Below are 72,089 nucleotides of genomic sequence, written 5' to 3'. Positions count from 1 at the left end.
CTTCCTTTTCTGTACTTTTTTTCCATTGCTTCCTTTAAGACTCAAATTAAAGCCTATCTACTTCAAGAAATTTTTTTCAGGCTTTCCTTTAATTTCCTTCCACAAGTGCATTTCCTCCAGAATATCTTTCATTTATACTGTATATATATATATATATATATATATATATATATATATATTATATATATATATATATATATATATATATATATAATTACATAAATGTTTGCATATTGTCTCTTCAATTAAAATATAAATTTCCTAAGGGCAAGGATTAGGTTTTTTACCCCTTTTTTGTAACTCTTTTGGCATGTAGTGTAATGCCTGGCACATGATAAGAACTTAATAAATGTTTATCTATTATGATAATGATAGCTCAGCAATCAGATTCATCACAAAGTATTTCATTTGGGTCTGGAAGCAGACTCACTGAAAGCACCTTCATGGTCTCACTTGGGTTTCAATTCTCTTTGCTTTTATTTTAATCTCTTTTTCCAAGAATAGACTTTTTAAATGAAAAATAAGCAACTCATCTCTGCATTTTATCTGCCACCCATCATCATTAGATAAATTTCAATTAATGGTATTATCTCTTTGATCTTTTTCTCAGTCTTAACATAATAATAAAAATGCATTTGTTATCCTTAGCTTTCACAGTCTCACTCTAATCTTTAGTAGTCCTGACATTACATGTAGCACTAGATCATTTTTCTATTAATACTCCATTATTTTTCCTTGTTTCCATCTTCTATACATGTCTTTTTTAATCAATCTGAGATGTTTGATAAATAGCCCGTGTAGCCATATCGAGAAGTTTAGACAGTTCTTTGACTTATCAATCAGGAACTCTTAAAATAGCACAATAGAATCCTCTCAAGGTTCCCATCATTTTTACATTAGCAACTACTCTCTTTGTTGTTCAGAACTGGGTCTTGAATAGGAGTCTGTTCCAGCACCTCAATATGTTCCATGGGTTCAAGACATGATGAAGCCCTCTTAACTAAGGTTATGTTAAACCTGACATGTTATTAGTGAACTACTGTCCCAATCTTTGAAAAACCATGGCAAATAAGAAAGGACAAGAGACAAGAAAATGTGATCTCAATTAAATAAAAAGAAGCAAGGATTTTATCATTCACTGTAGAGCTTTATTTCTATTTATGCCCAAATATGGAATTAGTCATTTAATGAAGGATGGCAAGTGAACTCTTCATAAGATCCAATATTGGTTTATCAAGAAGCAATCATGATGGGCAAACCTTATTTTCTTTTATGTCAAGATATAAGAAAAATGTTGCAAACACAGTCTGAATTACAGTAAGACATTTGTCAAAATTTTTGATGCTATCTTCATGATAGCATGGTCATAGTGGAAGGATGTGGTCTAGGCAATGATATACTTAGGCAGATGTAGAACTGGTTGAATGGTGCCTCAGGTTGAGTGAAGTTAGAAGGAAACATTGACTTATGGGGGAACATTAGTCAGTTAGGAGCATATTTAGCTTAAATAAACATGGGGAGGTAGCTGGTAAAGGTAATGTAAGATGAAGCAATTAGATCCAAAGATATGAAATTAATTACCTAGGGCAATATAGACAGGCAAAAATTGTTAGGAAACATAATCTTTTTTAAAATATTTTTTAATTTTTATTAAAGATATTATTTGAGTTTTACAATTTTCCCCCAATCTTGCTTCCCTCCCCCCACCCCCACCCCACAGATAGCACTCCGTCAGTCTTTACTTTGTTTCCATGTTGTACCTTGATCCAAATTGGGTGTGATGAGAGAGAAATCATATCCTTAAAGAGAACAGAATTCTCAGAGGTAACAAGATCAGACAATAAGATATCTGTTTTTTTTTTTTCCAAATTAAAGGGAATAGTCCTTGTACTTTGTTCAAACTCCACAGCTCCTTATCTGGATACAGATGGTACTCTCCATTGCAGACAGCCCAAAATTGTTCCCAATTGTTGCATTGATGGAATGAGCAAGTCCTTCCAGGTTGAACATCACTCCCATGTTGCTGTTAGGGTGTACAGTGTTTTTCTGGTTCTGCTCATCTCACTCAGCATCAGTTCATGCAAATCCCTCCAGGTTTCCCTGAAATCCTGTCCCTTCTGGTTTCTAATAGAACAATAGTGTTCCATGACATATATATATATGTATATGTGTATACCACAGTTTGCTAAGCTATTCCCCAATTGAAGGACATTTATTGGATTTCCAATTCTTTGCCACCACAAACAGGTCTGCTATAAATATTTTTGTACAAGTAATGCTTTTACCGTTTTTCCTCATCTCTTCAGGGTATAGACCCAGTAGTGGTATTGGGTATTGCTGGGTCAAAGGGTATGTACATTTTTGTTGCCCTTTGGGCATAGTTCCAAATAGCTCTCCAGAAGGGTTGGATGAGTTCACAGCTCCACCAACAATGTAATAGTGTCCCAGATTTCCCACATCCCTTCCAACAATGATCATTATCCTTCCTGGTCATACTGGCCAATCTGAGTGGTGTGAGGTGGTACCTCAGAGAAGCTTTAATTTGCATTTCTCTAATAATTAATGATTTAGAGCATTTTTTTCTTATGGCTATGGATTGCTTTGATCTCCTCATCTGTAAATTGCCTTTGCATATCCTTTGACCATTTGGGGAATGGCTTTTTGTTTTAAAAATATGACTCAGTTCTCTGTATATTTTAGAAATGACACCTTTGTCAGAATCATTAGTTGTAAAGATTGTTTCCCAATTTACTACTTTTCTTTTGATCTTGATTACATTCGTTTTATCTGTGCAAAAGCTTTTCAATTTAATGTAATCAAAATCATCTAATTGGTTTTTAGTCATGTTCTCCAACTCTTCCTTAGTCATAAACTGTTCCCCTTTCCATAGATCTGACAGGTAGACTAGTCCTTGATCTTCCAATTTGCTTATAGTATTGTTTTTTATGTCTAACTCCTGCAACCATTTCAATCTTATCTTGGTAAAGGGTGTGAGGTGTTGGTCTAATCAAAGTTTCTTCCATACTGACTTCCAATTATCCCAGCAGTTTTTATCAAAGAGGGAGTTTTTATCCCAATGGCCTGACTATTTGGGTTTATCAATCAGCAGATTACTATAATCCTCTCCTGCTTTTACACCTAGTCTATTCCACTGGTCCACCACTCCATTTCTTAGCCAATACCAAACAGTTTTGATGACTTATGCTTTATAATATAATTTTAGATTGGGTAGTGCTAAGCCACCATTGTTTGCATTTTTTCATTAAGCTCCTGGCAATTCTTGACTTTTTATTTCTCCATGTGAATTTACTCATGATTTTTTCTAACTTATTAAAGTAATTTTTTGGAATTTTGATTGGTAGGGCACTAAACAGATAGTTTAGTTTTGGTAGAATTGTCATTTTTGTTATATTAGCTCTCCCTATCCATGAGCAGTTGATATTTGCCCAGTTATTTAAATCTGATTTAATTTGTGTGAGAAGTGTTTTATAATTGTTTTCAAAAAGATTCTGAGTGTGTCTTGGCAAAAACAATTCCAAATATTTTACACCGTCTGAGGTTACTTTGAATGGGATTTCTCTTTCTAGCTCTTCCTTCTGTTTCTTGCTAGACATATACAGAAAAGTTGAGTATTTATGAGGGTTTATTTTATAACCTGCAACTTTGCTGAAATTGCTAATTGTTGCCAGTAGTTTTTTAGATGATTTCTTGGGATTCTCTAGGTAGACCATCATGTCATCTGCGAAGACTGAGAGTTTTGTCTCTTCCTTCCCAATTCTAATTCCTTCAATTTCTTTTTCCTTCTCTAATTTCTGATGCTAACATTTCTAATACAATATTGAATAGTAGTGGTGACAATGGGCACCCTTGTTTGACCCCTGATGTTATTGGGAATCCCTCTAGCCTCTCCCCATTGAATATAATGCTTGTTGATGGTTTCAGATAGATACTGCTAATTATTTTAAGGAACAGTCTATTTATTCCTACACTCTCTAGTGTTTTTAATAGGAATGGATGCTGTATTTTGTCAAAAGCTTTTTCAGCATTTATTGATATGATCATATGATTTCTGACAGGTTTGTTGTTGATATAATTGAGTATACTAACAGTTTTCCTAATATTGAACCATCCCTGCATTCCTGGAATAAATCCTACTTGATCATAATGTATTATCCTAGAGATGACTTGTTGTAGTCGTTTAGCTAAGATTTTATTTAGGATTTTTGCATCTATATTCATCAGGGAAATAGTCTATAATTTTCTTTCTCTGTTTTAACTCTTCCTGGTTTAAGTAACAGTACCATATTGGTTTCATAGAAAGAGTTAGGCAGAGTTCCATCTTTTCCTGTTTTTCCAAAGAGTTTATATAGGATTGGAACCAATTTTTCCCTAAATGTTTGGTAGTATTCACTTGTGAATCCATCAGGCCCTGGAGAATTTTTTTAGGGAATTCAATAATGGCTTGTTGAATTTCATTTTCTGAGACAGGGTTGTTTAGGTATTTAAGCTCTTCTTCATTTAACTGGGGCAACTTATATTTTTGTAAATATTCGTCCATTTCACTTAGATTATCAAATTTATTGGCATAGAATCATTACTTGAATGTCCTCCTTATTGGTGGTGAGTTCACCCTTTTCAATTATAATACTAGCAATTTGGTTTTCTCCTTTTTTTATCAAATTGACCAGGGTTTATAAATTTTATTAGTTTTTTCATAATAGCAACTTTTGGTTTTATTTATTAATTCAATAGTGTTTTTTGCTTTTGATTTTATTAATTTCTCCTTTAATTTTTAGAATTCCTAATTTGGTATTTGATTGGGGATTTTTGATTTGTTCTTTCTCTAATTTTTTTAGTTGCCTGTTTAGTCATTGATTTCCTCTTTCTCCAATTTATTCAAATAAGCATTTAGAGCTGTAATATATCACCTGAGAGTGGCTTTGAATGAATCCCGTAGGTTTTGGTTTGCTTTTTCATTATTATCATTATCTAGGATAAAATGGTTAATTCTTTCTATAATTTGTTTTTTGGTTCACTCATTTTTTAAAATGAGGTTATTCAGTTTCCAATTTGCTCTGGGTCTATATCTCCTTGGCCCAGTATTGCATATAACTTTTATTGCATTGTGATCTGAGAAAGATGTATTCACTATTTCCTGCCTTTCTGCAGTTGATCATTAGGTTTTTATATCCTAGTACATGGTCAATTTTTGTATAAGTTCCATGTACTGCAGAGAAAAAGGTATATTCCTTTCTATCACCATTCAGTTTCCTCCATAAGTCTACCATATCTAATTTTTCTAACAATCTATTTACCTCCCTAATTTCTTTCTTGTTTGTTTTATGATTTGATTTACCTAGATCTGATAGCAGGAGGTTGAGGTCTCCCACTAGTAGAGTTTTGCTGTCTATGTCTTCCTGTAATTCTTTCACCTTCTCCTCTAAGAATTTGGGTGCTGTCCCACTGGGTGCATATATATTCAATATTGAAATGACTTTGTCGTCTATGGTACCTTTTAGGAGGATAAAGTTTCCTTCCTTATCTCTTTTAATGCTATCTATTTTTGCTGCTGCTTTGTCTGAGATAAGGATTGCTATCCCTGCTTTGTTTACTTCAGCTGAAGCAAAATATATTTTGCTCCAACCATTTACCTTTACTCTATATGTATCTCTCTGCTTCAAATGAGTTTCTTGTAAGCAGCATATTGTATGATTCTGGTTTTTAATCCACTCTGCTATTTGCTTATGTTTTAAGGGAGAGTTCATCCCATTCACATTCAAGGGTATGGTTACTAATTCTTTATTGCCCTGTGTGCTATCTTCCCTCTGTTTGTATTCCCCCCCCTTTCCCCCCTTTTATCCATATTCCCCAGTATTTTGTTTTTGAATACTACATCCTTCAGTGTGTTTGCCCTCTTATATCACACCCTCCCCTTTCTTTCCCCTTTCACTTTTCCCCTTTTCCCTTCCCTTCCTTTTGTTATTTCCCCCCTATTTCCCCCACTCCCCTTCACTTTCTCTGTCCCCCCCTCACCTTTTCCCCTTTTAATACTTGAAAGGTTAGATGTTTTATAAGTTAACTGAGTATGTGTAGAATGACTTTAAGCCAAGTCTGATGAGAAGAAGATTCAGGTGTTTCTCCTCTGCTCCCTTCTTCCTCCCTATTACCATAGGCTTTTTGTACCTCTTAGTGTAATGAGATTTGTCCCATTGAATCCCCTCCCTCCTCCTGTCTCTTTCCTGTCCCCCTTTTTAGGGAGGTAGTGTATTTTTTTTAGATCGTTCTATCTATGTCATAGAAAATTCTGAGTGTCTGTCCCTTCTAGTTCTGTACATTATGTAGAATAGAGTCAAAATTCCTGAGAGTTATTAGAGTCTTTCTCCCAAGTGGAGTTAAAGCCAGTTACATCCCATTAGATAGCAGTCTCATGGATAGGTCATGGATGTCCATCATTTCTGGCTAGGTAGATTCTCTCTGTTAGAGTTACATTTCTCAGGATTTATGAGAGTCTCTTCCCCCCCCATGCTGGGATATAGCCAGTTTCCACTTACTGGATTGCATTTTTTTTCTTTTACCGCCCCCCCCCCTTTTTTATCTTTTTATGTGTCTCTTGAACCTCCTATTTGATGTCCAAATTTTCTGTTTAGCTCTGGTCTTTTCATCAGAAATTTTTGGAATTCTTCCATTTTGTTAAATGTCCATCTTTTTCCCTGGAAGAGAAGGCTCAGCTTTGCAGGAAAGTAGATTCCTGGCTGTATTCCAAGCTCCCATGCTCTTCGAAATATCTTTTTCCAGGCCCTTCGATCCCTTAAAGCTGATGCATCCAGGTCCTGTGTGATCCTTACTGCGGCTCCTTGATATTTTAATTGTTTCTTTCTGGCTGCTTGCAGGATTTTCTCTTTTATCTGATAGTTCTGGAGTTTGGCCACAACATTCCTTGGTGTTTTCATTTTAGGATATTTTTCTGGTGGGGATCGATATACTCTTTCAATAACTACTTTGCCCTCTGATTCCATGATATCAGGGCAGTTTTCCATCACTAGATCCTGTAATATTAAGTCCAGGTTTTTTTTTCTCTTCAATGTTTTCAGGAAGTCCTATAATTTTCAGGTTGCCCCTCCTCGATCTATTCTCGAGGTCAGTGGTTTTGTTGATGAGGAATTTTACATTTGTTTCTATTTTTTCTATTTTTTGGTTTTGTTTAGATGACTCTTGCTGTCTCATGGAGTCATTAGTTTCTGTAGACTCTGCTCTTTTTTTGGGGGAGGAGTTTTCTTCATTAACCTTTTGCAAGTCCTTTTCCAATTGGTCAATTTTACTTTTGAAAGAGCTTTCCATTTGACCAATTGAGGTTTTGAGAGAATTAATTTCTTTTTGCATTTGCTCATTTGAGGATATGAGAGATTTACTTTCCTTTTGTGTTTGTCCGATTGTACTTTCTAAGGTTTTGTTTTCTTGTTGTAAGGTATTAATTGTCTCTCCCAAATTTTTAAGCTCCTTCCTTATTTCTTCAAGGAAGTCTTTCTGTGCTGGAGACAAGATTATATTCTCCTCAGAGGTTCCAGGTCTCTCCAAGTTGGGGGTCTTTTCCTTCCAGGAATTTTTCTATGGATCCACCTTTCTGCTGACCCTTCTTCATTATGCTAAGACCTTGAGTTGGGGGGTGGGGCTAGTTCACCTGGGCTTGGGATCTCTAAAGGCTTTACTGAGTGCAGTTTCTCTGGCTGGCCAGTCGGAGGTGCTGGTTGCCCTCTCTGGGGTATCTGTGACCTTGGTTGCGAGGCCTTCTCCCTTTGCTTGAGGGAGGGAATTGGAGCTATTGAATTCTTTTGCCTTCAATCAATGATGGGCTTTAGCCTGGCCTGAGGTCATTCCTCAGCTGGGCTGGTTCTTTTGCTCACACACCTGGGCCTGTGGCAGAAGTAATTTGCAATTGTTTGTTTTGGAGGAGGCTTCAGTGCAATGGATGCCTGGACTCAAGGGTTTCTCAGACCTGAGGAGCCCAGTGATGGCATCCACAGCTCTCCTGCACCAGACCTCTCCCCGCAGCCCCTTCCCCAAGCTCCGGGGGGACAGCACTAACACCACAGCCTCTGCTTCCCCTCAGACCCAAGCCCTTTCCATCCAGCCCCACCGCTGATCCAGCAGGTCTGGCTCTCGGGCCCTCAGACTCCCGGTTCCAATTCAACTGTTAATTTGGTTGATCCGGGGCTGTTCCTCCTTGGAGCCCAGACTCACCCGCGGGTACTCAGGCAAGGCTGCTGCGGATAACAAATCCTGAGGTAAATGTTCCTCTCCTGGCTTTTCTGTCTGGGTTTCCTGGCTCAGATTTCTTTTAAGAGGTTTTTTTCATGTGATAGATGGGGAAGAGTTCAGGAGACTTTAGAACTGTGCCAGTCTTCTCTCCGCCATTTTAGCTGGAAGTCGGAAAAATAATCTTTCCTGGCTTGGAGATAAGTTTCTGGGGGTATGACTCATGGTTCTGTTTGTTGTCATTATGGTATTCAATAAGCTTTATCAATGACTTAGATGAAATCATAAATTTCATCTTTGTCAAATTTGAAAAGGACAAGAAAGAAATAAGCTGGCTTATGATGTTGGATGACAGAATAACCTTCAAGGAAATCAACAGATTAGAAATTTCAGTTTAATCTAATAAAATGCTAGGTTGTGAAATGGATAGAGCACTAGCCCTGGAGTCAGGAGGACCTGAGTTCAAATGTGATCTCAGATAATTAATAATTGCCTAGCTGTGTGAACTTGGACAAGTCACTTAATCCCATTGCCATAAATAAAAACAAAATTTTAAAAAAGGAACCCAATAAATTTAATTTCAGTACAATTTAGTACAAAATCTTTCACTTGGGCTTAAGAGAAGATTTTTTATATAAATTCAGGTTGAAAGTGATGCAGAATAATAATTAATGTGAAAATATATAATTATCTGAGATCTCTCTGCCCTCCATGGAACCTATGGTCATTTATAAGACATTAACAGAGGTAGCTCTGATTTTTTTTAGGTTTCTTCAAGGCAAACGGGGTTAAGTGGCTTGCCCAAGGCCACACGGCTAGGTAATTATTAAGTGTCTGAAGCAGGATTTGAACTCAGGTACTCTTGACTCCAGGGCCGGTGCTCTATCCACTGCACCACCTAGCCGCCCTGGTACTATGATTTTAATACACATATGTTATATTATTTATAAGACAACATCTAAAGAGTAGATCTGAAGAATAGATTATACTGGCCGTAGGAATTGTATACATCTCTTTGAGGAAAGGATCCATAATTCTAATTTTAGATGAGTAGAATTTCAATGAGTGATGAGGGAGAGGGATGGCATTCCAGGAATTGAGAATAGTCTAAGCAAAAGCTCAAAATTTGATGGAGCTGGTGTTTATTTCAGGGCATTATGATTATATAATGTTGTAAATACAGATTGATTGTATTTGATTATACAGGGCATTGAGTGCCAGACAGAGGAAATTTCAGAGCCACCGAAAATATTTGCAGAAAAGAATGACATAACATGTTCAAAAAGATAATTAGCAGTGATACAAAGAATGGTGAGAGGCAGGAAATAGAAAATAGAGTTGGGATAATGTGTAACAAAGAATATGCCATAGTCTAGATAAGGGCAAACAGTACCGTCATTAGGATGGTGTTAATGAAAATAGAGAGAAGGGGAGGAATTCAAGTCATACAAAGATGAAGTAGCAGACTTTATTAATTAATGAATATGAGATGACAGAGCAGGGAAGAATCAAAAAGTAAAGATAATTCCATTATTTTAAACATGTAATCCTGTGAAAAGTGGTGCCACAGATATAGGGAAGTTAGAAGGAAGCATTTGCTTATGGAGGAATATTAGTCAGTTAGGAACATATTTAACTTAAGTAGGGAGGTAGCTGGTAAATCTATTGGAAGATGAAGCAATTAAGACATGAAATGAATTGCCTAGGGCAACACAGTTAGAAATTCCTCATCACTGAAGATATGCAAAGCAAAATCAAATTGCCATCTATTAGGGATTTTATACATAAAATTCCTTCTAAAGGATGGGTCATCTGGAAGTCTAAGATGCACTAGAATATATGAAGAGGAAAATTCATTTTATGGGGAAGTTTTATATTGTGTCTTTTTTTTCCCAGCAGCCTGTCCACTCATTAGATTTCCATTGTTCTTTTAGTAATTAAAGATTTGATGTGATTTGTTCTTGTACACAGAATAAAATTAAATCACACCAGCATCTTGTAACTTCTCCATGGAAGACTAGTGAGGAAAAAAATCAGTTGGAAAATGAGTGCTAAATTCAGCACATTTTGCCAGATTATTCAATGGGGAATTTTTTTTTCTTTTTTCCCATTTCAATTTTATTAATCAAATGGCTTTTCTCCAATTCAATAAACATCTAAGGTAGATAAATAGCAAAGAGCTGTGGGCAGAGCAATTGAGGCATAAAAATAATTACAGTTTAGTAGCTGAAGTCTGTGCTTTGCTTTTTAGCATCATATTAGACTGCTTAGTTCTGACAGAGAATAGAGGATTCATCACAGTTTTACCTGAGAAGTGGGTAGATTAAAATATTGTTAATACAAAGGTCAATTTTAAAATCAGTTTAAAAAGATATTCTTCAGAGGTAATCATGTTATGTTAGAGGTAGGAAGGTTTTTTAAGACATCTTAGATCAGCAAACTGATCCCCAGAAAAATAGTAATTAACATTTAATATAGCATATGAAAGTGTGAAGACAATTATATGCATTATATATATATATATATCCATTATCATCTATCATCTATCTGTCTATCTATCTATCTATCTATCTATCTATCTATCTATCTATCTATCTATCTATCTACAGATAAAGTACCTTGCTTAGGATCACAGAGCCTGTATGTATTTGGGGCAGAAATCAAACTTGGAACTCCAGGACTGCAAGTTCAAAAAAGTGCTCCATACACGGTACCATCTAGTTGCCTCAGGAAGGAGAAGCTATTTTTGGTGACTGAGTTTGAAAAATGATATTCTTTAGTACTTCCTGTGTTATAAAGGGATTTTTTCCAAGTTGGAAGGGAGAAAGAAAGAAAATTTGAAGTGACTTCCAGTCACATCTGAAGTAAATACAGCAGAAGGCAGGACTAGAGGACAGATGGTAGTATCACCTAAGTTGGCCTTGTTGCAGGAAGAGGCAACTCAAAACCCTGCAAAAGGTGGCTCTATGATGACAGGTAGTAAAAACATAAACTGCTAGGAGTACCTGAAAGTGAATAATGGAGGACAGTGTTAGCCCACATCAAGATGGTACTAGAGAGGGTAAAGCCTGTTATGCCTTCCATGTTATTTATAGCTCTGCTGGGAACTCTATTCAATAATCCTAGTCTCAAAAAATAATTGAAAATGGACTAGGTTTTTTTGGAAACAATTTTGATATTTTTTAAGTGCCAAAATTATGACCAATATAAAATTTGTATATTCATTTGTAAAGATATAATTAGATTTCTTAATGGACTTTCTAGATTATAACTTTCTAATAATAAAAATAATTCTATGAGCTTTTCTTACTATTGAAATACCCTTGTCTAGTAATAATTAATTTAATTCTTAAAGTCCTATAGCATCTTTCATGGGGTTATCCATGCCATCAACATAAATAGAAATGTTGCTAATACTTAGCTTTGTTTTAGAGATTTCTTTTTTACAAAGAATCACAGTGAGTTAGTATTCAACCTAATGTCATAACTCTAAAAGCTAGTTAGTGTTTACTAGATCATCAGTTTTCACTTTGGGGTTTGAACTTTTTTATTATTAAATTCAAGGATTCTTTTTTCCATCCTTTTTTCATATAAATTCTAAATGAATTGAGCTATTCTCTCCTCTATTTGTCATGTGCTTTTTATAACTAGGCTGAAAATGGGTGATTTGTGTGGAAGTTGGCTTATTAGAAATGAGTTTGGGAGTTCATTATTCATTAGAAATATATTCAGGATCATCAAGGAAACTCAAATACTCCTCATCAGTAATTCTTTACAAAAAGCAAAGACTGGTACCTAGAGAACTGTGACTAGAAACTGAAATCTTTACTTATTTTCTTCTTAAAAGAGGGCATTTAAACAATTATTCATGAAAGTAGTGTTGAGGGATGAAGGTTAGGAAAATGATACTCATTATTCATCTCACAATCTGAAGATTCCTGGATGTGAAATAGAGTGTATTTAGGGGTAGGGCTTAGCAAGAGGACAGGGCAGTCTCTAGACGAGTTATGGAAAGCTGAATTTCAGTTTGACAATCAGCAAATGTTGTTTTGTTGATGGAAATGGTGCTTCTTATCTTAGTTTTTACCTGATCTGGGCTGTAAAGTTAGTAGAAGAAAAATGACAATAGATTCAACAAACAAATTTCTTTTATAAACTAACCCAAATAAGCTAAGTGGTTGTCTAGGAATAACATAAGTAAGAATATTGCAGCCACATTCCAGATACCTTCAAAGTAGATTAATAGCTACTATAGAGCTAATATTACAAAATTTATCTAAATTTAGTTCTTCAATCATTTTTTAGTATTCTGTAGTAGAGAAGGAACATTGATTTGGCATCAGAGGGTAGGGTTTTAATTCTGGCTTTGCTACAGCTTGTATGATTTTCTTAATGTTCTTGGACCTCAGTTTCATCATCTTTAAAATGAAGAATTATGAATATATGATTCCTATGATCCTTTCTAGCACGAAATTTATAATTTTATGATCCTACATTTTTTGGCTTATTCTCCTAGGACAAGATTAGAATATAGACAAAATGAGGAAAGCAAATGCAGTGAATGGCACTTTGAATGAGATCCTTTAAAAGAATGGGTTTAAATAGGGATAGTTCATAAATGCAAATATGATCAATGGTACAGGTGCAGGTCAAAAGGCCTATGCAACATTTAAAATGTTACGGAAAAATTACAAATGACAAAGTTATACTGTTTCTTTTCATTTATTTCCTGAACTAGATGGTAGGCTAAGCACCTTGTCAAAGGAGAATGTGTGTCTCATTCTTCTTCAAGATCATCAGCATTGAACAATTCTGGGAAATATCAAAAGATTCACTTGGAAAGTAAAGATGATTTTGGAACATAACAAACAAGCCTTGATGCAGTAATAAGCTTTAATAACTCAAAATTGCACAAAGACTTTAAAAATGCTCTTTATAATGGTAAAGGGTGACTTCAGTTATTTGAATATTTATTTGCTGAAGGCAACTAGGTGATAAAGTGGATAGAGAGTTGGACCTGGAGTAAGAAAGACTTCTCTTCCTGAGAAATCTGGTTTGTCTCAGACACTTATCAGCTGGGTGACCCAGGAGATGTCACTTTACCCTGTTTGTTTCAGTTTATAATTTTTTCATCTGTAAAATGAGCTGGAGAAGGAAATAGCAAATCATTCCATTATCTTGCCAAGAAAATCCCAAATGGGAGTCACAAATAGTCAGACATGATCTAGCAACATATTTGCTGAAACCCTCACTCTACCATCTGCAAATATTTTTCTGACTTCTCCAAGTTATTATTTTATACTTCAAAAAATTGAAGAACTAAGCAAGAGAATTGTTGTATGAGACCTGATCCTTGCTATCATGGAGGAAATGTATGCCTAAATAAAACAATAAAAATCTGAGAGAAATGCAATATAAAACTATGACACAGGGGAGAAAAATGAAGCATAGTCTAATATGCATTTGGAAAGAAGAGATTTCAATGCTTTCTAGCTTTATAACTACCCTTATAGCTAAGATGACATAGAGAAAAGAAGTGAAAATATAAGCTGTGGAAATATCTCAAAAAGGAAATTCTGAAGATACTAAGAAGCAATATTGATGAAGAGGAAAAGGGTAATGACCAATCTAAAAACATCAATATAGAAATAGAGAATTTTCAAGCCAACTTAGATTTGCTTTATTTAAAAAGACATTTACAAAAGATAGAAACAAGGGCAGGATGAAACAGATGAACCAAAAAAAAGTGTGACCCAGTCATTTAAGGATAATGTCAATAGTAATGAAGGTATATATTAACTCAATTGGCATTGAAAACTGAAGAAAACAAAATGTGCATGTTTAGATTTAAAAAAAGGAAATCAAATTTTAAAATTTAACTGGTTTGGGGTAGAATCATTTTGTTGTCTTTTCTTTTCAAGCAGAAGAACCCTTTGATCAGATAAGGCAGGGTAATAATGAATACTAATATGTTAAATCCCAAACTAAAGGAGGTGAGGGTAAAAGAGAATCTGACTTCCCTTCACATTTTCATGTCCCCCCCCCCACCAGCCTGATGCCCCTCAAAAGATGGAATATATTCCAGGTGACTGAAAAAAGTACAAGTCATGATAACTGAACTATTTATTATTAGTGATCTTTAGAAGTACTTGAAGAACAAGAGTCATAAAAGATAAGAAGCAGGTAATGGCACATCTGAATTTAAAGAAAAAAGGTGAAGGATGGAGGAGGTATGGTTTGAAAATCATGGGTCAGTCAATTTTGTTTCAATTCATGTCAAAATTTTTGAATGTGCTAATTATGAGGATTATTAGTGAACATATAGAAAATTCAAGGATTTATCACAGTATCAACATGCCTCCATCAAGATTATGCTAGACAAAATAAATTTCGTTTTTTAACAGGGATACTAGTCTTGTAATTAGGAAACTGTAGATTTTTTATAACTTCTCTTATGCTGTTCTTTTCCTGTATCCAAGACATTTATATTATACAATCATTTAAAATCTTTCAGTGAAAGGCATATTTGGGGAAATTATATTTATATTTTATCTGAAATTAAACTTTGTTTTTTCCCTTAGCTATATTTAGAAAAACAAAAGCTCATACAGAAATTCTGAATTTCCCTCCTGGTGTTTCCTGGATCTTTTGGAAAATTGTTTTATTCTAAATATGTATTTTTTCTTTCCTCCAATTTACATGTTAAAACATTAAAAAAAAGTTTTGAGTTTCAAATTCTATCCCTCCCTCCCTCCCCCTCCCTGAGATAATAAGCAATATGATACAGTTTATAGTAAAGCACTTTCATATTGGTCATTTTGTAACAAGAAGATTTGAAAAACAGAGACAGACAAAAAAAGTAAAGAAAGAGAAAGTAAGTAAGTAAGTAAGAAAGAAAGAAAGAAAGAAAGAAAGAAAGAAAGAAACTAGTCTGTATTCAGATAGTATCAATTAATCTTTCTGTGGAGGTGAATAAGATGCTTCATCATTAGTCCTCTGGGATTGTCTTAGATCATTGTATTGCTAATAGTTCATGTTTGTCTTTCCAGGTTCTTCTGAAATTATTCTACTTGTCATAGCACAAAAATCTTCCATCACAACCATCAATTCTAAGTGTTTTTAGCCATTCCCAAATTGCTGGGCATCCTCTAGATTTCCAACTCTTAGTCATCATAAAAAATGCTGGGTTTTTTATTTGAAAAATGTTTGTAGCTTATTTTAATGCTAATTTACTTCTCTTTGTATAATCCTATAACTTCACCCATCAAACTATTACTTATATGACTAAGAAAGAGAAAAAAGTATTTATTTTATCTAATTATAGTCCTCTAAGTAAGAATGTAGTATATCTCCAACCCAAGCAGACTCCTGTCAATTGTAACCAAAGTGTCAAACAAAGCAAAATCTCTTCTTGATGTCTTCATGTCCCAACTTTCTAAGTGCACTCTCTCCCTCCATCTCTCTCTTGTACTCCAGCTACAACCCTACAAATCTTTCCAATCAAAGTATTGGGTATACTCTTTCCCTTTGTCCCTTTAGTGCCCCAATCATGGTACTAAACAACTCCTTAACTAAAATTTGGATTAATACAAGTCAACTTCCTATTTTACTTATGTCTATCCTTTCTAGGTAAGCTCCCATCTTCTGCCCCTATTGTACCATAATTCTCCTTAACTCAAGTATCTAGTAAAGCCACTTCTGATTTAATTATGTATTTAAATATTCTAAGTATTGGGACACCCTGAAAGTTTCTTTTAAGAGCTTTATAATTGATTGCAAGGAATGGGAGACACTGGCATAATACTCAACATAGGGTGCCCTCATCAGAGAAAGTGCTGAGCTGTATGAGCAAGGAAGAATTAAAGTAGATCAAAGGAAAATCAAGATTCTTAAGTTTGGAGAACACCCAGATGTTCACTTGGACAATTTATGCCCAACCTGTGGTACAGTATTCTGATCTCATATTGGTCAGAGCAGTCACAATCAGACACACTGTGATTTGTTTCAAACAATAGTAATGGCATTTTGGTCTTCTTCAATAATGAAGGACAAGAACCATACCCATAATCCTCTAAGTACAATCCCTTCAACTATATTCCACTCTTTAAGTAGCCTAAGTGAAATATAATTCTCAAGAATTACAAGTGGTATCTTCCCTTAGGGATGTATGTAGTTCAATATTCTTGACTGTGGGATTACTTTCCCTCCCCTTTGCTATTACCTTTTTTCTGTATCTCTTGAGTCTTGTATTTGAAGATCAAATTGTCTGTTCATTTCTGTTCTTTTTTTTTCAGAAAATTTTGGAATGTCTTTATTTCAATGAAAATTTATCTATTGCCCTTAACAGCTATGTTGAGTTTTGCAGAGTTGCTAATTCTTGGTTATAATCCAAGGTCCTTTGTGCTGCAAAATATTGATAAGTCCTTTGATTCTTTAATGTTGAAGTCCAGTATAATTCTGATTGTGATTCCTTTGCATTTAACTTTTAGCATGCTAGCAGAATTTTCTTCTTTATGGGAGAATTCTGGAATTTAGCTATAATGGTCCTTGGAATTTTTATTCTGGGTTCTCTTTCTGGAGGTTTTCTGTATATTCTTTCAAAGAACATTTTGTGTTCTTGACATAATATATTAGGACAATTCTCCATGATAATTTCCTGACAAACAATTTTCCAGGTTCATTTTTTGATCTGGGCTTTCAAATAGACCAATAATCTCTATATAATCTTTCCTGGATATATTTTCCAGATTGTTTATTTTTCCTAAAAGCTACTTTACATTTTCTTCAATTTTTTTTAAGTTTTTGGGTTTTTTGATGGAATCTTGATGTCTCGTAGAGTCATTAGTTTCTTTTTGCCCAATTCTAATTTTTAGGGATCTATTTTCTTCAGTTATCTTTTATGTTTCCTTTTCCATTTGGTAAATTTCATTTTTAAATGAGTTGTATTCCTTTTCCCATTGGTTGATTCGACTTTTTGATGAGTTTCATTCCTTTTGTAATTGATTGATTTGATATTTTGATGAGTTGCATTCCTTTTTAGTTGGTTGATTTTTTTTCATGAGTTGTATTGTTTTTCTAGTTGCTTATTTTTACCATTAAAGGAGATGCTATCTTTAAGTCAATTTTTCATAGTTCCTGCATGGCTTTCCCATTATTTTTTCCATTTTTCTTTTTCCTTTCTTCTTTGGTTTTTAAAATCTTTTTAAAATTCTTCCATGAAGTTTTAGATTTGAGTTCAATTCATAAACTCGTTTGAGACTTCACACATAGGTAATTTTTCAATGCTATTTTTCTTCTGAGATGGCATTTTTATCATCTCTGCATTAATTTTCTATGGTTAGCATTCTTTTCTTTCTTTTTTTTTTGTACTCATTTTGATAGTTGAGTTCTGCACCTAGGGTATATGGAGTTTAGTCCTGAACTTTTTGTTTTGGGACTGTTGTCTATTCCTTGATTTATCTTTTGCCAAGATGTTGTCTATGCAGCCCAGGTGTTGTTTACACAGAGGTTTATGTCCTCCTTTATATCTGGGTTCTGTCTATACAGTGGTCTATTCCCTACCCACACCTATTTGTTGCCCTAGTGCTTCCAGGGCTCAGACATTTTCTGGATTTGAGATTTTCCCTGATGATTTGCTATCTAATTGAGCCAGGACCTGGGTTGAGCTGTAGCTAGAAGCCTCCTACTGACTTTCCTGCTCTCCATCAACTGAGCTCCACTTCCCCTTTTCCCCTATAGAGACAGACTTTAACTGAAGGTCCTTCATGATATCTACTACTGAGAAATTGTTTTGTTCTTTTTTTCCAGGGAGGGGGGATTTGTAGATTTAATGTCTATGTAGAGATTTCATTTAATGCTGTGCAGGTAAAAGTTCCAGGAGCATGCCAGCTTCATACCACCATCTTGTTCCCCCACCCCCAAAAATAATTTTTAATAGTTAATAATTCTTCTATTGATACTTGTCTGTTCTTATTCTTTCATCATTTCTTCATTGAGGAGTATCTGTTTTTGGTCTTATATGTATAGTTCATAGTATGTTTGAGGCAAATTCCATTCCCCTCTTCCCAATTACCAACTTACTTTTTTTTGCATTCAAGTTGTATAAATTTTGTTTATGCAAAATATTTCAATTTTCTGTGATTAAAATTGTTTTATCTTTTGTGATTGTACCTTACTTGTTTGACCAAGAATGACCTTCCAGTCATAGCAATAAAAGGTACTTGATTCTGTTTTTTTTTATACCAAGATCATTAATATTCATGTAACATTGATTTTGATTATAATATGTGATATAAACCCTGGTGCTGATATAAATCCAAATTCTACTATACTTCTTTATGATTTCTTTCCAGTTCTTACTATATTGAGTTCTTTCTCAAAAAACTTTATGTCTTCAATATTATTGAACACTGGAAGATTGAATTCAATCTTTTTGGTTCTATCGTATGTAATCAATTTAGTGGTTTCTTTTAATTTTCTCCATTTTTAATCAGTATCAAGTAGTTTTGAAGATGGCAGAGTAAAGCCAGAAAACTGTTTTCCAAGTTTCCCTCAGAATCAACATTAAATTAAACCTATAAAAGAATTCTGGAGCAACAGAATTCACAAAAAAAATAAAGTGAAACAATTTTTCATTATAGGACATCTTGGAAGGACTTGAGGAAAATCTGTCTCAAAGGAAGAAATAAGATCACTCTATCATGACCTTTATATTTTGAACCCTTGCTCTTTTTCAAGATACCATCTTTCTTTTTTATTAAATTATATATATATATATATATTTATATATATATACACATACATATATGTGTATATATATAATTATATATATATACATATATATATATATATATATATATATATATATACCAGGATTTTCTATTCTACAATTTCCTAAACATATTCCCTTTCCTTTTTTGGAATTAAGAATATTTTTATCCTTCTCTAATCATATGACCCCTCTCCTGCTATCCATGGTTTTTTTCAAGCGTTGTTGTCAATGTCTTGGTAGTCATATTTTTTTGTTGTTCCTTTAGTTTCAAGAATATAATTCATCTCAAACAGATAACTTGTATTCCTTAAAGTAGACTCAAAGGTCCCTGACTATTTCCCTACTAATCTTTGGCATGATTACCAATTTGTCCATTTAAATTGCATATTTTCTTACTCAAAAGACATTCTCCTCAGTGGAGAAAATATAAGTAAAATAAACCTCTGTTGGAATTTCTAATTTTATTATTGACTATAACATTGGTCCTATCACTTCACTGATCTTCCCCATCAGACAACTTAAAAACACATGTGCATATTTTTTATCTTTAGTTTTCTTCATCAATTTTTGTTCATTATGAATTTGAGCATTACTAACACTATTATTATGGGTTCATGGCCCACAATCATATTCATTCTATTTTATAATTGTTTACTTTTATTTTTCTGAATAAGTTTTTTTTTTATAAATCATGTGTTCGAATCAGCCTCATTAGATACTTCCCTTTTTGACCTTTTTGGAATTAATATGAAATCAACCCCAGAGGCTAGAACAGTCACATAGAAACTTTGGCCATTGTGACCAATTTCAAGAATAGATCTATCATGAACTCAATGTCTATCATGTCAGGACTATCTAAGACAAATTCAGAGAAGCTTCTGATGTTAAAGCATTTCACTACAGAAACTCTAGGATCTTCTATTAAGTCATTATTCACTTGTTTTACGTTGTTATTCAGTCATTTTTTCAATTCTGTCCGACTCTGTGACCACATTTTGGGTATTCTTGGCAAAGATAATGTCATTTCTTTCTCCATCTCAATTTTATAGATGAAGAAATTGAGACCCATAAGTTAAATGATTTGCTGAGAGTCACATAGTTAGTGAGCACGAGCATCTGAAGCCAAATCTGAACTCAGAAAAATGAGTCTTTTTGACTCCAGGCCCTGCAATTCTATCCTTTGTACTACTTAGCATTGCAATTTGTATCAAAGGAGGAAATGTCTGCAAAAAAATGTGTTTGGTATTGGTTAAAAAATTGTTAGAAGTGGCAAGAGGATTAGGTGAAATGTCATTGTTACAAAGAATTGCTCCCTCATCAATGAACTCACAGCTCCTTACAGTATTGAAGCAGTACTGATATCTGTTTAACAGCATATGGTCAGCCTTTTATGATTTTATATATTTTGAACTATTGGTTCAGTAAAAATTTCTTCTTCTCACTAAATGTATAATTAAATTAAAATCTAAATTGAGATTTCCAGGGGCAGTGAAATCTCTTTATGTTTGTTTTTGTGGAGTTGAATTTTATGTGGCATGTTATTTCCTTACATTTTTTACATATAGAAAACTGGCATAGCTAATGATTTCAAGTTCTAGTTTCTAGATCATGTCATGGGGTAAGGCTTTCAAGCCTTAATCTTTGATGTCAATATTTTAGTACTCTACAGTTATGTTTTTCTATGAAGCAGTCTGCTATAACCCAAATTACTGTTCCAGAATTGCAATTCCTATATATGATAGCACTTTTAGAAAATATAAATTGTCTATGAACTAAGTACTCACTCTATTCCCCATTTTGTAAAAGAGGAGAGCCTTTTCTTATTTAACCCTTTCCCTTGAACCTTGGGAAGGCACCATGATCCAATAGGTGAAAAAAACTCCACCAATTCTGAGTAAAAAAAATTGAGTCACCCACTTTTATAGCTATAAGCTTGAGTAAATTATGACCCCAATAAGTTTCAGTTTTCCTATTTAAATATTGAAGACATTGAACCAGATGATCTCTAAAGTTTCTTCTAGATTTGACATTCTGCAATGGAGTTGGCCTAAGGAGACCCAGAAGAGAAACCAGCAGTCAAGTGAAAGGAGGTTCAAGGAGAAAAAAGAAAATTTATTTCCCTTAAAATGGACAGAAAATTCATTCTTTTTCAGATGAGAGAAATTTTTGGTGTTGCAATTTTTCACCACTACTAATGTACAGAATATATTTCAAAGCTGTTCATTTTAAGCTTATGTCCTCCATAAGTTTTATAAAAAAAGGAAAAAATACTTTTTTCCCCAACTTGGTTTCATCTTTATCACCAAAGATATGGCCTTGAAAATGTTCAGTTTTGACCTAATGAAGAAAAAAAGAAGAATATGAATAATCTCCTACTGATGCTGCAGCATACTTTTTCTACAAGGAAGAAAGAAATAAACAAACAAATAGGATGAATGTCTGACAGTTGCTACTCCATCAACCTTGAAATTACTCACATCCAAAAGGGTATGAACAACAGAGATAAAACCTCTGAAATAGGAACCAGTTCATTGGAGGCCTGCTTATTTAAGCTCTTTTCAATTTTTAATTTATTTTTTTTTTGCCATATACCATCTCTAGCTAAGTGAGCTGGATAACCTCCAAAAACAATGTGGAGCTTAGTAACTATGAAAAACCATAAGGTGAATACAGACTGCCTTCAAATAGGCTTGCCTTATATCATCAACGTTAATGTTAAAGTATTTAAAGAGTGAGGCCTGACAACTAGATGATAGCAAAGTAGTATTTTCCTAATAGACCTTCAAAGTCACTGTCCTGAGTGCTGAATTAACTAGGGTGTATAACAGTTTCTAACATTCTTCATTAAGAGCTGGTAAAAATTTGGTCCAATTCTATAATTTTACAGTTAAAGAAACTGAGTCTATATGATTTACTCAACATCACACAGATAGTTAAGTAATTCAGGTACTCTCACTCAAATTAAATATTATTTGCCTAGCATTATGTAGTTGTTAGAGTGGAAGAGCCCTGAAATAGATATTTCTATATCACATTTTTAACTTTATATTTTAAATGAACAGATTTAGAGGTCTACTTAAAGGACTTTTTGGAAGAGCTTTTGAGAAAATGGAAATTTGTGTTAAAATAGTAATAATTACCCAATTTATTTATTTTACATGCACACACATGTTTCAATATATATGTAACTTACCTGCCAAAAGAATCATACTTTGTACCTTCTTTAGAACTTTATATACATTATGCCCTTTTGAGTCTTACATATAGGTTCCTCTGAGTTTAGAATAGTAGTTGCAATTGAAATAGCATTTGACATGTTATTTCATTTGTGCCTCAAAACAACTATTAGCTTAGATAGTTCAGTTATATTATCACCATTTCATATATGATGACCTTGTGAATTAGAGAAATTGAATAATTTTACATGGCTAGGAATCATCAGAATCATGATTTAGACCTTTGGAAATCCCTATGGACCCATTCTCAGAAATAATGTCTTCAAATTCAAAACTAATTTTAGAGCATTTCAAAAGAAATCATTTTTACTGTATTGAATTTATAGAATCATTTTAATTCATAGATCCTAGGTGAAGAAGCCCTTCTCTAGATCCAGCATTTTATCTATCTCACTACACTTCCTCTCTAGGCAGACAAGTATTACCCTCATTTTACAGATGAAGAAATTAAAGAGATTAAACCACTTACACTTAGAATCAAAATTCTGAGCCAGAAAAGAGTCAAATCTGGAACTTCTCAAATTATGTTCTGTGGACCCTTAAAGAAATCCAATATGGTATCCTAGAGAAAGCATGAGTAGTGACAGACATGCATACATAACAAATTTGTCTAATATATTGTCTACATTGTTGTCAACTGCCAAGTGCATCTGCAGCTGCCACCCCATCTGGAGAGATGGAAAGTATGGGAACCATATCATTCAGGAACTCAGAAATTCAGCACCTCTTTGTGGTTTCCTTGCCTTTTCTAATTAAAGCTTCTACCAGATGCAGGGGTTAAGCTAGAGGATAAGGTCTAAACTGAACCATCTCTGAACAATCAAGGCTTCCTAACACCTGGGATATCAAATGCAACCTTGGATCCTTACTTTGACATGAAACTTTTGCCAGTGCAACTTCAGGGCTTAGGGTAAGATGCACAAATCAGACAAAATGATGCCAAATACTTTTTCCTTTTAGGGATTTTTGCAGTTTTAGTCCTTTGCAGAGAAAAACTAAAGTTAGAGAATTAGACAAAAGTAGTCTACCTTTTGCTCTAAACTGTATTCTCACTTTGTGCTCTATGAAAATTACCTTTTTTTTTTGCTTTCCTCACTGTGGCCTGTTATTATCCTTTCCAATGCTTTCTCCCAATGCTACTGATCTTCTAACATGAATTCCAACATTTTAGTTTCTTCTTGGGTCCTTTACATCCACCATTTTAGTTGCTTCTTGGTATTAGCCTGATTGCCATACAAGATGGGGGTAGCAAAACTGAGCAGATTAATTTACAAGGGGATATGGAGTGTTTATCTCTGGAGGTCCTGATTGAATCTTCTGACATGATGGCTCTATTATAACTGTTGTTTTCTGTCTCTACAAATTTTTGTTGAGAATACAAATGATTGAGGGGAAATGTCTAATTTTCATCAATCTATAGTTGGACATTTAAATCAGGTAGTCTAAAATAATACAACAGGGAGCATAATAGATTATGTCTAGTCATGAGAAATAGTTGGAGAGCTTTACACCGCCTCATCTAGAAGAATTTCTATATCTCTTATGTATAATAGCACCTATAATCAAATGAAGTTTTTAAGTAGGAAAGTTAACTGAGGAACTCCAACAAGTCAATTAGTGGTAAATAATTAATAAAATGTATCTTAGGGTATAAATTACTTCAAGAAGATTGGGTTCAAATACTGTCTCAGATATTTACTACTTCTATGACATTCTGAACCTCAACTTCTTCATCTTTAAAATTAGGGAGTAGACTCAATGACCTCTTAGTTTCTTTCTAGCTCTAAATCATTGTCTTTAATTCTAATAAAGGACATTTTCTTTAAAAAAGTATTCATTGAATTGGACACATTGAAAATATTGTAGCTTATTTACCAATGCCCCCAATATCTTATATTCATTGAAGAAACATGTACATCATTATCAAAAATATGTCTGGGCACCATAGCTAGAAATAATTGTGGGGAATGGATTAGTATTAATTTGACAGATGAGGAAATAGACCTAGAGACAGATACAAGAGTAAATGGCTAAAAGTAGCAATATTAGTATGCAGATCAAGGGCTTTCAGCTCCAAATATGGTGTTATTTCCACAGCTCCATCTCCTTGCCATTTGTCTATTTATATCATCTTACAATTTCAATCAGATGACAAGGTAGCTTGGTGATACAGCGAATAAAGCACTACCCTTGAGTCAGGAGTACCTGAGTTCAAATCACACCTCAGATACTTGACATTAACTAATGGTATGACTTTGGCCAAGTCACTTAACCCTGATCCCCAGTTATTCTGATTCATATCTGGATATCTGACTCCTAGAACAAGATGACTTCAGAGGGGAAAAGTGAGGCTGGGCATTCAGCACAACACCCTCTCAGTCAAATCCAATTCACTTGCTTGTCATGAAATCACCTCTCTGATGTCACAGTTCTCTCAAAGAAGGAAGGACAAACATCATTACTCCAATAAGGAACTTAGTGATTTCCCCATGATCTTAAACTCAAACTTCAATCTAACTACAACATTTAAGGTCATGTTATTAAGTGCATCTTCTGATAAACTTCTCACTGTCTTTTAGACAACTTTTTGGCAAGGCAATGGGGTTAAATGACTTGCCCAAGGTCACACAGACAGGTAATTATTAGTTGTCTGAGACTGGATTCTAACTAAAGTCCTCCTGACTCCAGGGATGGTACTCTATCCAATGTACCACCTAGCTGCCCCTTTACTGTGTTTTAATACCAATAAGGCTAGTCACTAGGGAAGGATATAACTCTCCATAGAAACATTGAGTGTCATGAAAGGAAGGATTCCCAGAGATAATATAATTCAAACTTACCACTCATTCAAAACTTCTCCCTTTGCAGATAAGAAATCTGAGACCAGAGAAGTGAAGACCCACAAAAATATAGCCATATAATAAAAGTTGGTACTGGAACTCAGGTGTCCTGTATCCCAAGCAAGTAGTCTTTCTACTGCTTCACACCAACTCTCTTCTTATGTCTTCCAACAAAGTGAATTTACAAAATGTATATAGGGACAAGTTTAGGCTATATCAGAAAGCAATTTTTCTTTTACTGCTAGTGAATTGTTTTTTCCCCTCAGTTCAATAGAAAAACTTAATCATTCAAATTGCTTGAAATTTTAACCTTTATTTATACTTGAGCTTAGGCAGTCTTGAACAGGAAAAGTAAGTTGCTAATTCTCTCTCTTACATGGCATCTCTCTGGTGTAATATTGAGCCAAAGAGAAGATGGGATAGATGCTGTAAAGTCAGATTCTCAGCAGAAAACTGTTTCACAATACATTTTTTTAAAAATGCCCCATGTCACAGACCACTAAAACAAATATTTTTCAGAGTTTTTGATAAGTTGTCCCATGATTTTTAAATACAGGTTACATTTAAGTTTAATTACAACAAATCCAGCTCTTTATTTCACATAGCATTTTGTATTATTTTTCAGAAACTTTTACAATGTTTTTCTGTTCAGAGATTTGATAAATATTTGTCAATTGAAATTTCTTTGAAGACAACACACAATACTGAAAAATGTATCCATTTCACAAATGAAGAAACTGAGATATAAGGAGATAAAATGCATGACCAAATCACAGCACCATCTCAGTCAAATCCAATTCACTTACTTGTCATGGAATCATGTCTCTGATGTCACAGCTCTCTCAACGAATGAAGGACAAATATAATCACTCCATTGTAATCAGAAACTTTCTTTTTCTGCTTTTATCATCTTTTCTCCAAAAGAATTACTCCTTTAATACATGATAAAAAGAAAACCAAGTTGATTTACTTATTTCATTCAAATATCTGACACTAGGGGATTTAATGATCATTTCCTTGAAAGTGCAGAAACTGAGACATCTAATAGCTTGTGCTTAGGAATTTCCATTGAATTGAATTGTCCTTATTCCACACATCTTGAAGATGTATAGAGAAGTGGCAAGCCAATTTTTTAATGGAAAGAAAACAATCAGATTTGAGGATATTATTCTGTATTAGACATGGTGAGATTGAGAAGCCTATATATATAGTCCAACTACTTCAAAATGTCTTCTGGACAGTTGATGATGGAAGATTGGGATTTAAGAGAGAGATTAGGATCAGAGAAATAGATCTGAGAGGCATCTACACACTCAGATAATTGAACTCAGTTATAGTACCACTACCTGTGACTTCCAATCATTTGTAAAGAAAAGTACCCTATTTTAGGACCATATCAATGCAAATGAGGTGTTCTGCAGTAGAAGCTGTGCCAGGATGAGGAAATGATATATTTAATGGAAACACATTACAGAAGAATTCCAAATTGTCTCAGATGCTTCAGCTTTACCTAGACTGAGACTGAAAAGCAACCTCTGAAGTCAGGAAAGCATTATCATATAACTTTTGGAAATATAGTGTTACTGGTACTCATTCCTTTATCTCTGAGTATTCTGTCAGAAACAGCAGATGACAGCAGCAGCTGCTACAGCAGATCAGAGCATAAGCAAAAAAACAAAACAAAGCAAAACAAAACAAAGCCTAAAAACAAAATAGGAACTTATTTTTCTAAATTATATGCTAGAAGGAGGGTAAAATGGTTTGGTCTGAGGGTCATAAAGTATGCACTGAAAAAATAAGTTGACAAGAGGTAGGATATGATTAATGACAATTGTGGTACTCTGGTAAGTTCAATTAAAAACCACGATTCATATCTGAAAGAAGGAATTGTTCTTGTTGCTTAATTGTTATTTAAATTAAATATTTTTTTTCTGCTTCAAGCCCATACACTGCCAACATGTCTATATTCAAATTTGTTAACAGCCCTGTGCAAAGCCTAAGGCACTGAATGTGGTAGTCTTCACTACCTTTAATTAATGGAACCAGGATAGTTAACATCAGTAATGGGTGGTTTCTTGGGGATTATTCCTACTAGAATAACTATTTAATAGTTATATCAGCTCTTACCTATTTTTAGATTTAGTAACATTCAGCCCTGGAATAACAGGGTCCCAAAAATGACCATTACCCAGGATCATGAATAAAGATAGGCTTGTCAATGAGGCCAAGTGCTTTCTATAGTATACAGCTAATTTGAAAATTAGTTTTCCAAGCATTTTTGTCTTTTATAATATGTCACAAGTTCTTTGAACACCAAAAGTCAGATCCCTGTCTGAGAGCTGCTGGTACGCATTACTCTCTACCTTATAAAATTTTTAGGCAATAACAATTTCTCTGTTCCTTCTCTGCTTCTCAGTCACTATAAGCTAACATGTATTGACATTAGATCCACAATCAGAAATGTCTCCTTGGACACATAAAACATAATGGAATGGCATAAATACATGAATGAGCAGTGAGAAATTAAAAATGCACTACTCAAATTCACTCATCTAAGTGTCTGGGTCAAACATAACTTACTGGCTATTCTATTAGTTTCAAGGAATCCTTAGTAACTCACTATATTTTTTACAATTTGCAAAGTTTTCACACTTTATCCCAGTTGAGCTTTATAACAATTCCATAAAGTAGGGAGAATTAACATTATCCCCACATTACTGATGAGGAAACTGAGACTCAGAAAGTTTGCATTTTTCTCAATTTTATGATGATCTCATTAGATACCTAGGTTTAGTTATCTAAATATTTAGATGACTTTTAAATCTATCTCTCTGACCATAATCTCTCTTTTGAAACATAAAGTCCATCGCCAACTGTCTATTGGACATTTTGAACTAGTGAAACAATAGGGATGTTTCCAGATCTTGCCATTTTATCTTCCGACATCTGTTAGATGTATTGTTCTCTCCATTCATAAAGTCACTATTATTCTTGAGGCCCTCATCCATCATTAATTCTATTCTGGATTCTTTCCATTGTCTTATATTTGTACTCCATTATTCATGCCTTTCATGACTCTAATCACATCCTCCATATAGCTGCCAAAATGATATTCCTTAAGACCAAGGTTTTCAATATTATCTCCTTACTCAATAAATTTATTTTGTGTTTCAGTCATTTCAGTCATGTTCATTTCTTTTTGACCTCACTTGGGTTTTTCTTAGTGAAGATACTAGAGAGAGTTGTCATTTCTTTCTTCAACTCATTTTATAATTGAGGAAACTCAGGCAGAATTAAGTGATTACTAATAAGTGTCTGAGGACAGATTTGATATCTCAAAGATGAATGTCTAAATTTATATGTATGTATATGAACTCTTTAATGTCAATGGCTGTCTCTATTTTTGTCTTTGTAACTGAGTACTTTTTTCATAGTATATTCTCAATAAGTGTATGCAGATTAAGTAGTTTTCTCAAACTCACACAAATAGTAAGTAGTATAGTTAAGTCTGGAATACAAACCTATGATTCCCAGTCACTATGATGGACATTAAGAAAGGAATTAGGAGACTCCGTCAGAGGAAAATAAAAAAGGGAATATATTAAAATGCCAGGCCAGGATTTCTCTTTAATTTTGTTACCCAGTTAAAAAAGATTTTTTCTCCCTTCTAACATAATGCTTTCACTGAAACCAAGAAGAGAAATAAGAAAAAGAAGAAGAGGAGAGGAAGGAAGAAGAAAAAGAAGAAAGGAAGGAAGGAAAATAGGAAGTAAGGCCACTTTTTTTAACCTTTTAACTTTTATTTTTAATTTATATAATAAAATAAGCATTCCTATAATAGTTGGGGAATGGCTAAACAAGTTATGGTATGTGAATGTTGTTGAGTACTATTATTCTATAAGAAACCATGAATAGAAAATAGAAAAGAAAAAGCATAGAAAAGCATAGAAAGAACTACAGGAACTGATCCTGAGTGAAGGGAGCAGAATGGGGAGAAAACTGTACACAATAGTAACAACATTGAGAATTGATCAACTTGATAAATTCTCTCAATAATTCAGAAAGATAGGACAACCTGGAGCACCCCTCAATTTCCAACTCTTTGCCACTACAAAAAAGCTGCTCTGAAAATTTTGGAACATGTGAGACATTTCCCATTTTATATGATTTTTACTGTATATAGTATTGGTAATGCTGGGTTAATGGGGATAATCAGTTTTCCTGCTCTTTGGGCATAGTTACATATTACTCTTCAGAATGGTTGGATCAGGGTGGATCAACTTCACCAACAATGCATTAATATCCCAATCCTCCCACAACCTCTCCAACACTGACCATTTTCCATTATTGTCAATCTGATAGGTCTGAGGTAATACCATAAATTTTTCAACTAATTCCCAATATAATAGTTTCCAGTTTTTTACCACAAAAAGCTACTGCATCTGTTGACTTCTGTATGCTAGGAACTTAATCTATTGTTTTAATCTCTCTTCCTCCTCCTCCTCCTCCTCCTCCTTTTTCTCCTTCTCCTCCTTCTTCAAATGGAATTTCTCTTTCTTTCCCTTGTTTTTTATTGCCACATAGAGAAATGCTGATTTATATGCATTATGAATTAATTTTATATCCTCAAACTTGAATAAAATTGTTTCTAAGTTCACAAACTAAACTATGATATCATCTCCAAAAAGCAATAATAATTTTAATTCCTCTTTGTTTTTTCTTGTTCCCTCAATATTTTTTCCTTTTCTTACTGTTCTAGCTAGCATTTCTTGCAGCATGTCAAATAGTATTGTCTCAATAAATATCTTTATTTTAAATTTGATGCTGTAGGAAAAGTCTCTGGCTTATCTCTTTTACAATAAGGCTGACTCCTGGTTATAGAAAGATACTAGTAAATAATATATCAAATCAACAAGCATTTACTAATATATGTTGTGTAATAACCATATTAAGGTTCATTTATTCTTTTGTCTTGTAGTGTTTTTTTTTAGTTTTTTTTTCCACAAGGCAATTGGGATAAGTGGATTGCCCAAGGCCACACAGCTAGGTAATTATTAAGTGTCTGGAGTTGGACTTGAACTCAGGTACTCCTGACTCCAGGGCCAGAGCTCTATCCACTGCACCACCTAGCTGCTCCTGTCTTCTAGTATTTTAACAGAATTTTCTGTATATATTGAAATAATCATAAGATTTTTACTGTTCTTATAATTAATATAATTATTATTTACAATTTTCCTAATATTGAACCAATTTTCTATTCCTGTTATAAATCCAACTGTGATGCTCTATACTCTTTTTGAAAGGCTGTTTCATAGCCTGCTATTTATCCCAGACAATAATCAAAGAGAACCTGTCACTTACCTGGGTGTTCAGTAACTAACTTTTCAATCAACCTAAACACAAATTTCATCTAGACAGATTGTCTAGGAAATGTCTCTATTCTAATGGTTTCACTGAGCTGCTCTTCTTGCTATAGGACCTGACATAGTGTGTTATAGTGGTTAAAGTAATGAGCATGGAGTTAGGAGAATCTAGGTTCAAATCACATCCATGAAGCTAACCAGCTCTGTGATCATGGATTATTTATTCTCTCTGCACTTCAAACACAAGACTAAACTTAAGTTATAAGCTGAATGTGATTTGCCTCCATGTAAGGTGTCCTCAACATTTCACAGTAATTGACCTAGTCTGTTTTTTCCAAAAACAGTCTCCCAATTTTGTTAGGTTTATAATTCATATTTATCCTATAGCTCTTTCATGTAGTGATGTTTGTTTGTAAAACATTTGTAACCTACTTGTGGCCAGGAACTCAAGCTTCTATTCTTTTTATATATCATATAAAGCACATTTCATACAAATTAGATGCTCATTTTTTATTGAATAAATAAGAAATATAAAACAAAGTTTCAGTTAATGAATCCCTATCTTAGGTTTCCCTTTTATGAATTAGAAATAAATAAAAAATACTCTTCTATTTTTCACGGGCTCCAGGGATAGATAAACTTGCTTCAAAAGTGTAAAAAGGTTACCCCATTGCCTTGCAAAACCAAAAAAAAAAAGAAACAGACTAACTATTTCAGCTCTTTTCCTATTAGTATTCAAAGTTTAATTCTAAAGAGAGAGTTTGATTTTAAATTTTAGTTACTGATACTGTCCAAAATAAATCTAATTTTGTACCTTCACTTCTAGGCTGCCTCTCTCCTTACAAAGTAGCACAAACTCCCTTGGTATTCTGGCATCAAGCAATGGAAGTGTCAACTCTAGAGATAAAACTGAGTTAATTAGTGTAACTATTATTCTTACTGCAAACTTTTTGGTAACCTTTCTTAGTAAGTGCCTACTTTCTTCCTTTTAACAGACAGTGAAGCAACTTACCATCTTATTTTTTCCTCTCTTTTTCTCTTGATTTTGTGGAAAGTTGCTTAGTGCTCAAAATAATCCTATTAATACTAACTTGAATTTGTAAGTCACATTTGTCCAAGAATCAGCATAGTTTCTAATTATTGTTGCTAGTAACTTTGTGGGAGAAAAATCTTTAGAATCCATAAAAAGAATATTTAGAAAACTATAGAAAAGTTCTGTGAATTTATGATCTACCTGCATCTTTAAAATTAAAGAGTCATAAGAATAGTGGAGGGCGAGGAGAGGAGAGAGAAAATTGGTTAAAATTGGTTAAAAACAGTACTCTTTATCTCCCCCTTTCCCATAGACTAGGAGACCAGAAGAGTAAGAAGGGATGTCTCAAGGAGAACTTAGTTAAGATTTCATACTGTGCAAAGAGAGAAATGAAAAAGATCAATATTCTCCTTTATAGATCCTTCAAAGGCATTAAGGTACAATAGACATGGAATCATAGATCTAGAGGAAAGGAACAAAGATCTTATCTAAAGCTACTTGTTTTACAGATGATGAAACTGGGATTCAGAGAGATTATGTAACAAAGTATTACAGAGAAAGGAATATCTCCATCAGCCTTGGGGCCCACATCTTCTCATTACTCTCTGGCCATGAGACCCCAATGATTGGAAGTTTCCATGAAAGAAAAGTACCCAATCTAACTATCTCTTCATTTCCCACTGTATTTCTTTGGATTTTTTCATCCCAAATGCTTGAATCTCTCCCCCCATCCTCTATAATATTTCTCCATTGAATTGTAAGCAACTTGAGGGGACAACTGTTTTTCTTTTCTTGTATTTGTATCTCTGGCACCTAGTCCCTAGAAGGTACTTAATAAATGTTTATTGACTGACTATAATGAAACTAGTTCATTAGGAAAGACTACCTTGAATTAGGTTGGGATTCAAGATAAGGAGAAAATACACCATCCAAATATCAATGAGCAAAAAAATAGCAGCATGTTATGTGGCTCAAAAGATGCACTTCAACTTTCCCCTGATTTCTGTCAGGCATAAAGGAGAACAAACATTAAGTGCATTGTGTAAAACATATTTACTGTAGAAGGGACAATGGAAAGATAACCCTCTATGGAATACCCTATAATTAACTTTGGATGATCAGGGAGAACAGAATACGAAGTCTGTAAAAATATTCATCATGAAAAATATCTTAAATGAAGGAAACATTCTACAAAAATATTTCTCATGAAATTGAGTAGGTACTGAAAGTATCTTAATCTGACCCGCAGAGGATGGAAATGGTGAGCTTCAGTTTTTCAAGTATAAAATTTCAGTTTGATCACTATGCAGGGAGTTTCTTAACCTCTTTTGTGCCAGAGAACCTTTTGGCAGCCTGCTGAAGTCCATGGACCTCCTCCCAGAATAACATTTTTGTTTGAATAAATTTATTTGTTTTTCCAATTCCATGCAAAGATAAATTTCCAACATTTAGTTTTTGGTAAAGTTTAGACCTCCACATTTTTCTCCCTCCCTCCATTCCATAACCTCTCCTCTTGACAGTGAGTAATCTGACATAGGTTTTACAAATACAACTATGTTAAAAATATTTCAATATTAGTCATTTTGCACTAAAAGGGAACAAAAAAATCATGAGGGGGGAAAACCATAAAACAAATGTCAAAAATTGAAAATAATATGCTTTGTTTAGCATTTAGATTCCATAGTTACTTCTCTGTATGTGCATGCTTTTTTTTTCTATCATAAATCCTTTATAAATGTCTTTTGAATATTTTACTGCTGAGAAGAACAAGTCCATGTTAATTGACTATCACACAATGTATAAAATTTTCTTTTGTTTCTGCTCACTTCACTCAGCATCACTTCATGAAAGTCATTCCTGGCTTTTCTGAAGTCTAGCTAATGGTGATTTCTTACAAAACAATAGTATTCCATCATATTCATATATCATAATTTGTTCATCCATTCCTCAATTGATGGGCATCCCCTCAATTTTTAATTCCATGTCACTAAAAATATATACTTTTGTATATGTATTTTCCCCCTTTTTATGATCTCTTTGGGATACAGACCCAGTAGTGTTATTGCCACATCAAGGGTATGAACAGTCTTATTGCCCTTTGGTCATAGATCCCAATTGGTTTCCAGAAAGGTTGACCCAATTAGTGTCCCAGTTTTTTCACATCTCCTCTAACAATGATAGGTATGAGGTAGAACCTCAGAGTCTTTTTATAAATTTGCATGTCTCTAATCAATAATGATTTGGAGTATTTTTCATATTACTAGAGATAGTTTTAATTTCTTCATTTAAAAATTACCTGTTTATGTCCTTTGACCATTTATGAATTGGGGAATAACTTCTATAGTATCACCTTTTACGACTAAATCCTGTACTCATTTCAATCTTATCTTGGTATAGGATGTGAGATATTGTTCTATGTCTAGTTTCTAGCATACTGTTTTCAGTTTTTCCATCAGTTTTTTATCAAAAAGTTCATTCTTATCCCAGAAGTTAGAATCTTTGGCTTTATCAAACAATGGATTACTATAGTTATTTACTACTGTTTCTTTTGTACCTAATCTATTCCACTGATCCACCAAATTTTTCTTCTTTTTTCTTTGTTTATCTTTCCCTCTGTATTCAGACACTATCAGCTTTGTCTGGAATGGATAGAATTATTTATCATAAGTCTATCAGAAGGGTGGCTAGGTGACATAGTGGATAAAGCACCGGCCTTGGAGTCAGGAGTACCTGGGTTCAAATATGGTCTCAGACACTTAATAATTACCTAGCTGTGTGGCCTTGGGCAAGCCACTTAACCCTATATGCCTTTCAAAAAAACCCTAAAAAAGTAAGTCTATCAGAGGGGTGGCTAGGTGGTACAGTGAGGTGGCTAGGTGGCATAGTGGATAGAGCACCGGCCCTGGAGTCAGGAGCACCTGAGTTCAAATCTGGCCTCAGACATTTAATAATTACCTAGATTTGTGGCTTTGGGAAAGCCACTTAACCCCATTTCCTTTGCAAAAACCTTAAAAAAATAAATTTATCAGAGAAATAGCACCAATATTTTCCCCAGCGTTTCTATTGCTACTTTATTTCCTTCCATCCTATTCCTCCCCATTCCATTTATTCTATTGTCTCTCTCCTTTCACCATGTCCTTCCACAAAACTGCATGTTATCTGACTATCCTCTCCCATAATCTTCCTTCTCTTCTATCAACTCTACCCCATCTCTCCTCCCCCTGTCCCCCTTTTCCCATCCTTTTCCCTCTAGGGTAAAATAGATTTCTATACCCCATTGAATGTGTATTCCCTCTCAGAGACACTTCTGATGAGAGTAAACCTCACTCACTCCCCCTCAGCTTCCCCCCCTTCTACTCCACTGCAAAAAATCTTTTATGTGAAATACCTTAGCAAATTCTATCTGTTTTCCATTTCTCCCAGTACATTCCTTTCTTCCCTATTGACTACATCATCTTTTTATATATTATATCTTCAAATTCAACTCCCTCCTGTGCTTGGTCTATGTATGTTCCTTCCACAGCTCTAATAAAAGAGCAGGTTCATATGAGTTATCAGTTTCATCTTCTTATGAAGGAATACAAGCAGTTCAATATCATTAAGTTCCTCATGATTTATTCTTCATCTCTATCCTCTCTATGTTTCACCTGAGTCCTGTACTTGAAGAACAAACTTTCTCTTTAGTTGTTTTTGTTTCATCAGGAAAAATTTGAAAGTCCTCTATTTCTTTGAATATACATCTTTTCCCTTGAAATATTCTGTTCAGTTTTGCTGAGTAGTTTATTCTCAGTTGTAATTCAAGTTCTTTTTCATTCTGAAATATAATATTCCATGCTCTATGAGCCCTTAATGTAGAAGCTGCTAAATCTTGTGTTATTCTGATTTTAGCTCCTCAATATTTTCTCCTTGACTTCAGAGTTCTGAAATTTGACTATAATATTTCTGGCAGTTTTCATTTTGAGATCTCTTTCAGGAGGTAACTGTTGGATGCTTTCTGTTTCAATTTTGCCCTCTGCTTCTAGGATATCTATGCAATTTTCTGGAGACTTTCTTGGAAAATGATATCTAGGCTCTTTTTTTCCAGTTATGACTTTCAGATAGTCCAATAATTTTAAATTATCTTTACTGGATCTGTTTTTCCAGGTCAATTTTTTTCCAGTGAGATACTTCATAGTTTTCTTCTAGTTGATCATTCTTTTGGTTTTATTTTATTTTATTTTTCTTGATTTCTCACAAAGTCATCAGTTTTCTTTAGCTCCATTCTACATTTTAACAAATTATTATTTTTTTAGGTTATTGCAAGGCAAATGGGGTTAAGTGGCTTGCCCAATGCCACACAGCTAGGTAATTATTGAGTGTCTGAGACCGGATTTGAACCCAGGTACTCCTGACTCCAAGGCTGGTGCTTTATCCACTGTGCCACCTAGCCGCCTCCTAAGAAATTATTTTCTTAAGAGAGCTTTTGTATCTCCTTTTCTACCTGGCCAATTCTGCTTTTGAAAGCATTCTTCTTTTTGATCCTTTGGATTGGTGTTTTTTCATTTGACTCAAACTGGTTTATAAAATGTTATTTTCTTTAGTATTTTTTGTTTCTCCTTAACCAAGTTGCTGACTTGTTTTTTTATGATTTTCTTGCCTTGCTCTCATTTCTCTTTCCATTTTTTTCCTCTAGCTCACTTACTTGATTCTCAAAATCTTTTTGAATTCTTCCATAGCCTGAGATCAATTCATATTTTTCTTGGAGGCTCTGGATTCAAAAGCTTTGACTGTCATGTTCTGATTATGTGTTTTGTTCATCCATAGCACTAAAGTAGTTCTCTATGGTCTAATTCTTTTCTTCTTCTGTTGTTTAGTCATTTCTCTAGCCTATGACTTAATTTCAACTCCTTGTTAAGGAGGGTCTTGACTTCCAGGGTGGAGGATGCATTGTCCCCAGCTTTTGAAGATTTTTAAAGCTGTTCCTATGATACCCTATAGGGTTCTGCAAGTTCACAATTATTCCAAGGTCTTATGTAGAACTATGACTGCTCTTCTGACCTGTGCTCTGGTCTATGGTTGACCAAAAACACACCTTTTTGTCCTGGAATTGTGAGGAAGGTCCCAGCCATACTGCAGACAGTAAGCTCTGTTGTGATTCTGCTCCTCTTCCTGTGAATGAGTCTCCAGACTGATACCTGGATCTGAGTATGGGTGAAGCAACACAATCCTTCCTCACAGATAGCAAAAAAAACTGCTCCAATCTCCCTGATCCCCTTACCACCCATGGGCTGAGCACTCTGGAAGCAGCTGCCTGGTGACTCCCTGCTCGGGGACTCCCCAATCTGCTCCTAGAACCCTGTGGCCACATCTGCATTGAGGTCTGCACTGGACTGGTCTCTACTCTCACTCTGGTGTAGCAGAGTTTTCCTGCTACTCCTACCAATTGTCTTTGGCAATCCCTGGATACAGGCACCCTGAGGGAACAAGGTACCCCGTGTCAGTTTTTTTGTGGATTCTATCATGCTAGAATTTGATTAGAGTAATTATTTAAGGTATTTGAAGTGGTTTGGTGGAGAAGACTTGGAGTATTTGCCTTTTCTCTGCTATTTTGTCTCTGGCTGACACCACTTTTTATCTTAGCCAGTACCCAACTTTTTTGGATATGATTTCTGCTTTATAATATAATTTCAGATCTAGTATGTTTAGGTCATTGCTTCTTTTTTCATTAATTCCATTTTTATTCTTGACTTTTTTGTTCCTACATATGAATTTTGTAATTATTTTTCCTAGCTCTGAAAAATTGATTTTTGGCAGTTTCTTTGCCATGACTATGAATAAATAATTTAATTTAAAATAAAATTGTGATTTTTCATTATATTACCTTGGCCTTCCCATGAGCAATTTGACATTTGCCCAATTATTTAGATCTGTTTTTAATTGTGTGAAAAGTGTTTTGTAATTGTTTTCATATAGTTTCTGAGGTTTTCTTGGGAAGTTTCTTAAATATCAATAATAAACTTTCTTCATTACAATTTTATGAATCTCTCTGATTTTTCAACATTTTTTAATTTGGTGTTTAACTAGACATTTTAAATTTTTTCTTCTTCTAGTAATATGCCCATTTCATTGAGCTTCTCTTTATTTTATTTTACTTTTTTTGGTTTTGTTTTTTGTTTTTGAAAGGCAATTGTGTTAAGTGACTTGCCCAAGGTCACACAGCTAGGTAATTATTAAGTGTCTGAGATCAGATTTGAACTCGGGTTCTCCTGACTACAGGGTTGGTGCTCTATCTACCACTCCATCTAGCTGCCCCTCTCTGTTTTATTCATGAAAGCATTTAGAGACATAAAATTTCCCCCTAATAACTGCTTTGCCTGTATTCCACAAGTTTCAGTCTGTTGTCTCATTGTCAATGTCTTGGATGAAATTAATAATTATTTCTATGATTTGGTGTTCCACTCATTCTTGGAAATTAGGTTATTTAATTTCCAATTAATTTTTAGTTTATATTTCCATACCTTTTTATTACTTTATTAAACATAACTTTATTGCATCATGATCTGAAATAGTTAATATTCCTATCATCCTCCATTTGATTGTAAGGTATTAATACCCTAAAATATGGTTAATTTTTCTGTGTCATATACCACTGAGGAAAAGATATATTCTCTTGATCCCTATTGAATTTTCTTCATAAGTCTATTGTATCTAACTTTCTAACATTTTATTCACTCCCTTAACTTCCTTCTTATTTAGTTTGTAGTTAGATTTATCTAGTTCTGAAAAAGGAAGATTGAGGTCCCCCACCAGTTTAGTTTTGCTGGCTATGTCTTCTTATAACTCATTTAGTTTCTTTGCTAAGAATTTGAATGTTATACAACTTGGTTTGCGTGTGTGTGTGTGTGTGTGTGTGTGTGTGTGTGTGTGCTTGTGTGTGTGTGTGTATGTGTGTGTATGTTTAGGACTGATAATTCTTCCTTTTCTATGGTACCTTTTAGGAAGTTGTAGTTTACTTCCTTACGCCTTTTAAGGAGATCGATTTTTGCAGTTACTTTTTATGAGATAAATATTGCTACCACTACTTTTTTCCACTTCAAAAAAAGTATAATATATTCTCCTGTAGTCTTTTACCTGTACATTTCTCTGCTTCAAATGTTCTTGTAACATACGATAGGATTTGAATTTTTAATCCACTTTGCTATTCACTTCCATTTTATTGAGAAAATTCATCACAGTTTCATTCACAGTCATAATTATTAACTCTTTATTACACTCTATCTTATCTCCCCTACCTTTGTACTTTTCTTTTTCATTTTCTGTATCCCTCTTCACCAGTGATTTGCTTCTGAATGCTACATTCCTCTATATGCTCCTGTTCTATCAACCCCTTCCTTTTCTTTCCCTTTTAATATTCCCCTTCTTTCTTCTCTCCCTTCTGTCAATTCCATTTCCCTCCTAATTCCCTGTTGGGTAAGATAAATTTCTAAACCCAACTAGGTCTGAGCTAAATCCAGTGAAAGTAATATTCAAGCAATTCTCACCACTTCCCTTTTTTTCCTGTAATATATCTTTGAGCCTCTTCGTGTGCTTTAATTTAACCCATTTTTCTCCTTCCTTCAGACAATCCTCTTTTTTTAAATGTTAGGGTTTTTTTTTTTGATCTTCCATTCAAAATTAATTCATGTCCATACCGTCTAAATATACTCTCTCTAATAGAGATACAGTTCTCAAGCATTATGAGTGCCATTCTCCCATGGAGGGATGTAACCAGTTTAATCTTGATTTTCCTCTCTTTACCTTTTGAATGTATCTCTTGAGTCTCATGTTTGAAGATTGAATTTTCTGTTCAGCTCTGGTATGTTAGTCAGAAATATTTGAAAGTTACCTATTTTTTTTAAATGTCCATCTCTTCCCTTGAAATGTTCCCTTTTCCCTTACTCAGTTTTACTAACTAGTCAATTCTTGATGGTAATCCAAGCTCCTTTGCCCTCTGGAATATCATATTCCAGGCCCTTCAAGTTCTTAAAAGTCAATGCTGCCAGGTCCTATGTAATCCCTGTCTATAGGTCCTTGAATTTGAATTGTTTCTTTCTGTTCACCTGTAATATTTTCTCTTTGACTTGATGATTTTGAAATTTGAATGTAATTTCCTTGGTATTTTCATTTGGAAATTCCTTTCAGGAGATGACCAGTAGATTCTTTCAATGACTATTTTACCCTTTGTTTCTAGTTATATCAAAGCAGTTTTCCTTGATGAGTTCATAAAAGATATTCTTTTTTTAATCATAACTTTCAGGTAGTACAATAAATTTTTTTAATTTTAGGTTTTTTGCAAGGCAAATGGGGTTAAGTGGCTTGCCCAAGGCCACACAGCTAGGTAATTATTAAGTGTCTGAGGCCAGATTGGAATTTAGGTACTCTTGACTCCAGGGCCAGTGCTCTATCCAGAGCCACCTAACTGCCCCTAGTCGAATAATTCTTAAGATATTTTTCCTCTAGCTATTTTCTAGGTCAGTTGTTTTTCCCAAGTGGTACTTTACATTTTCTTTCTTTTTTTCATTTTTTTTTAATTTTGGTTAACTGATTCTTGATGACTCATATAGTCATAAACTTCCACTTTTCCAAAATTATTTTTCTAGAAATTATTTTCTTCAGTTACCTTTGGCATCTACTTTTCCATTTGATCTATTCTAGTTTTAAAGGAACTATTTTCTTTTCCCATTTGCCCAATTCTATTTTTAAGTTTCCTTTCTTCATCCATTTGCCCAATTGTATTTTTAAAGGATTTGTTTTCTTCAATTTTTGTGCTTCCTTTTGCAAGATATTAAGTTTTTCTTGCATTTCTTTTTCCCAAGTTTTCTACTTTATTTTAAAAATCCTTTTGAGCTCTTCCAAGAATTGTTTGGCTAGAGAACAATTCATATTCCTCTCTGGGGCTTCACATGTAGTACTTTTTCTACTATCCTATTCTGAGATGGTCTTGTGCTCTTCCTTATCTTCATAGTAACTCCCAATAGTCCCAGATTTTCTATGACTCTTCTTCATCCTTTTCAGCTCTGCTGCTGGACCACAGGGACTCTGTCCCAAGCTTCTGGTGTTGGGGGAAGGGCCTTCATGCATATCTTTTGCACTGAGTTTGCTAGTGCCCTGCTCACTATGCTGGAACCATCCAGTGATGGGCCTTTTCTTTTTGAGAACATTAGTGGTCTGCTCACTGGACTGGGACCAGACTTCTGTGTTGAGAATGCTAGCAACTTGCTCAATGGACTGGCCATTCTGCCCATTTGCACCAGCTGAACAAAGGTTTCACTACCTGTGTTTGCCCTCTCCCAGCTGGCTGCTGTGCAATTGGCCAGCTGAGCTGGGACTTAGAAAGCTCCACTTCAGATCTCTGCTATGAGGATCATAAAGGAAAATAATCATATATATATATATATATGTTTTATAATTAAAATTTTTTTGCAAGACAATGGGGTTAAGTGATTTGCTCAAGGCCATACAGCTAGGTAATTATCAAGTGACTGAGGCTGGATTTGAACTCAGGTCCTCCTGACTCCAGGGCTGGTGCTCTATCCACTGTGCCACCTAGCTGCCCCCTAAAATATTTTTCAAAAAAATGTTCACAGACACAAGATTGAGAACCCTGCTCTAGACAATTGTCCCTACTCTATCCTATGTATTTTTACATTTATAATCACTAGAATGTGAGAGGAAAATCTACTTAGTCCTTCACTCTACCTCTGGTTTTCTCACACTCATATTCTGCCCCTCACAGGCCTCTGCTTTGATTCTGATCCCTTCCACAATTTCCTTTTTATGGAGAGTGCCCAGTCACTTTCATTATTTTCTGGACTGAATCCTAATTTTCTGGAAACTCTCTCTTTCTACCTTATTTGCTTCCCTTTAAATAGCTTTCTTTTATACAATGTACCTGACATCCAGTAAAATCTGGTTTACTTGACTTCAAATATTCTATAAGTATAGGTCCTTTTTATAATATGTTATACATAAAAAGAGAGCTTGAAAGTATGGTATTATAGAACCATGGAACTTATTTGAATCTTATCTCCCATATTGTTATTTGATGCATGTAGATATGTTCATGGGTACTGATCATGGTTCATTCTAGTATCGCAGTATATTCAATCAAATACAAATATACTTTGTACACTATATCCTTTTTCTGCTAATTGTTCCTGTTAACACATAGTTTACCATAGTCATCAAGCCTCCTGTTATTGTGTAACATATTTGGAATCCATGCTTCTCTCACACAGAGTATCTTTCGATTTGTCTTGAACATGGCATTCCCCATGTACTCCTGTGAATATGCAATTGTTTGTTACATATTTCAGCTCTTTAGCCTCCATAAAGGTGAGAATTATAAAGCAAACTTTGTTGAATCATCTTGGTCAACTCCTCCCAAGCTTCCTATTATCTAACTGTCATCTTCATCTCTATCCTCACTTCCACTAAAACTTTGACTTTACCCCTTGCTCTGATAGACTAACTTTTAATTTACCTTACTCAGAAACAAGGCCCCATGCCACTTTCGAACTTTTTTCCTGACCATTTTGCTTCTACTCCAATTGATGCACAGGATTTAGAATTTAGGAATTAATAAAACCCTGACTTAAACTGCCATCCCTGGCCCAGTGAGTTCTCCCAGTCTCTCTCTCCTTATCTCTCTCTGTCTCCCAAACAACCTAGCCTAGTCTTTTGTTACAGGCTTCTGTCTTCAAAGTGCATGCTGTTTGTTTTTTTTTAACTAGGAGTTTTTAAGACTCCATAATAAATCCTGAGCAATTTTAAATCCCAGGGAGTATGTGAATTCATTCACTATTCAAGGTCTCTCAGTCTCTATTTGAGATCCCAATTCTCATCCACAACACAACTATCTCCAATTCACAGTAACATTAAAGATTGTCACAGATGAGCTTTCATCTTATCTTGTTGGGATCACTACTTTCTGTCCATTTATATGCTAGGTCAAAGTGCATGTACGTATACTCAGATCTTTCCTATATATGTTATCTTACCAGAATTTAAACTCCTCAATAGTAAGAATTATTTTACTTGCTTTTATTTGTCTCCCTAGCACATAGTAAATGCTACTATTCCCTGCTAACTCCACATTATCCTACTCACCTAACATTACCATGGATATTTCTTCATGTGGACCTACCTGGTGGTTTGAACTAATTGAAGACAGGTAGTGACTCTATATATTCTGTGTAATTACAGTGGTACCTCAAGATTTGTCATTAATTTGTTCCAGAACTCTTGACTAGTGATGAAACTGAAGTGTAGGCATGATTTTTTTTCCCCAAGAGAGATTATATAAATAGAAAAAATTTGTGAAAGTTCCCCAGAACTTTCATATTTTACTGGACTCATATTAATATAATGAGATCTTTTTGCAGTACAGAATCTTAAAACTAAATAGATAATGTATAAAAAGCAATTAATTGCATAAAAATATGATAAAATAAATTCAATTTTATATTACCTGTATTGAGAAGAATTTCTGAAAAAATGGATTGTTGTTTGTCCTTCTAAAGAGGAACATGACATCAGAGAAGTGACGCTGTCCAAGTAACTGAATTAGATTTAAGTGAGGGTGCCTTCAAGTCACCAGTCTCATTTTCTCTTCTAGGTCCAGTGACAACAAATGTATCAAGACAACTGGAGATGATCTTGGATGAAGTTGGTGATATTGGCCTTTTGAAGGTCCTCAGAGCTTCTCAATGATTAAGGCAGATAAGTATGAAAATGAAGCAAAGCATAGCCTCTTTTTCATAGTCACAAAAAGCAAAATTAATCTGGGAGGAGAGACCCTCCAGTGGTTATTTTTTTTAAGTTTTTGCAAGGCAAATGGGGTTAAGTGGCTTGCCCAAGGCCACACAGCTAGTTAATTATTAAGTGTCTGAGACTGGATTTGAACCCACTCCAGGGCCAGTGCTTTATCCACCTAGCTGCCCCAAGTGTTTATTTCCAAAACAGAACCAGTTGCAATTTACATTCACTTTGACCCAATTAAGACCCAAACAAAGAGACAGTAGGTTTAGCCTGGGGTTCTGCTCTATTCATGAGACACTGATGGTTGACCTCTGTTTCATCATAAGATAGGCACTAGGAGGGAAGTTTCAATAGCTCATAAACAGTGTGACTAGTGAGGGAGGCATCATGACTCACCCAAATTCTAGCAAGTGTGACAAGTCTCATGCAAACATCAAGGGCTGAAACATTTTATGTCTTGTCAAAATGTGACAAGTAATGCATTTGATGAGTTTTGAAACTAATGGATATTGAGGTACCACTGTGTTTTGAATTTCAATTCCTTTTAATAATTTTTGTTTTGTATTTCCTGGTCTAAATAATAATTTCATTGGTAAAGAAAAAATTAAAATAATAATTGTTTAGATTTGTCTTCTTTGATTATTTATTATCATTTCCCCATTTACCCTGAGCAGCGGTCTCATCCTTTGTTCTTTTTCTTGTCTGTAAAGGCATTTCATTTTCTTGGTCCTTCTTAATATTTATCATACTCCTTACCTCCTTGTAAGATTCAATCTCTGACATTGAAGATGATGTCATGTTTTTTATATTCAGATTAGATTACTAACTTATTGGCTTCTGTTTCTGACTTTATAATTTAAATTGGTTAATACTGCAAGGTTTCTATATTTGTTTCTTTATATGGCTTTCATGCTTCTTTGTACCCTCAATATTTCAAATTTGAGGTTAACTCAATCTCAAATCCACTGTTTCCTTTTGAATATAGGAATGTGGGACCCTTCCTATCATTGTTATAAACTCTTTTAAATTCATTATCACAAGGGGTGGCTAGGTAGCACAGTGGATGGAGCACCAGCCCTGGAGTCAGGACTACCTGGGCTCAAATCCAGCCTCAGTCGCTTAATAATTGCATAGCTGTGTGGTCTTGGGCAAGCCACTTAACCCCATTAACCTTGCAAAGACCTAAATAAATAAAAAATAAATTCATTATCACAAAGTATGAATAACATTCTATACCATATCAACTGTCCCTCACCCCTTTTTTTTAATTTTTGGGTTTTTTTTTGCAAGGCAATGGAGTTAAGTGGCTTGCCCAAGGCCACACAGCAGTAATTATCAAGTGTCTGAGGTCCGGATCTGAACTCAGGTACTCCTGACTCCAGGCCTAGTGCTCTATCCACTGCGCCACCTAGCCGCCCCTGTCCCTCACCCTTTTATTAGCAACTGTAAAATGTAGTCACATTTTAGAAAGAGCTTGGTCCTTATTTAATCTGAAAAAGTTTCTCTTTATTGGACAGAATTAAATCAAGAATTAGCTGATGGACTTTTCCTCATTTCCTGTATCCTCCAAAGAGAACAACAAATCATTCCTTATAGTTGGTTTCCATTCTGGGTATGATTTTCCCTAGATATCTATTTTCTTTTGTTTTATATAAGTCATAATTAAAAAATATATCCATTTCAGAATCAGTTTCATTATGTTTCTTTTCACAAATTTAATCCCTTGGGCCTGATTTGGTACTATGTTTGAGACTAATTAATTTCCCATAAAGCTATTATACTGCATATAATCACTTCATGTTTTCTATATTTCTTTTCTTTGTTCTTTAGTGTAACTCAATCTAGTAGATTAATCCCTTATTAATTCAGAATAATTTTTCAGAATAGCAATCTGAATTAGTATAAAGACAAAAATATAGCTCTATTATTTTTGAATACACAGTGACCTTAACTAAGCTAACAACCTTGTCTAATAAATTTCCTTAGGAGGATCTGCCTTAATGAACAGGTAAAGGTTGGGTATAATTAGCCAAGAAATTATTTGTATGCAAAAGAATACTTCTGAGGTACTTGAAAATATTTTGTTTTCTAGTACCTACTCTTTTCCATCTGCAATCTTATTTATAATTTTCATTTATTTAACAAAGCCTTTTTCCTAGGATTGAACAAAAGTAAATTTCAGCTCTTGGGTCCAGTCCAAATAATCACAAATTCAAATTGGTTCAATATAGGCAAGATATTCTTGATTAGTAATAAGAATCACAAAGAAAAAGTGGGAGTCAATAAAATGTGACTTCTTATCAGTTATTGTATACTTGCTCTGTTCAATCACATGAGTTTTATTATCCCCTGAAAATCTCTATCAAAGTAAGTCTCTAGATAACAGCGAAAAGGAGAGGAGTTGGAAAAAGAAAGAAGGGAAAGGTAGCTGAGACAAAGAGAAAAGAAAGGACAAAAGAAGAGGGGAATTCTTGATAAACTAACAGAATTATTACCTTGCCTATTTCACAAAAATCTATTATAAAGTTCTTCTTATAGAACAAATGATTTCTTGAAAACAGTGATTCACATAACTTGAGGCCATGCCCACATTGACAATATGAAATTTTATTATAGAGTGGTCCTTTCTTGGGAGGGAAGAAATTGTGTGATCTGAAATTCATGCAGTGCTCCATTAGGTAGATTTTATTCTAAATTTCAAAAATATTTTATTTTTAATTATATATAAAAATTTTAACATTTAAGTTTAGAGTTCCAAATTCTTTCCTTCCCTCTTTATTCTTATTCCTAACCCAGAGGATGGAATTTGATATATACTATACAGGTTCAATTTGATATATAATATACAGGTTCAGTCATGCAAAACATATTTCCTTATTAGTCATGTTGTGAAAGAACTCACAGGTAAAAAAAGATAAAAAAAAATAAAGAAAGTAAAAAAAAAAAGAATGCTTCTCTCTGCATTCAGACTCCATTAAGTGCTTTGCATCATCTGTCCTTTTGATGCAGGCAAATGATATAGAGAATTGTGAACTAGCAGAAACAAAATCTTTCAAGCAGGTGGAGGTCTCAGCTCTAGAAATTCTACCTCCCTTGCAGTGTTTGTATTTCTATCTTGACCCTATTAACCTTGGCCGGAAAAGCTGTCTGGAAGGAAATGACTGTTAAAAGTGGCCACACCTTCGAGCTTCTTTTGGCCTCCCGTCCTATAGTATGGGCCTTCCCCTGGCTCTTACTATGGGGAGCTCCATGTCATCATGTGGCCTGGTTAACCCAAGCCTCATGACTGCTGGCTTTCTTTCTTTCTTTCTTTCTTTCTTTCTTTCTTTCTTTCTTTCTTTCTTTCTTTCTTTCTTTCTTTCTTTCTTTCTTTCTTTCTTTCATCTTCCTTCTTTCTATCTTCTGCTCTCCCTCCCTCCTTCCTGCCTTCCTTCCTTCTTTTCAACTTTCCTTTGTTTTTCCTTCTCTCTCTGTCTTTCTCTCTCTGTCTTTCTTTCTATCTTCCTCCCTCCCTCCCACCTTTCTCTCTCTCTCTCTCTCTCTCTCTCTCTCTCTCTCTCTCTCTCTCTCTCTCTCTCTCTCGTCATAACAAAGTACTATGTATAATTTTTCCTGGTCTTAATCACTTCACTTTGCATCAGTTTAAGTTAATCCAGGTTTTTATGAAAACACCCTGCTCATCATTTCTTACAATACAATATTATCAAACAAAATAATATACCAAAATATGATATCCCTTCAATTTTTAATTCTTTTCCATCATAAAAAGTTGCCTTTAATATTTTTAATGCAAATAATTGATGTTCCTTTTGAAAAAAATAGTATATCTTTGGACCTAGTAGAAGTATTCTTGGATCAAAGGGTGTGCACAGTTTGATAGTCTCTTGGGCATAGTTACAAATTCCTTTCCAGAATGATAGTATCAATGTACAATTGCATCAACAATGCATTAGTTTTCACTTTTCACATATTCCCAACAATCACTTGTTATTTTTTCTCTTATTTCATCTTAGCCAATATGATAGCTGTGAGATGATACCATAGAATTGTTTTAATGGCTCAGAGAGGAAATAGCATACACACACACACACACACACACACACACACACACACACACACACACACACAATGATGTATAGAAATATAGAAGAAAAAGGAGAGAAAGGGGATGGGGGAGGGTAAGGAGGATGTGAGTGATAGAGGAGAGGGTAGCTCATGGGAAAGGATAGTCAGATATAACACATTTTATTTTTTTTAAAATTTTTGTAAGATGGTGGGTTTGTGTAGTCTGTCTGGGACCACGGGGCTGGGTGGTTGCTGGGTCTCTGGGATGGGATGTGGGCTTGGGGCCTTATGGCCCCAGGACCTGTGCTCCCTCCACTGCACCACTCTACAGCCCCACAGCACGTTTTTGAAGAGAAAAGAGTGAAAGGACAGAGAAAATATAATATATGGTAGTGGAGCAGAATGGATGGAAGGAATTACAATTGTAATTACAATGACAATTACAAATACACCTGTGCAAAAATATGGAAATAACTTCTCTGATGCACTTATGATAACGAATGTGATCCACCTGAGACAGATCTGATGGTATCAGAACGCAGACTGAAGCACATATTTTTTCCTTTTTCTTTCACTTTATTTCTCATGAGGTTTTTTTATTTTTGTTTGGGGGGATTATGTTTATTCTTACAACAAGAATATTTTAGTAATAAATAATAAAAATAAACAAATAGATAAAACAAAATAAATAACAAATTAATTCATAAATAATTAATTTTAAATAAAATAACAGAATAATAAGTAAAATAAAATAAAATACCAGAATTGTTATTACCCCAATAATAAACAAAATAAAAAATAAAAAGAGTGATTTAGAGCATTTCATTAAATCACTGATTTCTTCAATTAAAAACTGTCTGTTCATATCTTTTGACAAATTATCAATTGGGGAATGACATATTCTTATAAACTGGACCTAGTTCAAGAATTTTATAAGAGGAATGTGTTGTAAAATATTTCCCCCCTCCTAGTTTTCTGCTTCTTTCTTTCTAATCTTGGATGCATTGGCTGCATTTTATTTCTGGAAGACATTTTTAATTTCATGACATTAAAATTATACATTTTATATTCTGTAATCCTCTCTTTCTCTCATTCAATCATAATTCTTCCTTATCCATAGGTCTGACAGGTATCTTAGTCTATGCTCTCTTCATCTGCTTATGCTGTCACTCTTTGTTGTCTAAATCAAATACCCATTTTGATCTTATTTAAAGAGTGTGAAATGTTAGTCTGTCCTTCGCTTCTGCCAAACTGCTTTCCTGTTTTCCCAGTTTTCTCACTATTTTTGTTAAATGGTGAGTTCTTGTCTCAACAGCTGGGATCTTTGTGTTTATCAAAAACTCTACTACTATGGAAATTTATTATTTTGTATTGTGTATTGATCTATTATATTGATCTACTACTCTATTTCTTAGCCAATACCAGATTGTTTTTATGATTACTGCTTTGTAATAGTTTGTGTTCTAGTACAGACAAGCCACCTACCTCCCTTCATATTTTTTCATTAATTATATTATTCTTGACCTTTTATTCTTCTAAATGAATTTTATTATTATTTTTCTAGCTCTATAAATTAACTTTTTGGAAATTTAATTGGTAAGGCACGGAATGAATAAACTATTGTAAATATAATTATCATTTTTGTTATATTTGTTTGACCTATCCATGAAAAATTAATATTTTTCCAATTATTGGCATTGACTTTATTTGTGTGAAAAATGTTTTATTGGGGGTGGCTATGTGGTGCAGTGGATAAAACACTGGCCTTGTAGTCAGGAGTACCTGGGTTCAAATCCGGTCTCAGACACTTAATAATTACCTAGCTGGGTGGCCTTGGGCAAGCCACTTAACCCTATTTGCCTTGAAAAAAAGTGTTTTGAATTTCTGCTTATATTGTTTCTGAGTTTATCTTGACTGGTAGATTCACATGTATTTTATATTGTCTATAGTTATTTTAAATGAAATTTCTCTATCTCTTGATGGTGAACTTTGTTGGTAATATGTAAAAATGCTAATGATTTATGTATCTTTATTGCATTTTCTGCATCTTTTATAAAGTTTTTAATTATTTCCATTGAATTTTTAGTTGTTTCTCTAACCTTCTTCAAATAAGCCATGATATCATCTTCAAGGAGTGATAGTTTTACTTTCTCATTGCCTCAATTTTTATTTCTTCTCTTACTGCTATAACTACCATTTCTAATAAAATATTGAATAATATTGTTGATAATGAACACAGCTAGGTAGCACTGTGGATAGAACACTGGGTTGGGAATCAAGAAGACTCACCTTTCTGAGATCAAATCTGTCCTCAGACACTTAAAGCTGTGTGAACCTGGTCACGGCATGTAATGCTGATTGTTTCAGTTTCCTCATCTGTCAAATAATAGGGAGAAGTAAATGGCAAGCAATTCCAGGATCAGCCAAGAAAACCCCAAATGAATTATGAAGCATTGAACATAACTGAAGAAATGACTAAACCACAATAAAAATGAGTATCCTTGCTTCAACTATGATTTTCTGGGAAGGCTTTTAACAACAATTGTAAATAATAATTACGCTGATAATTTTAGATAAATAATCCTTGAAATTTTAAAGAAAGTTGCATTTATTCTGATGTTTTAGATTGCTCTTAATAGTAAAAGCTGTTGTATCTTATCAGAAGATCTTTCTCCATCTATTGAGATAATCATATTATTTTTATTGGTTTTGCTATTGATATAGTATACAATTATACTGATTGTTTCCCTAACATTGAACTAGCTCTGCATTCCACATATAAATCCCCCTCCCCGTGATTTCTTGGCTACTATTATTTTTAAAAGTTTTTTTAGCAATATGCATAAGAGAAATTGATTTTTATTCTGGTTAGGGTATAATACCATATACATAGCATAAAAAGAATTTAGTAAGACTTATTCTTTACACATTTTCCCAAATAATTAATATAGTATTAGAAGTAATTGCTCATCATATCTTTGGTAAAATTCATGTGTGGATCCATCTGTTCCTAGGAATTATTTTTTTTGGGGGGATCTCATTGATGAGTTTTTCAATTTTTCTCTAAGATGGAGTTATCTATTAAATTTCCTCTTCTTTTAATTTGGACAATTTATATTTTCCAAATATTCATCAACTTTATTTAGATTGTTACATATATACATGTATGTAAATATATATCTATTGGTATCTATATACATAAATGCATATAATTGGGCAAAAAGCTCCTAATAATTTGTTAATTTCATCTTCATTGATGGTAAGCTCACTCTTTTCATTTTGAGTATGGGTAATTTAATTTTCTTCTTTCTTTTTATAAATCAAATTAACCAATGCTTTATCTATTTTGATGTTTTTCATGAAACATGTTTCTTATTTTATTAGTTTGATGGTTTTCTTGCTTTCCGTTTTATTAATCTCTCTGATTTTCAGGATTTCTAATTTAGTGTTTATTGGGAATTTTTTTATTTGTTCCTTTTCTAGTTTTTTTTTAAGTTGAATAACCAATTCATTGATCTATTTTTTTATTTATTAATGTAAGGATTTAGAATGTAAATTTTTCTTTATTTACTGCTTTGGCTGAATCCCATAAGTGTTTTGTGTTGTCTGTTTTCATTCTCTTTAATGAAATTATTGATTCAGTGATTTGACCTTTTATACATTCATCCTTGGGGATTACACTACTTAGCTTCCAAATAATGTTTAATGTATCTTTCTATAATCTTTTATTGAATGTCATTTTACTTGCATTATGACCTGAAAAAGATGCATTTTTGGCAGTTCTCTTTTTTCTGCATTTGGTTACAATGCATTTATGCTCTTAAAGGTGAAGTTTTTGTGTAAGTGCATTTACATTGAGGAAAAGGTCTGTTCTTTTCTAGTCTCATACAATTTTCTTCAGAGGTCTATAATATCTAACTTTTCTAAAATTCTATTCATATCCAACTTCTTTCTTGTTTATTTTTTGGGGGTTAGATTTATCTTGTTCTGAGAGGGCAAAGTTGTGATCCCCAACTCATAAAGCTTTATTGAATATTTCATTCTGTACCTCATCTGACTTTTAAGAATTTGTAAGATATATATTTTCATGAAAATATTTTTCAAATTGAAATTTCTTCATGGAATTTATTAGCAAGATGTAAGTTCCTTGACTATCTCTTTCAATTAGAAGTTACCTTTTTTCTTTTTTTCATATTTCTCCATTTCAAGTGTTATTTCTTATAAACTATGTAGTGTAGGATTATGATTTTTCATCCACTCTGCTATTCACTTCCATTTTGTGAGTGAATTCATTCCCATTACTATTTAGTTATAATTGCTGTGTATTTCCCTCCTTACTACTTTCCCTATTTATCCCTCTGTCTCTCTCTGTCTTTCTGTCTGTCTCTCTTTTTACCCCATTCCTCTTCAAAAGTGTTTTGCTTTTGACCATTGAGTCCCCTAATCAGTCTTCCTTTCTACAAACCTCATTTTCTTTTTTCTATATCTATATGCTTTGCTGTAGGGTAAAATACATTTCTGTCCTCAAATATTTTTGTTTGTATTCTTTTTGATTGTCAGTTCTGATGATAGTAAGATTCTAGCATTATTTTCCACCTCTCCATCCTTTCCAATACAAAGATATAAATAAATATATTTGATATAGTTATATCATATCATATCTATATAATACTATAATAGAAACAAATAAAAACTAATATAAAAGCTCTTTTGTCCCTTTTATATGATATCATTTAATCTCTTTTGCTTCCTCCTTTTCTCCCTTCCTCTCTCACCCTTTAATTTTTTTATATCATCATACATAGCCAAATTGTACCCATGATCTCTGTATTATACCTCTATATTAGTTATAATATGCCTAATAATGAGAAAAATTTTAGGAGTTACAGGTATCTCCTTCCTATATAAGAATATAAACAGTTTTAACTTATTAAATTTCTTATGATTTCCCTTTTCTATTTAACTTGTAATACTTCTCTTTGGTCTTGAATTTGAATATCAAATTTTCTATGTAGCTGTGGTCTTTTCATCAGAAATATTTGAAAGCTCTCTCTTACTCTAAATGACATTACTCAGAATGATCATATTCAGTTTTTCCAGGTAGGTAATTCTTTTCATTGTAATCCTAGGGTTTGTTGGTTTGTTTGTTGCCTCCCAGTATGTTGTATTCCAAACCCTCCAATGATTTAATGTAGAAGTGGCTAATTTTTGTGCTTTCCTGAATGTGTCTTCATGATGTTTGGATTGTTTCTTTTTGGCTTTTTACACTATTTTCTCCTTGAAAGGAGAGTTTTGGAATTTGACTGTAGTATTCCTATGAGTTTTCATCTTAAGATCTCTTTTGGAGGTGATAAATTTCTATTTTACCCTCTGATTCTAAGATATTAAGATGAGTATTTTTGATAATTTGTTGAACTATGATGTCTAAAGTTTTTTTTTTTTTATTGTGGCTTTCAAGTAGTGCAATCAATTCTTGAACTATCTTTCCTCAATCTGTTTTCCAGGTCAGGTTTTTTTTTTCCTGATAAGAAATTCCTTTTTTATTGATTATTATTTTTCTTTATTTAAGGGACTGGGATTAAATAATTTGCCCAAGGTCACACAACTAGGCAAATTATTGGGTGCCTGACTCCATATTTGAATTCAGGTTCTCCTGACTCCAGGGCCAGTGTTCTATTCACTGCCCGTTTTATTCATTCTTTTGATTATTTTTTGGCTCATGGAGTTATTCTCATCCATTTACTCGACTTTAATTTTAAGGAATTAATTTCTTTGCTAAACTTTTGTACTTCCTCTTTGATTTTTGCTAACTTTACTTTTTGAGGAATAGCTTTTTTCAGCAAATTTTTGTTCAACATTTCTCTTTTTTTTTGTTTTTCTTTTATAAGCTGCTGACACTTTTCATGATTTTCTTGTATCATTTTCATTTCTTTTCCCTATTTTTATTCTATCTCTCTTATTTTAATTTCAACTTTTTTTAGCTCTTTCTGAAATTTTTTTTGTCGACACCAATTTACATTCTTCTTTGAGACTTTGCATGTAACTGTTTTGAAATTGTTATCCTCTTCTGTCTTTGTGTTTTGATCTTCCTTGTCATAATAATAAAAAAAAACTTTAAAATTGTTTTTCTGTTGTTGTTGATGTTTGCTCATTTTTTCTAACCTGTTTCTTAATTTTAAAATTTATGGTAGTGTTGATTCCTGTTTCTGGGATGGAGGAGGCATTATTTTAATTCTGAGATATTTTGTGCTGCTATCTTTTCTTAACTAATTCTGGTAATGTAAGTTTTCAGCTCTTTCAAAGTGGTATGATATAAGGAAAGATGTGGTCACAAGTCTCCTGGCCCAGTACGCTGGTATGTAAATAAGGACAAGTGTTCTTTTCCATCCTTTAACTTTGACCAGAGTCCCCAATTCCCTGAAATTCCAAACTCCAGAGTTCTTTCTAGAGCATATATTCTCTCTGGAACTGTGACCCCAGCCTGTGAACAGGATCCCTATATGGACAATGCAATGGAGTCCAGCACCCAGTTTCAGGGATGACCTTCTTACCAGTTGTCTGGCTCCTTACTGCTTCTGTGTTGGAAGATCTAGAAATCAGAGTTTCCTAATTAAGTTTTTCTCAGGTTTGTCCTGAGAATGGACTGTCCTTCATTTTCACCCCTGCTGAGACACCTCTCTTACCAAGTTTCTAAATTGGGATAAATTTGGGCTGGAGAATTATTTCATTCTATCCTTTTGTTGGCTCTACTGCTCCAAAATTCTTTTTGAGGAATTATTTAAAAGTTGTTTAAAGGAGAATATAGGAGAGCTCATATGCTTTTCCTTCACTATCTTGACTCTGCCCCCATTAAGTACTTTTAAAAACCAATTGCAGCGGTAGTTAGGTGGCACAGTGGATAGAACATTGACCCTGGAGTCAGTAGAACTTGACTTCAAATCCAGGTTCAAACTGCATACTTAATAGGTGTGGAAAAATCACTTGGAAAAATCACTTAACCACATTGTCTCATTAAGAAAAAATAAAAAGCAAACAAATAAACAAACAACAGCATCAAAACAATTGCAGATTCTTTTCCCAAAAGGTGAGTTGGAACAAATAGAATGAGTTTAGATATACCATGAACATGTTGGTGGCAAAAAAATAAACTTAATATAATCTTTATAAGAGAACTGTGTTCATTAAATTGTGCAATATCAGAATTCTTATTTCTTATAATTCAAAAGTAGATAAATTAATCGATACATCCAAATATAAATACTAATACATTATGTTCTAATGTTTCTTTTCAACTTCATTGTAAGATATATGCTGTAATATAGACATATCAATAAAATGTGAGCTGGAGTTATTGGCCTACCTTAGTGAAGAAGGCCATTTGTGCTGACCCTTTTTTCAAGGAAAGTCATCTTCATAACTTTTTCCATATATGTGTGTGTGTGTTGTGTGTGTGTGTGTGTGTGTGTGTGTGTGTGTGTGTGAGAGATCATAAATGTGTATTGATTCAGGGTCTGCAGATCAGAATTTTCTAAAAGCCAATTGCCATTGTCTCTTCCCATCAGTCCTACAGTCTATATACACAAATGGATATTAGTTTGTAATGTAATGATAAATACCTGTTTGTTTACAACAAAAAATAAGTTAAAGAGAATAAATGAAGCATCCCAACTAATGAATCCCAACTAATAAAACTTGATGGGTTTATGTGAAAAATGATAACAAAGAAAGAGTCAACACATTCTTTGATTTTGTTAGTCTAATCTTTCTCTTGGCTCATTAATCTTCTAAAATTAGACTAGAACCTCTTAAAAATGCCTCCATTCACACTTGATACCCAGTTACCTCTAACTATTCCTCATTTCCTTTCAGCTCATCATGACTCAGCACCAGCCTGAGGTTGATAACAACACATTTTCAATTTTCACTCTGTAGCTACAGAATTGCCTAAATAGATACTAGACATCTGTTGAATATATCTCCTAATGGGTTGGAGTTTTTTTTGACAGTGACTGAGTATATAAATACTGATGAAATCTGTGCTAGCAAATAACTCTTGCCTTAAGTGCACATATTTTGGTTTTGTATGCATCAGATAACTCAGTACAGACATCTGAGGTACATCTTGTACTGATAATATTTAGAGCTTATGCTTAAGTGGTCTCTAGCTTATAAAAGAGTTTCTATATTTTGGTGGGTGGGTTACTAGTCTGAATCCAGATCATTTAAAACAATAGGTGCATGCTTTTCTTTCATGAGAGGTGCTATACAGCTCTAAATGATTATGTTCCAAGACCTTAGAAGAGTCTAAATTCATAGAATTTGAAAGTCAGTGGAAAAAATAAGTGCAAAGTGGGCATAAATAAAATACAGTATGTCACTAATGATAATTGCTTCAAGGAACATGATTCTCTTGAAAAAGGGGTATCTTAAATATGTTACAAAAGAAAAACAATGGACAGATAGACCTCATGATGCATTCAGGGATACTTCATAGATATTAAAAGGAGTGAAGGAAGAGCCCCAGCTCATTGGATGAATACTTTTAGAGTATTTCCTAAAAGAAGGGTCTCACACAGAAAACAAAAGCAAACAGCACATGTGATCAGTGGAAAGCTATCTCAGAGAGAAGACCACAGATCATAGGATAATAGATTTCAGGCTCAAAGCAAACTTCAGAATTAGCTAATACAATCCTTCAAATATAACCTAGGTAGTATGATGATAGATCAGTGGTATTAAAGCAAGAAGACGTGAGTTTAAATCCTTCCTCAGACACTTTCTAACTGTATGTCTCTAGAATAGTCACTCAATCTCTCTTTGCTTTAGTCTTCTCATCTCAAAAAAAATTAAAGATAATAATAATACCTATCTTCCATAGTTATTGTAAATTCTTTGCAAGGCTAAAAAAGCTATTTAATATTAGCTATTATTATACTTGGGGACTCTATCTCCTTTAGTTACTATTAGTTAAAATTTTGACAGGTGCATGCTTTTCATTCTATGCACGTTTTGTTCATGTCTTTCAATAAATCCAACAAAGGGATTCATACAAAAAGTTAGTGGACCTTCCTCCAGTTTTAATACAGAATAAGGGCCCCATGTCCATTGTCCCTCATTAATATTAAGTAAGAGTAGCTTCTCTAGGATTCTGGATTAGAATGGTTTGATTAAAAGAAAGAACTTTCATTAATAAATGCTGAAGAGTGTCATCTTCATTGTAGTTTATTGTTATTATTGGTTTGTATAAAGTATCAATAATTTTTTATTCAGAATTAATGTCAGAGTTCTTCCTAAAATATCAAAGCAGTTTTACCAAAAAAAATTAAAATATTCACACTTAAATTGGTTCAAATTATTTATGACACCACTGATAATTTGGAGACAACACTGGTATATGTGTAAGAGCTAAAGATTAATCATTGGTTAATGGCATTGACTGCCAGAGTCATGGCTTCCAAAAACATCAGCACATTAAGAACTTGGAGAAAGGAGCAAAGTCAGGATAGCAGAGATAAGTCAGGAAATTGTCTGAGTTCTCCCCATTCCCTCAGAAATAATTTCAAATCAAACAACTAAATGGATTCTGGAGTGAGAGTACCCTTACCACCCCATCCCCCCAAATTAAAACAGAATAAAGCAATTTTCCAGTTTAAAAGATCTTGGGCTTGAGGAAAAGTCTGTTTCACTTGGGCTGAGGGGGAGGGTGGACCAGTGGAAAGCAGGTTATGGGGAAGCCAACTTGAGGCCCTTAGATGCAACATGTATCAGAAAACTAGGTCCTTCAGTCTCAGCTCACCAGACTAGCACCAGCACCAGCACAGCAGGTGAGGTGTGATACTATAGAACAGAGGGAAAATAATAAACCCCAGAACTCAGGTCCAGCAGACATTACTAGTTTAGGAAACTCCAACATAGTGGACAAGCAACTACAGCCTGAAACCCAGCATAGAAAGTCTTTGGATGGACTCCTGGCCACCAGCACAAGAAGCTTGGAAAAGTGTCTCCCATGCCCTAGGAGCATGGCTTAATTTTTTTTAAATGAGTAACAACAGCCTTACCATAGAAAGATTCTATTGTGACAAAGAAGATAAAAGCATGAACTCAGAAGAAGAAAATTGTACTATACCTACATATGAAATTTTAAAAGGTAGGTGAATTGTTCTTAAGCCCACAATGTCCTCTTAGAAGAGCATCAAAAGAATTTTATGTGTCAAGGACTAGAGGTAGAAGAAAAAATGGGAAGAGAAATGAGAAAGATTCAGGGGAATTATGACAAAAGAGTCAACACTTTGGAAAAGAAAGCACAAAAATTTACTTAAGAAAACCATTTCCAAAAAAATAAAATTGACTAAATGAAAAAAAAATCACTGAAGAAAACAATTCCTTTAAAAGTAGAATTAGCCAAATGGAAAAGGAGATAAAAATAATTTAAGGAAATGATTCCTTAAAAATTAGAATTGAAGAAGTGGAAGCTATTGTTTCTATGAAAAATTAAGAATTAAGTTAAAGAAGCAATAAAAGAATGGAAAATATTGGGAAAATTATTAGGATTGGAAATAATAACTGGCTTGGAAAATAGTTCCAAGCAAGATAATTTAATAATTATTGAACTATCCAAAAGTCTGATCAGAACCAGAGCTTGGACAACATCTTTTTAAAAATATCATGCAAAACTGTCCTGATATCTGAGAAGCAAGGGAAAAAATAGTTATTGAAAAAAACCCACTGATCATGTCCTAAAAGAATTCCCCAAATAAAAACTCCAAAGAATACTGTAGACAAATTCCAAAATTATCAGATCAAAGAGGAAAAATTATAGGCAGGAGGCAGAACCAATATGGCGATAAGTAAACAAGAAGTCATCTGAGTTCATTCCAATTTCCCATAGAAACAAAGTTAAGCAAGTCTCTAAGTGGATTCTAGAAGAAGATGAAAAACAGGAAGGGAGAAGGCTTATATGTATAAGGATTTTCTAGCTGTTCTTTTCTGGTGACAAGAAATGGGAAATTGAGAGGCTGTCCATCAGTTAAAGAGTGTCTGAATAAATTACAGTACTGTATTATAATGGAATGTTATTCTATTATAAGAAATGATGAACAGGATACTCTCAATAAGAACCTTACATGAGGAGATGCAATGTGATATGTACTATATACAAAGTGACAGCAATGCTATAGGATGATTAGCTATGAATGACTTACTTTTATCAGCAATGTGATGATTTAAGATGACTTTGAATGATTTATAATAAAGATATCCCTCTGACAGAGAATGCTGATGGTTTCTGAATAGAGATTGATGGATACTTTTTTTAACTGAATTTTTCTTGTGGGTTCTTTTTTTCTTGATGGGGAGGGTGTTATGTTTACTCTTACAACATGAGTACCATGGCAATGCTTTTCATGACTACATATTTCTAAACTATATCAAATAACTTTCTTTCTCAATGAAGGATTGAGATAGGAGGTAAGGGGAGAATTTGGAACTCAAGGTTTTAAAAGTGAGTCTTGAAACTTCTTTTTGCACATTACAGGGCAAATAAAATAAATAAACAATTAAATTAAAGTAAATGAATTCTGGAATGACAGAACCTACAAAAAGACAAAGTGGAACAATTTTCTAGTTTAAATATCCTGGAAAGACTTCAGGAAAGATCTATCTGTCTTACTCATGTGAAGGGTATGCCCAGTCTAGCAAAAGCAGAGAATAGTAAAGACACTGGGAGACTCTCAACCACAGTAAAAAATGAAAAACTTAGACCTGTAGATCCTAGATCACCAGACCAATGACATAGGAGGTTGGTATGAGAGCTCTAACCTTAGAACAAAAGATGAATCCTGAGCCAGAAAACACCAAGCCCAAAAGGTGGGACTAGGTTGAGCTATCCCAATATGGTAAGCAAGCCTCTAGCACTAATTGCTCCAATGATTAGCCCCTCACCTCCAAAACAAGAAGCTTGGGACAGCGTGCCCCAAAACAGAGGTCAACTTCAAAAATTACAAACTAGACTAAAAATGGATAAGAAACATAAGAAAATACTATCTATAATAAGTTACTATGGTGACAAGGAAGATATAAACATTCACTCAGAAAGGGAATTTTGAAAAAGCCTACATGGAAAACCACAGAGGGAAATGTGAATTGTTCTCAAACCCAGAAAGTCATCTTGAAAGATCTCAAAAATAGTTTAAAATTAGAATAGAAGAATGAGGAAAATAAATGAGAGATATGAAAAATTGTCAACAGCAAGTGCCTTTTTAAGACATCAAGAATCATGCAAATAGGGGCAGCTAGGTGGCACAGAGGATAGAGCACTGGCCCTGGAGTCAGGAGTACCTGATTTCAAATCAAGCCTCAGACACTTAATAATTACCTAGCCATGTGGCTTTATGCAAGCCACTTAACCCCATTGCCTTGGAAAAAACCTAAAAAAATCAAGCAAACAAAAATTAAAAAATGAAAAAAAAAACTGACCTGGAAAATGGATACAGGAGAGAGAGGTTAAGAAATATTGCACTGGGGCATCTAGGTGATGTATTGTATAGAGCATCAAACCAGGAGTCAAGAGGACCTGAGTTCAAATCTGGCCTCAGACAATTAATAATTACCTAGCTGTGTGACCTTGGCAGTCACTTTACCGCATTGCCTTGCAAAAATAAAAAAAGTTAATATTGGGCTACCTGAATGCCATGATCAGAAAAAAAAAACATCTGGATAACATCTTTCAAACTTATCAAGGAATACTGCCTTGATATCTGGAGTCGAAGAGAAAATAGCCATTAAAAGATCTACTAATCACTTGCTAAAAGAGTTTCCAAAATAAAAATCACAAGGAATATTGTATCCAAATTCCAGAATTATCAGACCAAGGAGAAAATACTGCAGGGTAGTCAGAAAGGAGCAACTCAAATACTATGAATAGTGAGGGTTACACAGGATTTAGCAAATTCAACATTAATGAATCAGAGACCTAGAAAATTATATCTAGGAAGACAAAGAAGACTGAGTCACAACCAAGAATCAACTAGAGCACACTGTTTCAGAGAAAAGATCAACATTCAATGAAATATTGACCCTTTATACCAAGATAAGTTTGAATTAGGTACAGCACCTAGACATAAGGGATGATATGATAAGTCACTTAGGAGATCAAGGAATAGTTTATCTGTATGATCTTTGGAGAAGAGAAGAATTAATGATCAAACAAGAGATAGAAAACATTATAAAATGCAAAATGAATAATTTTGATTACATCAAATTACAAAGTTTTGTACAAACAAAACTAATGCAATAAAGATGGGAAAGAAAACAGAACGGTGGGAAATAATTTTTATAGCTGGTATTTCTTAGAAAGCACTCATTTCATATATATATATATATATATATATATATATATATAGATATAGATATAGATATATATATATGGAGAGAGAAAGAGAGAGAAAGAGAGAGAGAGAGAGAGAGAGAGAACTCACCCAATTTTATAAAAATTCCAAGTCTTTCTACAATTGATAAATGATCAAAAGGTATGAATAGGCAATTTTTAATGAAGAAATTAAAGCTACTTATTCATATGATAAAGCACTTTACATCAATATTAATTAGGGAAATACAAATTAAAACAACTCTGAGGGTAACCTCACACCTAATACTTTGCTTTTATGAGAGAAAAGGAAAATTATAAATATTGGAGGGGATGGGAAATTCATTACCAGAATAAATGTGGAGTGAATAACACCAGCCTCAGAGCAGCCTTTCAGTGAGAACCTGCAGTGGGAATCTGGGGAAACCAGTCTGTACCTCCAGAGCACAGACAACTGGTGGTGAGGGGCTCAGGGGAGAAGGCAGAAATCTCTCTGCTCTCCTAGGGACAGGACTCTGCTGTTTGCCCTCACTCAGATCCATTTTGCAGTTTAGCCTTCCATACTAAGAGAGCAGGGCTCCTCCTCATAGCCCCAGGGCAGAGAGGAGTGCCTGTGGTCAACTACATATCAAAACACATGCAAGAGATCATAAGACGTTGGAGGAGTAAAGGTCCCAGTAGGGTGTCCCAAAAGAACCCCTAATTGGGTGTACCAATAATATTCAAAATCTCAGGAACTACCCCAAACCAGACACAGGCTGGGGAAATGAGTTAACAAAGAAAAAAACGGAACACCATTGAGAAATTCTTTGTCTATGGAAAACAGGTTTGGAAAAGATAATTTAAAAATTAGTGGGATACCTGAAAGTCATGATCAGGAAAAGAGCCATGACCTCATTTTTAAAGAAATCCTACAGGAAAATTGTCCAGATATCCTAGAAGCAGAGGGCAAAGTAGAAATTGAGAGAATCCACCTATCTACCCTGGAAAGAGATCCAAAAAAAACAACACCCAGGAATATTATAGCTAAGTTTCAGAACTCTCAAGTCAAAGAGGAAAATATTACAAGTGGCCAGAAGGATACAATTCAAATATCATGGAGCTGCAGTCAGGATCACACAAAACTTAGAAGCAACTACATTAAGAACTTGTAGGGCTTGGAATATAATATTCTGGAAGGCCAAAGAGCTTGGAAAGCAACCAAAAATCAACTGCCCAGCAAAACTGAACATCCTCTTCCAGGGGAAAAGGTGGACTTTCAAATGAAACAGGGGAACTTCATTTGTTCCTGTTGAAAAGAACAGAGATGAACAAAAAGTTTGACCTGTGAATATAGAACTCAGGTGAAGCATAGAGAGAGGAGAAGGGTAAAATATGAGGGACTTAATAATGATGAACTGCATGTATTCCTGAATAGAGCAATGATACTGTTAATACTCATGTGAAACTTCTCATTTAATAGAGCGGGTAGAAGAAGCTTTTATAGATGAAGCACAGGAGAGAGCTGAATTTGAAGATATAATATATTGTAAAAATGGAGACAATAACTAAAAGGGAAATGTACTGGGAGTAAGAGAAAGGATAGGTGGAATAGGCTAAGATATTTCACATATATGTATGTATATATAAATATATATACAAATATATATATATATATATATATATATATATATATATATACATATATATTTTTTTATTTTGATGAGCCTTTCAATGATATGGAAGGGGGGAAGGTGAGGGGGAACGAGGGAACCTTTATTCTCATCAGAAATGTTTCAGAGAGGAAACAGCATACACATTCCAAAGGGTATAGACATCTAGAGTAAAAAGAAGAGAAGGAGGAAAGGGGGAAGGAGGAATGGGGATGATAGAGGAAAGGGCAGATCATAGGAGAGAATATTTACATATAATACATTTTCTTTTTTACTTCTTGCAAGGGGCTGAGATTGGGTGGCCTGTCTGGGACCACAGGGCTAGGTTGTTGCTGGGTCTCAGGGGTGGTATGTGGACTTGGAGCCTCTGGGCCCCAGGGCCAGTGATCAGTCTGCTGTGCCACTCAGCTACCCTACAGCACATTTTAGAAGAGGGAAGAGAGTGAAAGGAGAGAGAAAATATAATACATGGTAGTGGGGAGGAATGGATGGAGGGAATTACAATCAGCAACAACAACAGTGGAAAAATATGGAAGTAACTTTTATGATGGACTAATCATAAAGAATGTGATCTACCCAAGGTAGAGCTGGTGGTATCAGAACACAGACTGAAACACATTTTTTTTCTCTTTCCTTTACTTTATTTCTCATGAAGATCTCTATTTTTTTGGGGGGGGGGTTGTGTTTGCTCTTAAACAAGATTATTTTGTAATGTATAAAAAATCACTTGTTCAAAAATATTCATAGCAGCTCTGTTAATGGTGGCAAAGAATTGGAAACTAAGTAAATGTCCTTCTTTTGGGGAATGGCTTAACAAAATGTGGTATATGTATGTAATGGAACACTGTTGTTCTTTTGGAGGTCAGGAGGGATGGGAATTCAGGGAAGCCCAGAGGGATTTGCATGGAGTGGTGCTGAGTGGGATGAGCAGAACCAGTGGAACATTGTGCACCCTGGCAGAGGCATGGGGGTGATGATGGGCCTTGATGGATATTCTTATTCCATTAGTGCAACAATCATGCACAATACTTTATTTTTCTTCCTTATGTATATGATTTCTCTCTCATCACATTCAACTTGGATCAATGTGTATCATGGAAACAATGTAGAGATTAGCAGACTGCCTTCTATGGGGGGTGGGGGGAAGGAAGAAAGATTAGGGGAAAAATTGTAAAAAATTCAAAATAATAAAAAATAAAAAATATGTGCTATCTTATAAATTAGACTTGTTCTAATAAAATATTTTGACACAGACATACACACACACACACACACACACACATACACACACACACACAAAGAAATGATGAGCAGGTAGATTTTTTTAAAATCCCAGAAAACATTACATAAACTGATTTTGAGTGAAGTGAAGAGAACCAGTAGAATATTTTACTCATAAACAGCAATATTCTGTGTCGATCAACTATGGTAGACTTTTCTTTTCTCCCTAGTACAATGTTCAGAGACAATTCCAAAAAATCTTGTGATGGAAAATGCTATCCAAATGACAGAAAATTAACCATGGAGTTAAATGAAGACCAAAACAAACTATTTTCATTTTTTTCTTTTTCTTTTTTTCACTTTTGTTTTGATTCTTCTTTTACAACATGATTAACATTAAAATATATTTAATATTATTATAAACTTAAAACATGAACTTTGATAAGGCATCATCACAATATTGATCTATTCAGTTTAAAAGAATGTCAAAGAGCTGTCCATAAGTAGAATGGACAGTCTCAGAAGGTCTTGGTTTACCATTTATTTTAGGTTTTTTTGAAGGCAAATGGGGTTAAGTGGCCTGCCCAAGGCCACACAGCTAGGTAATTATTAAATGTCTGAAGCTGGATTTGAACTCAGGTACTCCTGACTCCAGGGCTGGTGCTCTATCCACTGCGCCACCTAGCTGCCCCACGTTTTTACCTTTCTTTTGAATTATTTAAGTAATAGTGGGATGATTCTTTTCAGATACAGTAGTGAGCACAATATTTTTCAGTTATATGTTCAACCAGATGACCACTTAGGTCTTCTCCACTTCTGAGATTCTGTGACTCCAGAAACTGTTGGGGGTGGGGGGAAGAGGCTTGGCGGTCGCTTAGCGGGGGAAACATAATCACCTTATAAGGGAATGTTACAGAACTAGGCCCCTCATTGAGTAAGAGTTCATGGGAGGGAGGACAGAGGGGATAAAAGTGTCTGCTGAGAGGTGGGGAGGGAGCGGGATGTGATCACAGAAGAATAAAGACTCATTATCCACCTCAGGCGCTCTGTCTGGTTCTTCCCCCATCAAAGAGTGGGGGCCGGAGGTACCCCGAAGACTCATCATGCGTTGGACTGGTGAGTAAGAGGACGGACTAGCATAAAGAAGCCGGCGTTGTAAATAAAAACCCGGCAAGTGGCCCCCGGAACAGGGACCTGATTTTGCTAGGGAACGTCTGAATCCGCTGGTCGGATTCTCCAGACAGCCTCGGTCGTTTCCGACCGGGAGGAAGGAGAGGGCATTTACTCTCAGATATTGCCTGAAGGACATATCCCTATTGTGTTGACTATGCTTCCTTTCTCTTCCCTTTCTCCTTCTGCTCTAATCACGCTCCTTGCCGTGCTGGCCTGTCTGATTGTGCCCTGCTGCCTCCTTCTCTTTTGCCGAACGGGAACTTTCCAGTTCTGCCACCTGTTAGGATTGCAGCCTCGGCTAGTAGACAGCATGGGGGGCCGGAATAGTATTCCCGCCTTTCAGCCGGAGGAGAAAGGGGTCGTTGCAGCGCAGCTTTATAAACTCTGCGCTAAGCATGGCTGTAAATTACCTATCAAGACGTGCCGTGCTTTTGTTGAGAATATCTGGAACATCTGCCCTTGGGTGCAACATATTGGGATCCAACCAGATAAATGGAAGGTGGTAGGGCAGCAGATGGCCTCCTATAATGACACCTGCCCGGGAAAACTAACCCCCAAGGATTTTACAGTGTATAAGATAGTGGATGCAGCCCTGCATCCCCAGAAGGTGACTTTGGCATGAACAATCAGCACTCAGGTGGGTAGCTCGTTGGCGGGATCGGATTCAGAGAGCTCAGAGGAAGAGGGAAGGCCACCCCCTCCCCTGTATCTGTGGGAGGAACTTAGAAGAAACAATGGGGGAACAAGGGGCCCCCAGGGAGAAGAAAACGCCGCATGCCCCTCCTTACCGAGACAGAATGAAAAGGGGGAGGGCAACGAATGTGGCACACTTAGAGATTCAGGGCCGGAAGTTTCCGAGCGCGGGAAGGGAGGGGTGCAAACAGTCCTCAGGGGTGGCAGGAAGAGGAGCGTGAGTAGGTGGGACCGGGAGGCTGCTGACGAGGAGGGAGAAGTCCGCGCTGATTGGACAGCTGCCGCGCCCCAGGCTTGGCGGCCCAGCCAGGAAACAGAGGCAAAAAATCCCCCGTGTTCCTTGTCCGCCCTTCAGAGATCCCCTCAAGGGCTCCGCCCATCCGGCCTACTTGCCACCAGTGCCTCCATAGCAATAGAGAAAGGGGAGGAGGTGGACTGGGATGACTGGGGCCTCTACCCGGTATTTACGGACCCCCTTACCGGAGCCCGAGACTACCGCCCTGTCCCTTTTAAGATGCTTAAGGAACTTAAGGAGGCCGTGACTAAATACGGCCCAAGCTCCCCTTATGTAAAAAGACTGATGCAAAACCTCTTTGCTTCGCACCCTTGGACCCCTGCTGACTTTGACGAAATTGCAGCCGCGTGCCTGGATGCCTCCTCATATTTAGCTTTTAAGGCTCAGGCCCGCAGAGAGGCCTCTAAGCTGGCAAAATCCCGGGGTTATACTCCCCTGGATTTAGCCATTGACCTCCTGTGTGGAACTGGAGCCTATACTGACCCTGCTGTTCAGGCCCGGTATGGCCAGTTTGAGCTAGAGACTGTTAAAGAAACACATGTTGCAGCTTGGGATAAGATTGGAGCCATGAAAGGGGGGAGAGCCACACAGAAGTTGGTTGGGCTGAAGCAGAGAGCAGATCAGACACCCCTCTCATTTGTGAACGAGGTTAAAGAGACAGTGACTCGTATAATGGGAGACACCCCGGGATCTGATCTACTTATGAGACAATTGATTAAAGAGGGTCTTCGCCCCAAAGGGATCGCAGCCATTAGCAGCCTTCCCCCCGACGCTTCATTAGAAGAAATTGTTGACAAATTGCTGGACATGCCCAGCGAGGATTCAATTCAAGCCTTAGTGACTGCCATGGAGAACGGGGAGGATAGCCTCCTGACCGCCCTTCGCGGTATGCAGGTGAGACCCACCTGTTTTGGGTGCGGAAAGGCAGGGCACCTCAAAGCACAGTGCAGGCAGCGGCCCCCCTCCACTTCAGTTCCGACCTGTTATTCCTGTGGAAAGCCAGGTCACATAGCCAGGTTCTGCCGATCCAAAGGGAAGTCGGGAAAAGGGAAAGGGAGGGGCCCGGCCGCGGGCCCCCCCCCCCCGTCCTCGAAGACAGCGGCCCCATCACTGTGACTATCCCCGTGAGGGTTGACTATAGAGAAGGGACACAGCAGAGAGAGATCCGGGCCTTGGGAAACCTCGATGATTCCCATCGAGCTAACTACTTTCCCAGCGCTCATCACAGGGGCTGAGAGATGTGTGGACTTAGTCACCCATACCCAGGTCATTTTTGGTCCCGGAAGTCCCACATCCGTAAGGGTCACAAACCCCCACCCCTTTCCCACCTTGGTAAAACAGGGCCAAGAGGTGGGAAAGGCGCTGCCCTTGCGGACCCCTCCCGCTCAGGTGAACTGGGTCCGCCCAGTCAGCTCTGGGCAACCACTGTTAACCGTCACGGTGGAAAATCAGAAGCTCGAAGGGATAATTGACACTGGAGCCGATTGCTCTGTCATAAATAGGGGACAGTGGAGGCCCGAGTGGCCACTCCTACAGAGCCCTCAAGCAGTGACGGGGGTGGGGGGCAATACATCTGCCATGAAAGCAGCACACGCCTTATGGTGGTCAGCTTTGGAAGAATCTGGACTCTTCACCCCACTGTGCCTACCCGACCTCCCTTATGCATTATGGGGTAGAGACATCTTGAGCCAGCTTAACCTGACACTTGCCACCCCTGATAGCCTGCGGGGAAATTAATTGGGGCCACTCTAGAGATGAGCTTTTCCCCCAGAATAACATGGATTAATAAGAAACCTATTTGGGTTGAGCAGTGGCCCCTGACAAAAGAAAAGCTCATCGCCCTCACAGACATAGTAATGACCCTCCTGCGCGAGAACAAAGTGGAACCGTCCCTTAGCCCGTATAACTCCCCCGTCTTTGTCATAAAAAAGAAAGGGGGGAGTTGGAGAATGTTGATTGATCTTCGGGCAGTAAATGCCAACATGGTACCCATGGGGACCCTCCAACCTGGTCTCCCTATGCCCACTGCAGTCCCGCAAGGGTGGACTATTATAGTGATTGATGTTAAAGACTGCTTCTATAGCATTCCCCTCCACCCGGAGGACAAAGAAAAATTTGCCTTTTCCCTCCCCGCGATCAATTTCCAAGCCCCCAGTAAACGTTATCAGTTCACCGTCCTACCGCAGGGAATGGCCAATAGCCCCACCCTGTGCCAGCTTTACATGGATACTCTGCTACATCCTATCAGAAAAGAATTCCCGAATTGCATGCTCATACATTACATGGATGATATCTTGATTGCAGCACCTTCTGTGACGGGGGCTCGGGCTTGCTTGCAACGCACCACCCATGTCCTCCGCAAGAAGGGGCTTCACATAGCCCCGGAAAAGGTACAGATGGATTTCCCCTATGATTACTTGGGGCATAGGATTTTTCCGGGAAAGATTAGTAGGGCACTTCCTCGGATCAACGTCGAGGGATACACTACTCTTAATGATTTTCAGAGGCTTGTTGGCGCCATACAGTGGCTGCGTCCCGCTATGCCCCTCCCATCCTCCTTAATGCAACCTCTATATGATGTCCTTAAAGGCGACTCCCATCTGTCATCCCCTGGAAGTTGGACCCCCCAGGCAAGACAGGCGCTCTCGGAAATTTTCCGCAGAACCTCTTCCTTCTTGGTTCAATACGACCCGGAGTCGCCTGTCCTCTTCCACACACTGGGGGACAGTTCCCTTGGCTGGGGATGTTTATTCCAGAGACATGGATGCCTTGAATGGCTATACCCCCGGACCACTAAGAGCATCATCCGGGACCGGTGGGAGGCCCTGGCCTTATTTTGCCTTCAGGCCTCAGAGCGATGCCAGCGTCTCTTTGGCCTCTTGCCTGTCCTCAACTTTACCCTCCCAGAGGAGGTGACCCACTCGCTAGTTGATAGATCTATCGCTTGGGCCACTGTCCTGACTACCCTCTCTCAGACCAGACTCACGCCACCTCCCGTGGTTAGAGTGTTCGCTGAACTGCACCTTTCCCGCCCGCGCCCTCTAGTGTCCCCAGAACCAGTGACCGGCCCTAATGTCTTCACTGACGCTACCAGGTTGGGCCGTGCTGTGGTCCATGACCCTGCTAGACCCGCCACCTGGATTTTTGATACCCCCTTTGACTCCACTCAGAAGAATGAACTATATGCTATACTTCAGGCTTTCCGTCTCTACAGAGACACCCCTTTTAATCTTATTACTGACAGTATGTATTGTGCCATGCTAATCCCTCGTTTAGAAGATGCCTTCATTTCCTCGACTTCTTCCATTAGCCCACTCCTTATACAGCTACAATCCTCCCTCCGTGATAGAAACCACCCCCTGTTTGTTCTTCACGTGCGCTCTCACGTTTCTTCCACCGGCCCCATATTCCAGGGCAATGCGGAGGCAGATAGGGCTCTCTTGTTAAACCTGTCCACACCTGCCCAGCTGGCACATGGTAAGTATCACTTGTCATCCAGGTCGCTCCGGCGCCTATACAGCATTGCCCGGAAGGAGGCTCGCCAAATTGTGCGCTCCTGCACTTCTTGTGCTCCCTTTAGACAAGCCCTCCCCGCGGAGGGGTCTAACCCACGTGGGGACGGCCCCAATGCTCTTTGGCAGATGGACATTACTCACCTGGGTCGTAAGTACATCCATGTCTCGGTGGACACCTTCTCCTCCTTCACCTTCGCCTCTCTACAGCCAGGAGAAGCGGTTAAACACGTTCTCTCACATCTATATGCCCAGATGGCTGTCTTAGGCGTCCCCTCGGCTATCAAAACCGATAATGGGCCCGCCTACACCTCGAGAGCCTTTGCTTCCTTTTGCAAAGAATTTTCCATTTCCCATTCCACCGGGATCCCTTACAATCCCACTGGCCAAGCTTTGGTAGAAAGAGCAAATCGCACACTCAAAACTACGCTCTTTAAACAGAAAGGGGGAGTTGGCAGGTCACTGACCCATTCAGACCTGTCTCAGGTACTATTTACCATGAATTTCCTACAAGTCAGGGATGACGGCACTACAGCCGCCCAGAGATTTTTCTCCCCAAAAGGACATGCTAAGAAAGAACCAACGCTCCTGCCCTCTCCCACCAAGGCCCTACCAGGCTCTAAAGTCATGTGGAGAGATGAAGAGGGAGGTTGGCATGGCCCTGTAACGGTAAAGAACAGAAGACAGGGCCACCTGTCATTTCATCCCGAGGATAAGATAGAAGAGCCAGAAAGATGGCTCCCTGTTTACAAGATAAGAGACCTTGATTAATGCCCAACCCTACGGGGTGAGAGGAATTTCTTCCTTTTTCAGGCCTTCTGATCGTCGTAGGGATCCTTGGAGGTGCTCCATCTGAAGGAAATCCGACATGGGGAATACTCCGAGTTATTCCCTCTCCCCTTCCGGTAGCACAGAACTCCCCGATCTACCCTCGCCTGCTAGTGACCAATACATCGATGGGGCTCCCTTCTGCATATATGGACCCCGCTGAAGCACCGGTCCAGAACTCCTTCTGCTGGGACCTGAACAACTCCCTATGTTTCGACATCGGGGAAGAAAATCGGTCCTGGAACTTCAACTCCACAGGGCAGAACGATTTTAACTATAGCACTGCCCCGACTGACCCCTGCGTCGGCCTTTTCCCGCAGATGACTGTCAGCCCAGCAGGGACAAAAAAGGGGACCCAGCTCCGAGGCCTTCTGGGTTGGCGACCCCTGGTGAATCAAACTCAATGGGACTTCATGATTCCTCGGTGGGGCCCCTCATGTGTGGCCACAGGGGAAGACATCGAGGATCCCATACCATGGAGGGATTGCCAGATGGCGGGAGGATACCCCCTTGAGGGTGAACAAGGACGCTGATTCTGGGAATCACCCTACTTGTTGTCTGTTTCTGCCGCCTAGCTAGGCGACAGAGGGGCTATATGCTTCTTACTCAGAAAGCCTTCATGGCCATGGAGACGGGGGAGGATCCCCAAGTCTGGCTAGCCGCCATGCATGACATGTGACACCTAGGGGTAAGACGAGGTAAACCCCAAGACGGGCAACCTCTCCTAACCCAGCCACCTAAGACAGGCCCTGAGGGTGTCGGGCGCCTAGGACGGGCAAGGTCCTGGGTTGAAGGAGATGACCTAAGACAGGGTTCCTCGCCCCCGGCTATCAGAGGCCAGTAGAAATGACACCGCTTAAGGCTAACCTCAGCACCACTTAAGGTCACACCAAGTGATAACCTTGTAAAACAGAAAGGGGGAGATGTTGGGGGCGGGGGGAAGAGGCTTGGCGGTCGCTTAGTGGGGGAAACATAATCACCTTATAAGGGAATGTTACAGAACTCGGCCCCTCATTGAGTAAGAGTTCATGGGAGGGAGGACAGAGGGGATAAAAGTGTCTGCTGAGAGGTTGGGCGGGAAGGCGGGATGTGATCACAGAAGAATAAAGACTCATTATCCACCTCAGGCGCTCTGTCTGGTTCTTCCCCCATCAAAGAGTGGGGGCCGGAGGTACCCCGAAGACTCATCATGCGTTGGACTGGTGAGTAAGAGGACGGACTAGCATAAAGAAGCCGGCGTTGTAAATAAAAACCCGGCAAGAAACTATAACTATTTCCATTCCTTAATAATTTACTTCTCTTTGTGACTTTCTGTTGGCCACACAGTTTTCTTTCTTGTCAAACATTGCTCAAGGTTTTCCCATTTGGTCAAGATCTCTTGATTCTGAATCCCAGAATTTGAGAATCAGAGGCAGCCATCTGTTTAAACTCACAAAAAAAGAAGAACCTTTATTCTACAATAAATGAGAAGAACAAAAACCAGAATTCCACAGAACTCATCTGTTGGTCATTTGGTCAGTGGTGGTATTATTTATTCATTTTTAGTCATGTTTGATCTTCATGATACCTTGGCCAATATATTGAAGTGGTTTGGCATTTCCTCCTCCAATTTATTTTTCAGATGAGAAACTGGGGGAAAAGTGTTAAGTGATTTGCCCATGGTCATACAGCCAATAAGTATCTGAGATAAGATTTGAATTCAGGAAGACTCCAGGACCAATACTTTATCCAGTGTGCCATTTAAATGTACAGGTTTTGTCAATAGTTACAGGTTTTTATTAGTGCAGTTGATCTCTGGTCTTCAATCTTAGTGAACTTCAGGTAGTACAGTTCATGTGGCGGGAACCATTTATGATCATTTTGATATATGTATACATATATGAACCATAAATAATTCTGGAATTCTATATAGAATCATCTATATAAAGATGATCCCTGTATCAATAAGAGCTAATTAGGTCACCAAGATAGAACATAAAGAGGTGATTAGACAGGGTTGATATGGAAATTTCT

At 36.1% G+C, this 72,089-nt stretch overlaps 1 long non-coding RNA gene across 1 annotated transcript; it reads right to left on the bottom strand.

The window, feature by feature from the left end:
• Positions 1 to 21,198: 21,198 nt before the first annotated feature.
• Positions 21,199 to 42,074, bottom strand: LOC141500783 (uncharacterized). Its single transcript, XR_012472029.1, has 3 exons — positions 41,998 to 42,074; positions 25,907 to 26,032; positions 21,199 to 21,361 (listed from the first exon to the last, which is right to left on the bottom strand). It is a non-coding gene; the product is annotated as an uncharacterized LOC141500783 (long non-coding RNA).
• Between the last annotated feature and the right edge of the window lie 30,015 nt (positions 42,075 to 72,089).

Source organism: Macrotis lagotis, chromosome X (genome assembly GCF_037893015.1).
Source record: "Macrotis lagotis isolate mMagLag1 chromosome X, bilby.v1.9.chrom.fasta, whole genome shotgun sequence".
NCBI classification, from domain to species: Eukaryota; Metazoa; Chordata; class Mammalia; order Peramelemorphia; family Peramelidae; genus Macrotis; species Macrotis lagotis.
The sequence above is the reverse complement of the archived record's forward strand: the minus strand, read 5'-3'. Positions and strand labels throughout refer to the sequence as shown.